The 60,948-nt window shown below is 40.5% G+C and overlaps 1 protein-coding gene and 1 pseudogene across 1 annotated transcript; one reads left to right on the forward strand and one right to left on the reverse strand.

Annotated features, from left to right (window-relative positions):
- Nucleotides 1-15,394: 15,394 nt before the first annotated feature.
- Nucleotides 15,395-16,322, reverse strand: LOC129504127 (60S ribosomal protein L18a-like; annotated as a pseudogene).
- Nucleotides 16,323-36,492: 20,170 nt separating this feature from the next.
- BLOC1S6 (biogenesis of lysosomal organelles complex 1 subunit 6) lies at nt 36,493-52,727 on the forward strand. The gene is made up of 5 exons (XM_055316812.1): nt 36,493-36,684; nt 40,794-40,935; nt 47,331-47,418; nt 49,477-49,563; nt 50,016-52,727. Exons 1-5 carry the CDS (start codon nt 36,603-36,605, stop codon nt 50,133-50,135), a joined length of 519 nt encoding a protein of 172 aa, XP_055172787.1. The 5' UTR covers nt 36,493-36,602; the 3' UTR covers nt 50,136-52,727.
- The last annotated feature ends 8,221 nt before the right edge of the window (nt 52,728-60,948 follow it).

Consider the following 60,948-nt stretch of genomic DNA (forward strand, 5'->3'; position numbering starts at 1 on the left):
ATAAAGTTATAAGATTCCTATAAATGATGGAGATTGTCTATAATATATTTTGGGGTTGTCTATAGTAGACAACCTCAAATTATTCATTCATTCATCCATCATATTTGTCTAGGGCATTGGCAGGTGGCACATATAAAATAAAGACATTCAACTCCCAGGCTAAAAGACCTTGACTTCTAGTACAGAGGACAGAATGAAATACTCCCAGAATAGAGGAAAGAGCAGTTACTCTGATTGGGACTAAAATAAATAAATCAATAAATCCTTAAAGAGTAAATAATAAATAAATAAATAAAATCTTAAAATTATACTTCAATAAATTGATCTATAGTATCTTTTAAAAGTTTTTAATCAGGGATCCCTGGGTGGCTTAGTGGTTTATCGCCTGCCTTCGGCCTAGGGCGTGGTCCTGGAGTCCTGGGATCAATTTCAGCATAGAGCTCCCTGCATGGTGCCTGCTTCTCCATCTGCCTGTGTCTCTGCCTCTCTCTCTCTCTCTCTCTCTCTCTCTCTCTGTCTCTCATAAATAAATAAATAAAATCTTTAAAAAAAGTTTTTGAAGTATAATTTTAAGATTTTATTTATTTATTTATTTATTATTTTTATTTATTTATTTATTTATTTATTTATTTATTTATTCTTTAAGGATTTATTTATTTATTTATTTTAGAGAGAGGAGCAGACTCCCCCCTAAGCAGGGAGCCCAACTTGGGGCTCAGTCTCACAACCCTGAGCTCATGACCTGAGCCAAAATCAGGAGTTGGACACTTAATTGACTAAGCCACCCAGGTGTCCCTATTGAGGTATAATCGACATGCAATATAGTATACTCATTTTAAGTGTACAAATTCTATGAATTTTGAAAAATGATACCTTCATGTATCATCACAATCAAGATATAGAACTTTTCATCATCACAATTTTCCTTGTTTAATATGTTAATATGACCCAAAGTAGTATACAGATTCAGTGTGATCCCTTTTAAAATTTCAATATTCTTTTTTTTAAGATTATTTATTTATTTATTTATTTATTCATGAGAGACATACACAGATTGAGGCACAGGCAGAGAGAGAAGCAGGCTCCATGCAGGGAGCCCATTGTGGGACTTGATCCTGGGACTCCAGGATCATGCCCTGGGCTGAAGGCAGATGTTCAACTGCTGAGCCACCCAGGTGACCCTCAATATTCTTTTAAAAAAGATTTATTTGAAAGAGAGACTGTGGGTGTATATGCCAGCAGTGGGGGGGTGGGGGGGGTGGGCGGGGAGGTACAGAGGGAGAGGGAGAATCTCCAGCAGGACCCCACACTGCCAGTGAGCACAGAGATTGCCTTGATCTCACCACCCTGAGGTCATGACCTTAGCCAAAATCAAGAGTCAGATGCTCAACTGACTGAGCCACCTGGGTACCCTAAAATTTCAACATTTTTTTGCAGATACAGAAATATCCATCCTAAAAGTCATATGGAACCTCAAGGACATTGATTAGAGAAAATGATCTTAAAAAGAACAAGATTCAAGGTTTCACAATTCCCAATTTCAAAACTTACTACAAAGCTATAGCTATCTAAACTAGGATTCTGACATAAAGACAGACATATGTACTAATGGAATAGAATGGAGAGCACATAAATAAGCACCCACATATATGGTAAATTATTTTCAAGGGTGTCAAGACCATACAGTGGGGAAAAGGCAGTCTTTTTAACAAGCACTTTTGGGAAACTGGATATCCAAAAGCAAAAAAATAAAATTGAACCTTTATTTTATACCATATACAGAAGTCAAGTCAATATGGATCAAAGACCTAAATGTAAGAGCTAAAACTATAAAACTCATAAATAGAAACATAGGGGGAAAACATTGTGATATTAGATTTGTCAATAATTGCTTGGATATGACACCAAAAGCAGAGGCAACAAAAAAAATGTAAGTTCTACTGTCTCAAAATTTAAAACTTTTGTTCATAAAAGCACACTATCAACAGAGGAGTGAAAAAGCAACCCATGGAAGGGGAGAAAATATTTACAAATTATATCTGATGAGGGATTGATATCCAGAATATACAAAAAAACTCCTGCAGCTCAACAACAACAAAAACTGATTTAAAATTGGACAAAGGACTTGAATAAACATTTCACTGAAGATCTACAAATAGCTAATAAATGAAAAGATGCTCAACATCATTAATCATTAGGGAAATTCAAATAAAAAACACAATGAAATACCACTTCACATCCCTGAGGATGGCTATTACAAAAAAACAGAGAACAAGTGTTGGCAAGGATGTGGAGAAATTGGAACCCTTGTGCATTAGTGGTGGGAATGTAATATGGTGCAGCTGCTATGGCAATTCCTCAAAATATTAAACTTCAAATTACAATATGATCCAGCTATTCCCCTTCTGAGTATATATCCAAAAGAAGTGAAAGCAGGGACTTCAACAAATATTTGTACACCCATGGTTATTAGTGGCATTATTCACATAGCCAAAAGGTGGAAGCAACCCAAGTGCGCATTAACGAATGACCAGGTAAACAAAATGTGGAATATACATGCAATGGAATATGATTTAGCCTTAAAAGTAAAGGAAATTCTGGCATGTGCTACAACACAGATGGACGTTAAAGACATTATGTTAAGTGAAATAAGCCAATCACAAGTGGACAAATATTGTATGATTCTTCTCGTATGAGGTACCTGGGATAGTTAAATTCATAGAGATGCAAAGTAGAATGGTAGTTATCAGGGACTGAGAGGGGGATGGGTGGGGAGTTAGTGTTTAATGGGTATGGCGTTTCAGTTGGGGAAGATGAAGACAGTGATGGTTGCACAACAATGTAAATGTACTTAATGCCACAAAGTAAATGTACTTAAACTGTACATTTAAAAATGGTTTAAATGGGTGGCTTGATGGTTAAGTATCCAGCTCTTGATTTCGGCTCAGGTGGTAATCTCAGGGTCTTGAGATCAAGCCCCAAGTCAGGCTCCACGTTCAATGCGAAATCTGCATGAAGTTTCTTCGTGCCTCTGATTAGTCAACCCCATCCTCTTAAGCCCATGCAGCCCCTTTTCTGCCTTCTATCATTGTGGATTAGTTCCACCAGTTCTACATCTCATTGCAACTGGGATTATACAAAATGTACTGTTTTGTGTCTATTTGCTTTTGTTCAGCACAATGAATTTAATATTTTTCCTTGTTGTGTGTACCAGTAATTTGATCCTTTCTCTGTCGCCTAGGATTCCAGTGTGTGAATAAACTAGTTTGTTTATTTGTTCTTTTCTGGTGGATATTTGGATTTGTTCCAGTTTTGGGGTATGCTTCATTTTAAGAAATATGCGTGACTTTTATAACGATTAGGGCTACCAGCTGTTTTTTTTATTAATTAGCACAAGAGAGGAGGAGGAGGAAAGGGGAAATGAATGAATTATGGAGGGAACATTGGATATCCTCTAAGCCCCCTAATAAACCTAATATTTATTTATTTTTTTAAAGATTTTATTTATTTATTCATGAGAGACACAGAGGCATAGGCAGAGGGAGAAGCAAGCTCCATGCAAAGAGCCAGATGTGGGACTCAATCCCAGGACCCTGGGATCATGCCCTGAGCCAAAGGCAGATACTCAACCGCTGAGCCACCCAGGGGTCCCTAAATGTAGTCTTTAAATTTGGTTAACACAGAGAATATAGTATAAGCAGGGAGGACAACAGTTTTTCCCTAAGTCTTTTCTGTGAGTCCATCTTGCCATTCTCTGTCTTCTTCCCTTAAATAGAAGGGAAACACAGCGAGTCTAGAAGTTTTGGGCAAGTAATAATTTGAAAGAGAGAAAACTCTTAATATATGAAATATCTTAGTTACTTGGAATTATTATTAGCTGTGACAGTCCTGAGTTGTTTCTTATTTCTGACACAAATCAGACATGTGAATCCCACTGTATGGCCAAAGTGACTTTGAAGAAGTCCTTGCTGAGGGAGGAACGGCCATCTTATTGATAGAGAACTGGACCCCAGTCAGCTGGTGGCATCTAGTGATAATGCCAACTGAAGAGGAGTCTCTGGTTCTCTACTTTCTTTCTCATCCTCTCTCTTCTCTTTCCTACTCAGCAGCTATCTTGTTGCAATCATGCCTATTTTTTTCTTTTTTACCTTTCCTCTTTCCCAGGCTACTAGCACAATTCTGTAAGTGAAGTGAATGCTTTTTAATGTTTTTTTTTTTTAAAAGCAGGCATCCATTGATCCTATAGCAAGACTGCTAGTTTCTTTCCAACATCCATTCTCCTCTTCCTCCTAGTGTTCTACCTGTGTACATGGCTGCTCAGTAAAAAACTAACTCTCCCAGCCTCTCCCACAGTTAAGTGTGGCTGAGTTCTGTCCAGTGGGATTTGAGTGGAAGTGTATGTTCAGTTCTAGGCCACACCATGGGAGGCTGTAGACACACCCGCCTTCTCCATCCTGCTGTCTGACAGATAGATATGGTGGGGCTCTCTACAACATGCAAATAAGGCCAACACTCAAGTAGTGACGGAGTTATTAGCTACAAGGAATTCTGTGTCCCTGCCTGTGTGTGAGAGAGAGATAGACTTTTTTTCGATCTTGTTTGAACCTGTATCTTTGTTATAGCAACTGGATATGTATCCTGGCTCATATAAATCCTATCACAGGCAAGAGACTAAGCTAGGCAGTGAATGCCTAAAGATGAGTGAAACTACTTGACAGTGCAAGTTCTGAGAGAGTTCACAACTTAGGGAGAAAGGAAAAATACAAATTTAATAACCCTAACACAGGGAAGACTATGGTAACTGCTTTACTGGAGGTATAAACAAAGCCTGGTAGAGGAGATTAATTCTGATGGTAGTGTTAGGAAAGATTTCTTAAATAAAGAGATATGCAATTTGTGATTTGGATGATGAATTGAATTCTGATAAATGGAGAAGGCTAAACAGAGCATCCCAGTCTGAAAGAAGAGTATGTGTATCTAGGAAATAACCAGTGGAAAAGGCAGACTCTCAGTGAACGTAGAGGGGCAATAGCCCAATTAGATAGGGACCAGATTGTGATGGCACTTAAATGTTATATTAAGGAATTTTGTTTTGGGGTGCCTGGCTGGCTCAGACAGAAGAGTATATACCTCTTGGTCTCGGGGTATAGAGACTACTTAAATAAATGAGGGAATTTATTTAAAAAAGGAATTTTGTTTTGAACGCATTGAATTTGAGGTAAGATGGCATGAATGGCCAGCAGGTCATAAGAAGATAGAGTCTGGAGCTCAGAAGTGAGCTGAGAGCTAGAGACATAGATCTGGGTGTCCTTCACACCTAAGGGACAAAATGAAATAGACAAGGAAGTGCGGAGCAGAGGGAGGACACGTGGGCCACATCTTTAGAAGAGAGAATAAGATGGCAGAAAATAGTTTGTAAAGGAAACTGGGAAGTGATCAGATGGGTAAGAAGAGATTCAGGGAAAGGCATTGTCATGAATGTCAAGGAATTCATAAATGACCTCAGGTTACTTCCTTGTAATGGAAACATTTTTCTTTCATTATTAACCCATTTCCCCAGCATTCCTATCTCAGAAGCATATCTTTTAAGAATATGGTAGTTGTCTAATCTCTTTTGGACTACTTCAATACATTTGTCTTTTCTCTTAGCTTGGGAGTTTGTAGGTTGTGAGCAAAAACTAACTACTGCAGATGTGGTGTGCTTCTCAGATCCCTCCTTCAGGACAGAGGTGCTAATTCTCCCAGCTGCTGGCTATGTGGACTACTGATGGTACACACAGCTGAGCTCCTTGCTGAAGGATACTTAACTTGCCTCAAGTTTATACCTCTTCCCAGGGGGCATCTGCATCCAATGATTAATTGATGCCAGTATAAAAGGTTCAGCTCTTGCCTCTATCTGAGACAACTCACAGGATCAGTTGAAGCTTCTGATGCAGCTCCTTAGTAGTTCAAAACATCTTCTTCTAGCCAATCCCAATTCTTTCACTTACTGACAGATACTTTTCCTGAAAGTATGCTCTGATAAGCCTCCTGCATACAAATTTCTGCCTCAGAATCTAATTTCCTAGGCAGTCCCATCTAGGAAAGTTGGTGCCCAACCTGTCCTAGCAACTAAACTCACTGGCCAGCCAGCAACGAGGATCCCATCATTGACAGTCAGTGGAGTTTGGAAAGTGCCTGGCGTGCTGCAGCTGTGCAGTTATTAAAAAGTTTTTTACTGGTAGCGAGCTGGGCTAGGACTCTAGGGGGAGGGATGCAAGGCATAGTAACTCAGTTCTTTGAGACATTTGAGAGAAGTAGTACTTATAAGGACTATGGAATTAAATGGCACTTGCTCTGTGTTGCTGAAGTATTGGAGGAAAAAGAAACCCAGTGAAAGACTGAGGGCAATTAACCTCCAATTCAAGATGAAATATGAAAGGCAGAGGACCTTCCTGGCAGCATATAAGCAGACCCTCAAATCCTGTAGCCGAATGGAAGCAGAAGTTGAAGATTGGGTCCAGGACTTTATAAATAGTAGCAAAACTCCATAGAAGAGTGAATTCTCAGCCACGCCAAGTCTGTCACACCATTAGGGTCACGAATGGGAAGGAGTGGGACCCTGAAACTTGAGATGAGGATATCTTATCTGGGTTGATGAACTTGAAAATCTGAAGTCCTCAGATTCCCTTGGGCCCTCTGAGCCTGAGGAAGTAACACTTTCCTTCCTGTGAAAGGCCACTTATCCTCTTCTACTTGAAGGTAATGTATAGGCCTTTACCTTATTAAACAGCATGTACTTGCTCCCCATAATCAGTCCCCATCCCCGCTGCTGGCCATCTCACTAATTACTAGGGTCAAGAAACAATATAACATAGCACTTTCCATAGCTGCTCAGGGAGGAAATGGACCATATGCCAAGGAGCTGCAGGATCTAGCCAACATGTATTGGTAGGAGCTGAGACAATATATGTGGGACTGGATCCTAAGGATGTTAAATTAACGGGGATGAGATAAAATGCTGGAGAAAGAAGAATTTATGGTTATGAGAGCATTCTCTACAACAGGATTTAACACTCTGGGGAATAGTGTTAATTTGCTGCAGGAATGGTTTTTGAGGAAGCTTTGAAAAAGTGAAATAGAAAATTCAGACTGCTTTGGGAGACAGTAAAGGATTAAAAGGCTTAGAGATATGTGTATTCTAGGATGGATATACTATATAAGTCTGAAAAACCCACTTGCTCATTACATTCTGCAGTAGAATTCGGATGAAATTCTATTTTCTAAAGTGGTAAGGAATGTGCTGGTAAAAGCGGCACCAGAATCATTGAGAAACTCCATGGTGACTATCTTCTGCAGGCCAGGGCTTCAGTAGTAAGCTCTGCCATTATAAGACTTAGCTACCTGATTTCCATGGTGTTGATAGGATACTAAAGTAACAGCGGCCAGGTGGTAGGACTAAAATCATTGGAAGCAAAGTAGGTACAATTATCATTAGAAGAAAGGGTGGAGTGGCCCTCAGAGGAGTCTAACATGTAGACAGTTATGAAGATGGCTAAGAGATGTGTGTCTAGAGGCAAGGTAAATGGACAACCAGTAGGAGTTTTGAGTATTGCTCAATCTGTAAAATAAAAAATCAAGAATGGATGACCAGGAGGCTTAGAGCAGCCACCCCCAAAAAAGTCATGATTCCTTGGCCAGTTTCTATATCAGAGTCTGGTTTTAGACCCAGAGCTCAGTGGGTAAAGTCTGTGGAAGTCCTTGTCAGAGATTAATATGGTCTCAGATACAGACTGTCGGTAATATGAATGCATTCTTTTCCACCCTGGTAAGAAAAGAAAACAAGCAGCAGTTTGCAATTCTGTGAGATGGGCACAGCAGGACACATTTATGTTGTCCTAGGGCCATGTTAACTTCTCATCCTCTGACGTAGTACAAAGGGACCTGGACCACCTGGAGATGCAGAATATCACATGGTCTATTGTATTTATGGATGACTTCATTAGACTGGATGAGCCAGAAGGCACAAGCAGGTTGGTGAACTTGGAAAGACACCTGTGCTCCAGGCAGTGAAAGATAAACCTTATGAAGATTGAGTAGCCTACAACATCAATGAAGTTTTTAGAGATCTGGTAGTCTAGGCATGTCATGACATTCCCTTCTAAAGTAAAGGACAAATTATTGTGATTATGTTAGGTAGAAGCTAGACAGACAGGAGTAGTGAAAGGAACGCCCTGAAGGAGAGTCCCAAGTCCTTGAAGGGGAATGATAGAGACAGGAGTTAGAGGCAAGGATGGTGATTAAAAAAGAAAAGAAAAGAAATAAGAGAAAAGAAAAAGCTACACATACTGAGCTTGGGTGGCTTAGTCAGTTGAGCCCAGACTCTTCTTTCGACTGAGGTTGCAATCTCATGAGTCCTGGGATGAAGCCCTCTCCCCTAACCGCCCCCCCCCAATCCTGAGCTCAGCAGGGAGTCTGCTTGAGATTCTCTCCCTCTGCCTCTTCCCCCTGCATGTGTGTTCTCTCTCTCTCAAATAAATAAGTCTTTAAACAAACAAAAACTACACATTATAAGCACTGGAGCTCAACATCCTGACCTTGTGGCTTTCAAGACATTGGGCCTGACAGATCAAGAGCCACAGGTACAGAACATGCACTCTTCTACTTTTGCCCCAGGGTAACCCCTAGACTCATCATCGTATATTTGCATTGTGGGCACAGCCCTTTGAGAAAGGCTGCCTTGACAGTTCTGGTACAAATCTTGGAGGGCCAAAAACTCCTCCTACTCCCAACATGTGCAAGGAATTTCCCAACTGATTGGAAACAGCCTCTGTTAGAGACCACCCCATTGTATGTCACAGTTCCTTCCTGCCCAGAGATATCCAATATTATCCAATTCCAAAACAACCTAGGGGATGGTTCTACTTCAAGGAACCTGCCAGCTTTCCCACTTTGAGAGTGTACTTTAGCTTTAATAAACTGCTTTGTGTTTGCAACTTCCCTTCTGTCTTTGTTTTGAGCATGGAACCCCACTTAAATCTTCTCATGGGGCATCCAGGAACCAAGATCATTCACACAATGCGGACACTCTCACCGCTGATGATTTTACCTCCCACCACTAAGAAGGAAGCACAACACCTCACAGATTTCTTTGTGTTCTGGAAACAGCGTATTCCACATTTCAATCCATTTACTCAGCAACATGGAAGGCTCCCTGGAGCCCATGGAATAAGCTGCACTGTAGCTTGGAACTTGAGATCCAGGAGACCTTGTGATGTTGGAGGTATTAATGATGAGAAAAGTTGCCTTGTGCAATTTATGGCAAACCCCAATAGAACAATCCCATGTAGACTCTAGGTTCTGGAATAAGGTCCATGATCTGCACAAAACCTAAAACCCTTTAGAAAATCAGATCTTATTGTGCTATGTGGCCTTTATAGAAATGGAGCATCTGATGATGCAACATCCTGTATCCATGTGGCCAGAACTGCTATGAGTCAGGCTCTGTAAGACTCACCAAGTCATTAAGCCAAATAGGCCTACCAGCAAGCCACTGTAATTTTAAGATTATTTATTTATTCATGAGAGATACACAGAGAGAGGTAGAGGCATAGGCAGAGGGAGAAGCAGGACTCGATCCCAGGACCCCAGGATCACAACCTGGGCCAAAGGCAAATGCTCAACCACTGAGCCACCCAGGCATCCCACCATTGTAATTTGGAAGTGGTGCATCTGAATTAGGTATAAGCAGGGTCAAAGGGCCCAAGGTAACTGCATAAACAGGTAATCCAGACCCTATTTCCATCTATAAACTCTGCCACTTTTATGGTTTTACCCAAAGTTGCCTGAGTGAAAAGACACCAGCAAAACTTTGTCTTAAAAGAGTCTAACTAGAGAAAAAGAACTATTCTGAGTATTTTACACAAAGAATTTTGTAGGAAGTTGTAATATATAAGTGTTGGAACAACCAAAAAAATCAACGGAATGGTGATTACCATCCCAGAGTTTAGCGACCCAGAGATTAACGATGGTGGATGGTTGCTTTTTTCTTGGCTGGAGAGGAGATGATATTTCTGGAACCCAGGAATGAGGGGTATTCCACCCCAAATCTACCCTTCATTGTCTATAGGCATAATTTTAAGATGGCCCTTCAGATCTCTATCCATCTGGTATACATGCTGGATAATCCTTTCCTTGTAAGTGTGGGTGGAACTGTGATTATGAAGGATTTGCACATGCATGATTGGATTATACCAGATGACAAAGGTGAAGGACCTTTGCAAATGTAGTTGTCTCAAATCAGTTGACTGAGTTAATCAAAAAGGTGATTTTCCTGGGTGGGCATGGCACTCAAGTGATCCCTAAAAAGGGACTGTACTCTTCCTAGGAGAAGAGATTCAAAGTTTAAGAGGGCCTTTGGAGGGAGCCAACATAGCAAGAAAGGAGAGTGGTCCCCTGGCAACAGCCAACAAGAAAACAGAGATTTTAGTGCTAGACCTGTCAGGAACTGGATTCTACTGGCTATTGGATTGTGGATCATTTATTCCCTGAGCCTCTAGATGAGAGGATGCAGAGCTGACACCTTGATTTCAGGCTTATGAGATCCTAGGCAGAGGACACAGACAAAATGTGCCAGACTCCTAATCCACAGAAGGAGTGAGATGATAAATCCGTATTGTTTAAGTTACTGAGTTTGTGGTAATATATTACGCAGCGTTGGTGAACTAATACAGGCCCCGTATTACTCCATCTAAGTACTTCTCCTTAGCAGTTGGCATATTATTAACCCTTGTCAGTAGGAGGCGCTGGAGAGACATTTCAGGAGGAGTTTTGGTGTTTTTTGTTTTTTGTTTTTTTTCCTCCCCTTCCTGACTCCCGGTGTCACCTCCTGCCAGTGCTCCCACAGTCTGTTCTGCCTCTGCAGTGCCCAGCTTGGGCAGTATCCCCTAGCCAGTAGCACGTGGTGCCTCCCTACAGGCAGCTTCTCCCAGCATCCCCTAGGTGGCTTGGCAGTGAGTTACAAGGTGAAGCATCTGCCTGGAGCTGGCTCTCCTCAGTACTTCAGTAAGCTCTGCTGGCATGGCACCTAAAGTTCACCACCATCCAGTGGATGAGGGCACAGAAGGCTAGCTGAGGACAAAGCTCACATCTTGCAAACCAACCACCCCACTCCTGGGTAGGATATGTGTGACATTCCTCCAGGAAGTTCCCAACTCTCTTAATGGTAATGCCTTGCTAGAGGGAAAAACAGCCCTAAGTTGACAACGGCAAGGCCTCCAGTACCTTCTGAGTCCTCTTTACCATAGGAAAATCGTTTTGAAAATCTCCCTTTTCCTTACCTACCCCAACTCCCAAGTATATAATCAGCCACTCCTCACACCTCCTGGGCGGCAGCATTTCCTGGCCATGGATCCTGTCTGGTGCTTTAATAGAATCACCATTTTGCACCAAAGATGTCTCTAAAATTCTTTCTTGGTGGTCAGCTCCAGATCTCACCCCACCAAACCTCACCCATATTCCAACTACATGTGAGTCATGGCAATTCTGTCTCCAATAAGATCTAGATCTTAGTTTGGTAAGGTTGGGAAGAATTGTACTTGGGTTCTCTATCTTAGCGGAAGGTTGTGACTGTTCTTTATTTTAAAATTCTTTAGAATTCTCTTTATTTCTTACTAGCCAGTTCTATATTACCCCAGTGTCTGTTATAGTGAATAATTCTTTATTACTAAACTTTCCCCATTCATATTCCTGGGTGAATCTCTTGTTCTCTCTCCTGTGATTGGATGCTGACTGACATACCTGACAAAGCTGGGATCATGGTAGGACTCTCCAGTTGGAAACCAGGGCCAGGCAAGGAAGCCAGTCACTGCTCCAGTTGATTCCTGAGGCAGAGGGGAAGGAGGGACAAAGACCCCGATTTCTGTTTTACTCTCCTAATCTCCCAGCCTCCAGGCTCTACCAGTGCCTCCCTTGCCACACACACACACACACTGGCCAAACCCAGCTGGAAGCCACATGACACAGGGACCAGGGGACATAGGCCACTGTGATACAGAGCATAGAGGGGAAAGGTAAGGAATGGGTCTGTTAAAAAAAAAAAAATTGCAGGCCCCAAATGGTGTCACTTAGATAGAATTCCCATACCACAGCTTAATACCCAATATAATTGCAGTTTCAACCTCTCTAAGAAATGTGGCCAAAAAAAAAAAAAAAAGAAATGTGGCCATAATGAGTCAATCAGGAAGTATTTCTTTCCACCAGTGCCAATGAGTCTGCAACCTGGGTCCTCTACATCCCCCCAGAGAGGAGGTAATCTGCATAAGACCCCATACTTTGCCCCTAGCAAACAGCTTCCTCTGGAACAATCCTTTTCTTTTGCTAGAAGCTTTCTTGTCCCCACCCTCTGTCTATAAAAACTTTCCATTTTGTACAACCCTTCAGAATGCCTCTCTACTTGTAGATGGGGTGCTGTCTGATTCATGAATTGTTTAATACAGCCGATTAGATCTTCAAACTCACTTGGTTGAATTTTGTTATTTAATAGATTTGGTGGCAGTGGTGGGATCCAGAGCACACTTCCGGCAGCATTTGGAGACCGTGAGAATCACAGGTGTGGTATCTGCAACCACTTTGAGTTCACTGTCTTTCTTGTGGTTTCAAGAGTGAGCTACTGTTGGTCTAAGTCCTGCTCTGCTTTGTGTTTGAGCTTTTTATCTAATTGGCTTTTCTTCAAAGGGTGCGTCAGCTTGAGCTGGCAGACAGTTATGCCCAGAGCCAATTGAGCTGGCATATTTGCCTGGTGCCCAACTGAGAGAGAGTCGGCTCAGAGCCAAGCCTCTAGACTTTCAGACCACAATCCCTCAGGTGGAAAACCGCAGCAAGATTCCATGGAAATTGGTGGTGGTGTGCCCAGGGCCTCCTTATGGCCAGGACACAGTACTACTAATATATTAAGGTGAAGGTTTGTCCGTCTTATTTTGTGTAAATAAAGGCTATTACTAGTAGGATCTCAGAGGCCAAAAAGCTGCAAAAATTGGTGAGCACGTGTTGAGCATTTAAAGGCTATTAGAGAGCTCACCACCTGAAGAGGATTAATGTGATAGGATAAGTTGGTCACAGGTCACAGGGTTAGACACTAGGTCACCCACTAACCTCAAGAAAACTTCCATGCAATGAGGTACACTGTAAAACATGCACAATCCACAGCCCTGCTGCACACCCCTTTTAGGTATTAGTTTGGCTCTGAGAAACCCAAAGACATAACTAATGAAATCCTTACATTCTAAAGAGTCACATGCACTCCCTTCTTGGCGCACCTGCTTACTTTATACCTAACAACTATGGTCCCAGAAATCTAGCAAAATGAAACAATTTTATTATAAATAACCTAGAATTACAGTGGCCACTATAGGGAACGTTCAATTAGACAAGTTTGTTCATTTAAGAAGTGCATTTTGAAAGCAAGTGTTCCCAAATTAAACAGAATGGGATACCTATTTTAATTGGTTTGCAGAAATTTCCAAAGATTCTGAAATAGTCTCATTGAAGGGTTCACTATAAAAAGCTAATAAACACAGAGTTACTTAAGACAAAACACCATAAGGCTGACATAACTCCTCTATTTTTTTAAAGGTTTATTTTTTTTAAAGATTTATTTATTTATGATAGAGAGAGGCAGAGACACGGGAGGAGGAAGAAGCAGGCTCCATGCCGGGAGCCTGACTCAGGACTCATCCCGGGACTCCAGGATCTTGCCCTGGGCCAAAGGCAGGTGCTAAACCACTGAGCCACCCAGGGATCCCCTTTAAAGGTTTTATTTATTTTATTTATTTATTTATTTATTTATTTATTCATGAGAGATACAGAGAGAGAGGCAAAGACATAGAGGGAGAAGCAGGCTCCCTGGGGGAACCTGATGTGGGACTTGATCCTGGAATCAGGCCCTTAGCCAAAGGCAGATGCTCAACTGCTGAGCCACCCTGGCACCCCTATTTTTTTAAAGTTTGTTTGTTTGTTTGTTTGTTTATTTATTTATTCATGAGAGACACAGAGGAGAGAGAGGCAGAGACACAGACAGAGGGAGAAGCAGACTCCATGCAGGGAGCCCGATGTGGGACTCCATCCCGGGTCTCCAGGATCAGCCCCAGGCTGAAGGTGGTGCTAAACCGCTGAGCCACTGGGGCTGCCCCCCTATCTTTTTTTAAACCTGAGTGATCACTCTACTAATTTTCTGAACTGCCTTTCCATTCTGAAGAAAGAGTTACCTCTTAAAATAAAGCCGCCTGAAGTTACAAGTGATCCTCCTTAGATATTCTTCACTCCTTGGTCAAAGACTAAGGGCTATAGTAAAAAAAAAAAAAAAAAAAAAAAAGTAAACTTTGAGAGAAGCCCCAAAAGTTTGTTTTTGTTCTTTTTTTTTTAATAGATTACTTCCTGAGTCCAGTTGAGAGAGGGAAATAAAAATTCACATTATCCCTTTCTTTCCAAATCCAAACCTCGTTGGCTATTAATCTTTTTTCTCCTGGGAATAGCTGTTTCCTTGCTCATCTCCTTTTGCATCTTAATGTGGTTTGGCTTTTTGCCCGTCTGGCCTGGCCTGTACTATCTTTGGGAGTGGCTCTAAATCCCGTAAAAATAATACCTTTTACACCCTCTTTGAGGACCCCTCTCGAGTTCATGAGGCTGCTTAATACTGCCAGCAATCTTTACTGTTTGTGCCAGCTAAAATTGAACAAGATATTTTGAAAATGTAATAACATTATCAGAAGTTTGGTCAAATTAAAAGCTAATATTTGGAGCCTGATAAAAATTTTTAAGGCTTTCTCTGCTAAGCTAAATGTAACCACAGGAAAAGAAAACTTTCTCATTGCTAGATGGGTGGTGTCAGTCCTTTGATATTATTTAGACGACAATCCAGTTCTTTGAGAAATGAAAAATGGCTGTCTTACAGATCTAGTCGTTACAGGCCCAGAGGTGTGACTCCAAAAGTAACTCAAAGACCAATCCTTTTTACTAGTCCCAAAACCTCCCTTATTTATCTTAAAAGGCTTATAAGTGTTGTAAAAATTCTGGCCTTAAGAGAAGGAAAGTCCTTCTAGAAAGTGCTTGTCTTTTCCTTCTGTACCTTCGTGCTGTAAATACACGGTATCTGCCTCGTCTTTTCCAGAAATTCTTAATCTAGTCCATGTCCTTAAAATGCAAATTCCAGGGAGGTAATGCTGATCAAGAAAAACGAGGAGGAAAGTCCACTTAAAACTTTATTTGCCAAGGACAAATATAAATCTTAAGTGTCTTCTCCACAAATCCATGTATCTACGTCTGTATGTATCTATCTATAAATATATTATTATCTTGTTGTTTTGTTTTTTTCCAAGGAGTTTATTTGGGCAGACCTGGGGACAGGGAAGCTCTGCATCTAAGAGAAGGTGTTGGGTCTCCTGGTGGTGAAGCATGGCTTGTGCTGGCAAGGTAGGACCCAGTGGGGTATTGGGAATTAGATTTTGGCATCTCGTGAGCAGCACTTGCTGGCTGCAGTCTCCTCTACCTTCGTGATCTGGACCAAGTGTACTTGAATAGGGTGCCAGACACCCCTGTCTTGGTAGCACTGGGTGACATCGCCAGCAGTGGTAGGTCCCGGTACTGTCTGTATGTGTTGTCGGTGCCACCGTGGGAGTCGTAGCACAGCCAGATGCCAAAGTCCTTCACCCACGTTGGGGATTTTTTGAACACCTGTCCAGTACACAATTTCCCTTGAAGACTTCTTCAGCTTGTTCAGCTGAGACACAAAGTGATGAAGGATAAAAGAAGAAAATTATTCACCGTTAGCTCAGACGGCTGACCTATAGCCTGCATAGTTTTGACAAAGATCAAATAGGTGCTGGGTGCTACATTCTTAAAGGGTCTCACGACTGCCTGTATGTCTCACCAATAGTGAATATCAAGCTAAATGATAAGTGCCAAAGAAATCTTGCGAAAGTAGTTTTAGAAGTAGAAATTCAAAGAAGATATTTATGATCTAATTCTTCCTGCACGTTCCCTCCCCCTTGAGCACTAAGCATATAACCACCAGCTTCATATAGAAAGAATGCAGCTTTTTCTGTCCACGGGTCCTTTCCCCTTGCTACTTAAATAAACTTACTAAGCTGTACCAGAACACTTCTTCAGAATTCTTTCTTGATTGTCACACTCAAACGATCTCACAAAAGTACCAGAAGTGGGACTCTGCAACAACATGATTAGGTGCAAAGATATTCATGCAATAGAGGGGTGGACTGGGGCATTTGGGGGTCTGTAGGCAGTGCCCCCACCACCTTGTACTCTGGCAATGTGCCTGACGCCTTCATGGTGCACGCTCTGTTCTTGTCCCCACCCACGAAAGACCATAAATATATTTTTAAAAAGCTCTAGGGAGGCTGCCTGGGAGGCTCAGTCCATTAAGCACCTGCTTTTGGCTCAGGTCCTGATCCCAGGGTCCTGATCCTCCAGGGTTGTGAAACTGAGCCTGTTTCGGGCTCCTTGCTCAGCAGGAGTCTGCTTGTCCTACTCCCTCTCCCTCTGCGCTTTACCTGGCTCATGCTTGCTTCTTTCTCTCTTTCTTTCAAATGAATAAAAAAAAAAATTAAAAAAAAAAAGTTTTAGCGATCTGGATCAATAAACGTATTTCATCTACTAAAATTCTTTTTCAAATCCAAACTTTATAACTAGTAAATTTTGTATTTATTTCATAGCAGAATTTTCAAACAGAAGCTATAAGGTATGTCTATCTTACATGTTCACATGTGGTCCTTGTATGGGTTGGAAGTGTGTTTCTACCTCCTGATTGTATTGCTAAAATTAGCTTACAAAAGGGCTCTATTTAGTTCATTTAAAGAACAAACAAGTGTTTGTAAGAATTGGGCTTGTAAATTAAAAACTCGAAAATATAAAAACTAACCCAAATGCTTTTCAAGTCCATGTGATCTAAAAAAATTCCTTTTTTATATAAAGCTAGTCTGGGATTGATGGCTTAATTAAAATGAAACATGTCCTTAGAGTTATGAACATTAAATGTAAAACTTTTATCTACGTAAGTTTACTAGCCAAATAACTTTGTTATCTCTTATCTATTAACACAAAAATTATGGCTTAAAATAATGACTGACTTTGTCTAATGTTCATAAAGTCTTTGTAAGTAATCTAAATACAATTGTTAAAAACAAATGGGTTAAAAAATATTTTATTTATTTATTCATGAAAAACACAGAGAGAGAGACAGAGACACAGGCAGAGGGAGAAGCAGGCTCCATGCAGGAAGCCTGATGTGGGGCTCAATCCTGGGTCTCCAGAATCAGGCCCTGAGCTGAAGGCAGATGCTCAACCACTGAGCCACCCAGGCATCCCAAACAAATGGATAAATTAAAAAATTTAGGTAAGGGATCAGGGTCCTCCCCAACAATAGTTTCCTCAAAGTTTTTGGGCAAATAATTGGTTAAGTTAAATTCATTAAATATATAGAGTATTTCCAAATAAGACAAAATACTCTAACACTAATTACTAAACACAGGTTTATCTACTTTTGGCTTCCTAGTAAAGAGAAGCTAAAATTATTTAAATATGTTACTGTTACATTAAGTTAAAAAGACACATGCTTCTAAAAATTTAAAATATTTATTAATTTGAAGATGTGAAAATTATATGCCAGACTGATCACAATTGCTTACTTAGTTTTCAATTTGTCAAGGAGGATGAATTTCCTTTATCCTTCAAGGTCCTTCTAGCTGGACTAAGAATCAAATTGACATGTGACACATATAGAGGAGAAAATCTAATTTAATGGCATATGCACAGGAAATCCACATAGACATAGAAATTCCAAAGACAATGAGGCAACATGAGGCTTATATGAGCTAAGGGGATGGATGAGGTCTGAGGATACAAGGAGGAGAAGAACCGTTAGCAGGAAGGTGAGAGGAGATATTTGGAAGGCAAAGGTTGCTCTATGATGTAGGTAAATTACTTAAGGAAAGAGACTCTTAATAGCTCTCTTAGTACAAGCAGGCAGTTGAGAGAGACATGAAGAGCTTTTCCCAAATCTTTTGGGTTTTAATTGCTTTTAACTCAAAATAACATTCACCAGAGTGGCCTTAGGATGACCTGCCCTTGGCACCTGTAACTAGAAACCAAGGTTTCTAAGGTTAAAAATTCTGATTAATGTGTAATTAAAACTACTAAAAACAATAAGAAACATCTCCCTATGTCAGGAAAATGAGATATGTTTTCAGAATAATAATAATTTAGAGGCTACTTTTAAGCAACAAGCTTGAGCAGTGAAAACCTGAGTAAGGCAAAAGGGCTCACAGTGACTGCTGGGCTGAATGTAAATATGTAATGCAAATAGGCTCAAGCAACCCACCTCAAAATAGCCATAGGCCCTAACTGACCAATTAGGACTAGGCTCAGTTCCTAAGATTACCAAAAAAGGGACGATTTCATGCATTCTCATACCTACTCACTGTGCCCGATAACTGTGGCCCCTCACCACTGTCTTGTTACAGTCGGTGTCTCCTTTGTTGCCCTGCCCACCACTCCCTTGCAGTGTATTCAATAAACTTCTATCTCTTTTTGCTGCCTTGAATTCTGGCTGAATTCTTTCACCACCTGTGCCACCAGCCCCCACCTAATTGGGATGGCCCACAAATAATAGTAATATAATAATAATAATAATAATAATAATAATAATAATTTTGTCCTAAAATAAGGTTGGTTTGACATGGAAACACTGTGTAATTGTATTCTAAGCAGTTTGAAGGCTACATATCTCTAACTCACTGACCTGTGCCATCTAGCTTATAGCTTGACTAATTATAGCTTCTTTGAGATTTCAACAGAACACTGGCCTGGGGGGAAACAAAGAACAACCTATTCGTAGAAGATCCAGCTTGACTACATTTCTGAACAGCCTCCCCTTATGCCGGCAAGTCCACTTGAGATCACATTAAGAATGCTTCCCCTGCATGTGGACCCTACCACTTTCTAGTGCCTTCCCCTTAAAAACACCCTGCTTGGTCGAGGACTTTGTGGAGATGGTCTTTGGACATTAGGTTGCCTGGCCTCATGAATAAAGCAACCTTTCCTTTTTAAATTTTTAGATAAGATTTATTTATTTTTGAGAGAGAGAAAGAGAAAGAATGAGTGCACAAAGGGAGAGTGAGCAGAGGGAGGGGCGGAGGGGGGCAGAGAGAGAGAGAGAGAGAATCCTAAACAGACTCCATGCTCAGAAAGTCTGAGTATGGGCTCAGGGCTCCATCTCACCACTCTGAGATGGTGACCTGAGCCAAAACCAATAGCCAGTCACTTAACTGACTGAGCCACCCAGGCACCCTTAGCAACCCTTCCTTTCAGACCAACACTTGTCTCTCAAGTATTAGCTTTTGGGGGTTGAGCAGATGAACTTGGATTTCAGTAATAGGATGAAATCAGAATATAGAAAAAAAACCTCTCAAAAAATTTTAATGTGTGGTCAAGGTGGCTAAGATTAAAATAAATTTATTAAAAAATAAGTTTTAATATCAAAATTAAGCTGGTACAAAGTTAAAATTTGGTCTTTTTTTTAAGATTTTATTTATTTATTCATGAGAGACACAGAAAGAGAGAGGCAGAGACAAAGGCAGAGAGAGGAGCAGGCAGCATGCTGAGAGCCCAATGTGGGACTCCATCCCAGGACTCTAGGATCATGCCCTGAGCCAAAGGCAAACACTCAACCGCTGAGCCACCCAGGTGTCCCAGTCTTCTGTTAAAAGAACAAAGTTTTCTTGGACTTTTAATCTGCTTTTGATAAGGTTTTTATAAGTCTCTTTATCTTTTAAATATCAAGTTTTATAATGATCCAAGACCCTATTTAGATAAGTGCTTAAAAACTTTAAAACAAATATTTTTGACAAACTTCCCAAAATCAAATTCTTAAGTCTCTTTGACCTGAAATATTACAAAAGAGTTGTAAAACTAATTAGGCTTATTTACTATGTAAATTACATAGAAAATATTGTCAAATAAATAATACTAAGCCTTTTTTATATTTGTAAGATTGTGGCACATACAGATAAAGTCCATTCTGTTGCACAAATGGCCCCTTTTTGCCACACTTTTGCCATCGTAATGTCCTTGTGACATGGCAACAGTCTGCATCTGAAAAAATTAGTATTAATATAGATACACAGTGGTTATAAATTTAAGAAACAGGACTATGAGAAGCCCAAGACAGTTGCTTGCTTCTTTTTTGGCTCCTTGACAAAGCCCAATTTTCAGTTTTTGTCCTCCTTTGCCCACCATTGTACATTTAAGAGGACTTAGGTTATAAATAGGCATTAGTGTAGAGACTTCTATAAAATTTTAATACCTGCAACTGGACTTTATTAAGCTGCCACTTAGTAAGAATTATCAGTATATACTTGTACATGTGCTTTTCAGGTGGGTTTAAATCTTTCCTTGCTACAAGGCTGATGTCTTCACAGTAAAACCAAACAGAAACAAAAAACTGGTTTTAAAAAAAAAAAGTTTCCTAGGGTACTTGGGTGGCTCAGTGGTTGAGCATCGGCCTTTGGCTCAGAGCATGATCTGAGTCCTGGGATTGAGTCCTGAATCGGGCAGGGAGCCTGCTTCTCCCTTTGCCTACATCTTTGCCTCTCTCTGTCTCTCATGAATAAGTAAATGGAGTCTAAAAAAAATGTTTCTTATTGAGGTGTACTTTCCATCATCTCTAGGAGTCAAGACACCCACTTCACCGGACAAATCACTAGAGCCTTAACAAAACCTTGCAAAATTCTAGAAATTCTATCATTCTACAACCTTCTACTGATCCCTGCTATTTCATGCTAATATGGCCAGCTACTATAAGTCTCTAATGTTTTATGCTCAAGCCTGTCATCAACAGGTTAAGAAGCTTTCCTGGATCCTGTTAAAAGAAACCTGTCTGGGGGCACCTGGGTGGCTCAGTTGGTTAAGTGTCTGCTTTCAGCTCAGGTCATGATCCCAGGGTCCTGGGTTGGGCTCTGAGTTGGGCTCCCAGCTCAGTGGGGAGCCTGCTTCTCTCTCTGCTCCCTACCCTGCTTGTGTTCTGTCTCAAATAAATAAATAAAATCTTAAAAAAAAAGAGAAACCTGTTTTTTTTTATAGTCGAGAGCCTAATAACTTGGTATTGTAAAACATCATCAGAGAAAAACAGCCCTCATGCCCTTAAAGGGGTTGTCCCAAGTGCTCCTGACCACTGGCCCAGCTGTAAAATGAAAAGTTGCTAGAGACCTCTAAATCAAATTGACGGAAGAAAAGTAGCTGACATCAAGGTGTAGACTGCCTCCACCCCAGATGCTGGATCAAGACATCACACTTTAAACACAAAACCCTCCTCTTTCTTCTCCTGTCCTTTTCTGGCACTGGCCCAAAAGGATGGCTTCCCCAGAGGTATCTCCCAGGTCATTGCTAAGGGGGGGATGGGTGACCTATTTTATTTTATTTTATTTTATTTTATTATTTTATTTATTTTTAAGCTTTATTTATTTATGAGAGACACATGGAAAGAGACAGAGACATAAGCAGAGGGAGAAGCAGGCTCCCTGCAGGAAGCCCGATGTGGGACTTGATCCCAGGACCCCAAGATCATTACCTGAGTCAAAGGCAAATGCTCAACCACTGAGCCATCAAGGTGCCCCATGGTTACCTCTTTTATTCAGGGTGGGGGAAAAAATCTAACTGTGCCTCCGATTTTTCACAAATAAAATAAGACATCTTACAACTGAACAAACATGAGTTTGCTCCTTTGGTGAGTCACAGAAACTATATCAAGTGGAGTAGTCACATATAATAAACTTGATTTGCAGCATAGGATATCATGGGGATTCTTGTAGGTAGAGGTGTGCATGTGCCTTAAGGAAACATGCCTATACATACATTGTATGTTATGTCAGTGAGGCTTATGCTTGTCCTTGGGCAGAGATTTTGGCATTATAATGAGGTAAAGGTAGCTGTCATCAGTCTCCATGGGTGACTCCCTGGTCCATCTGCACAGGTGTGAGTTGGAGGTTGAGCTTCAACTGGTCTGGGTGGTCTGGGCCAGCTGGAGGTCTTGTCAGAGCAGTCATTACTGCTTAAAGGGCAGTTTCAGTTTCCATCATGGAGCTATGCCACTCAGGTCTCTTGCCTGAGTTAAGAGATAAGCTGGAAAGATGAGCTAAAGGAAAAACATGGGACAAAGGGTTGGTGGGTATAAGCAGGTGGGCAGTAAAAGTCAGGTCTTGGGGTCTAGCTGGTGACAATCTCATTGGTAACTCTTCTACATTTACATTGTTTTTAAAAGATTTTATTTATTTATTCCTGAGAGATACACAGCTGAGCCACCCAGGCGTCCCTAAATTTACCTAGTTAAATTAAAAAGGATACTTCTTGGCATGCCTGGGTGGCTCAGCAGTTGAGCATCTGTCTTTGACTCAGGGTATGATCCCGGAGTCCCAGGATTGAGTCCCACATCGGGCCCCCTGCATGGAGCCTACCTCTCCCTCTGCCTATGTATCTGCCTCTCTCTCTCTCTCTCTCTGTCTCTCATGAATAGCTAAATTAAAACAAACAAACAAACAAACAAAAACCTTTAAAACAAAAAAAGGATACTACTTTTGGCAGGTTCCTATTTCTCTGGTTAGGGATAAATGCAAATGAAGCTTTGAACAAAAACTTATTAATTCTTAAAATCATTACAAAATCTGCTGCTAAAGCAACAGCAGCCCCCCCAAAATCCTTAGACTCTCTGGTTAAAATTATCCTTAATAATTGAATAACTCTTGATTATCTTTTAGCTGATCATGGAGGTGTTTGTGCAGTGTCCAACACCACCTGCTATGTCTGGATTTACCCTCCTGGGGAGGTTAAAACTGTTTGGTTTAAAAAAGTGAACTCCTTCCATGGGGTCTTTCTTTGGCTTATTTGATTTTGATTGGTTTAGGTCCTGGGGACCGTGGCTCTAAGGTACACTCCAAATACTGGGAATTACCCTGCTTATAGTAATCCTCCCTGTTATAATAATCTCCCTGGTGCATTATATTCTCTCAAAAGCCTTAAATATGTTTATAGCTGCTAACCACCAAGCAAATGAACTCTCTAAGACTGGAACATCTAAGGTATGAGGAAAATAACCAACTTAAAGAAGTTGAACAAACCATCACCTACATCACAAGGCTAAGTAAAAAAGTTATAGATCCCACACAAAGGAGCAACAAACCTGTGAACTGCAGAACAGTAGCTGAGAGTAGTGCTAATGCCTTAAAATTTGATCACATCTCAGTGAAATTAAGAGTCCAATGAAAAGGGAAAATTGTTAAAAAAAAAAAAAAAAAGAAAGAACGAAAGAAAGAAAGAAAAAATCGCAGGCCTCAAGTGATGTTACTTAGAGTTCCCAAACCAGAGCTTAATACCCAATATAATTGGCTTCCCCAAGAAAAGTGGCCTTAAGGTGTCAATCAGGAAATGTTTCCACCAGTGCCAAAGAGTCTGTCACCTGGGACCTCTCCATCCCCCAAAAGTGAGGTAATCTGCATAGTAAGAGGCCTTGCTCTGCCCCTGACAAACAGCTTCCTTTGGAACAATCCTTTTCTTTTGCTAGAGACTTTCTTGTCCCCACGCTCTATGAAAACCTTGCATTTTGTACAACTCCTCAGAGTGCCTCTCCACTTGCTAGATGGGGTGCTGATTCATGAATCGTTTAATACAGCCGATTAGATCTTCAATCTCATTTGGTTGAAATCTGTTAACAGGTTTCAGGGCAACCAGAACTGGCAAAATCCTGCAGTAGTCATGACATTAAGGAATAGTTCTATCAGGTTTATGATGAAATACAGACAGACTGTATTTGTGTCTTTATGTAAATTAAGAGTCCATTTCCCACCCACCCACACCGAGAACTTATAATAGAGACTTTTCCAAAACCCTAAAATGTAAAATGACACTTGGAAATCTTTAGTTGTGTTAAAAGTTAAAGTGAGGCATATTAAACATTTTCAGAGTTTATTTGAGCAAAAATCGACTTGGATTAGACAGCATCCAGTCTAGCAGATAGAAAGCAGCACCAAGGAGCTGTACAAAATGAAAGATTTTCACAGGCAGAAAGGAGCAGGGACTCGGAATTTATACTGGCAAGAAAGCGGATTGCTTATTGCAAAGTTACTTCCCTTTAGGAGATGGCAGAGGTCTCCCAGGCAGATGACCTAACTAGTGCCCATCACGTGATTTCTGATGGAACAGGTTTAAAATTGCATTTCTGGGAGAGCCAAAAGTGTATTTAAATCTGGTTTGGTGACATGGAGCTTAAATGACTTTGGGGACTGTTGTCTTGTTTTTAACAGCTGTTACTAAAAATTAATGCTTTTATTTTTTATTTTATTTATTTATTTCAGAGAGAGAGAAAGCACAAGCATGAGCAGGGGGAGGGGCAGAGGGAGAACTGCCCGCTGAGCAGGGAGCAGGGTGTGGGGCTGGATCTCATCACCCTGGAATCATGACCAGAGCCAAAGGCAGATGCTTAACTGACTGAGCCACCCAGGAGCCCCAAAATTAATGCTTTTAAATGTGCTTTTTCATCTAGTACATTAAATGAGCAGTTTAGAAAAAATTACTTAAAGATGAAGGTAAGTGAATAATTAATGATGTCACTTTCATAAGATAATTCAAAACATATTGATGGTAAATTTATAGGAAGGCCAAAAACTAGGGCAATGATTTTAAGATACTTTGTTTTGGGATGTCTGGGTGGCTCAGTGGTTGAGCATCTGCCTTTGGCTCAGGTTGTGATCCCAGGATCCGGGACCGAGTCCCTCTTCGGGCTCCCTGCGAGGAGCCTGCATCTCCCTCTGCCTATGTCTCTGCCTCTCTCTGTGTCTCTCATGAATAAATAAATAAACCTTTTAAAAAATAACTTGATTCACTGGAATTAAAAAAATTTTTCTTTCTTTATTTGAGAGAGAGAGCACACAAATAAATGTGCTCTCTCTCTCAAATGGAGCACACTCCATGCAGGGGGCCCGATGTGGGACTCAAGTTCAGGGAAGAACAGAGGGAGAGGGACAAGCAAACTCTGCATAAACACAGGTCTCGATCTCACCACCCTAAGACCATGACCTGAGCTAAAACCAAGTGTTAGACACCTAACCCACTGAGCCACCCAGGTGCCCTGATTCATAGGAATTTTTTTTAAGGTTTTATTTATTTATTCATGAGAGACTGAGAGAGAGAGAGAGAGAGAGAGAGGCAGAGACATAGGCAGAGGGAGAAGCAGGCTCCATGCAGGGAGCCTGATGTGGGACTCAATTCCAGAACCCCAGGATCACACCCTGAGTCAAAGACAGATGCTCAACTGCTGAGCCGCCCAGGCATCCCTATAGGAATTTTTAAATTGAAAAAAGCAGTGGAGATTCTGAACTCTATTATTGACCTCATTACATTACAAAGAAAGTGAATTTTGATATATCATCTCACCATCTGGTCTGGAGGATCTTTGGAAATTATTCATAAACATTGTGAAGAGAACATTTTTAAGTAAGAAATAAGGACTATTATGGAAAGCTAATGCATGTACTACATTTAGCAATTTTAATGAAGCATGATAAATAGACCCTAGCTAATTAAAATAAATCCTTTTTAAAAATTTATTTATTTATTCATGAGAGACGCAAAGAGATGCAGAGACATAGGCAGAGGGAGAAGCAGGCTCCATGCAAGGAGCCCAATGTGGGACTCGATCCCAGGACACTGGGATCATGCCCTTAGCCAAAGGCAGATGCTCAACCACTGAACGACCCAGGTGCTCCTAAATAAATCGATCCTAAAAGGAAAGCTCAGTACTGGAAAAATATATCCTGCCTATAGTCATTAAAACCCCACTTTCTGCATCACCTAGAAAGAGAAACAGCAATAATGTTTGGTTTCCACTTTGATATCTATACACTAAGATTAACAAATGAATTTTGTGAAAACTCTAACGTGAAAGAATTATTGTCTTTTGAACCATTATTAATAATTTTAACAATAAAGTTGTCACTAGTTTTACTAATAGTACCAAAGCACTAATATTTCAAATGGTTACCACTCAATATTATGAATATTCATTTACTCATGAATATTGTAAGTCAGACATCAGAATGCTAAACAAGAATGGAAGAAAATAGACCCCTCACCCGTTTCCCCCCGCCCCCAATAAAATGAGAACATTCAAAGAGGTCCTGATGCTGAAGAAAGCCTTGGTGTTGGTGGTATTTTCTATACTTCAAGACTTGATCTTCTAACTCTGTAGGTCTGGAACATTAGTTTTCAGCTTAGCCAGTGGATATTCCCCTCCCTCAAAACTACCTTTTGTATGGCATTGATTGTACAAAAGAACTAAGTTTGTAATAAAATACAGAATTGTGAAGTCCTCTGATATTTATTTAAATCATTTAGTCTCTTTTATCTTATCATAGAAGTCTATTTAAGAAACCAAGGTAAGGTTGGTGAATATATGTAACCAAGGCACTAATAACAAAAATAATATTTTTCTGGCACATGAGTACCTAGTTAGGGGGTGCTGTTATTTCCTATAGTGTTTTACCATTTACAGATCCTTCCTAAGTTTTATGGAATGTTTGATTCTTACTCACAAGAATTATATCAAGTAGTGGGTCTGGTATTATCATCTTCCTACCTTTTTTCCTGATGAAAAAAACAAAAGCAGAGACATTAAGATTACCACGGAGATTAAGTGCCTTAATTCAAATCTCATAACTGATATATTTGACATCTGTTGCTTTGGTTGGGCCAATTTCCTTCCTCCTTTTGGTAACAGGATTCTGATTTTCCTTTAAAGAACTACTCCTGTGCCTTTCTAGAACTCCTAAGAGGACGTCAATCAAGGGGCTCAACCTCTCTCCATTACATGGGACCCACATTTGCCCATCAGGATCTTCTATATCCCCTGGATACAGAGAGTGGTATACAGGTAGGCATTGTGATCCAAGTAATTTAAGGTGTTTTTTGTTTTAAAGATTTTATTTATTCATGAGAGACACAGAGAAAGAGGCAGAGACATAGGCAGAGAGAAAAGCAGGCTCCCTGAGGGAATCAATCCTAGGACCCTGGGATCATAACCTGAGCCAAAGGCAGACACTCAACCACTGAGCCACCCAGGTGTCCCTGTTTTGTTTTGCTTTTAAGAGAATGAAATAAATGAATTCTAGGAGTGAGTTGGCTTCACTTGAGAGCTGTAAGAACTATGAGAACCTGGAGCTGTTTTCTAGGGAAAGCTGCTGGAGTGAAGCTAATATGGAGGAAAGCCCAGTGGAGAATGAAAGAGAGAAAGAAAAGGAGGGAGGGAGTGAGTGAATGAGAGCAATATATTCCTGATTTCATTTGAGGAAATGGATATAGCTATCCCTGAAGCCAGATCAATTCCTGGATTTTCAAGTTCAGTGACTTAATAAATTCCTTGTTTGGCTTAGACAAGTTTGGACTAATTCATCTGCAATAATAAAAAAAAAATCCTAATACAGCTAATAAAAGTCTTAGTTATTGACTGAAACACATCTTTGACATCAGATCTCTTGCTATTTCCACTGCATATTTCAGAAAGATACCCTTACCCATAAATGTCAAAAAAGATCAGGTGCTACTGTGGGAGACTTGAGAATCTGCCCTCTTTTCAAGGAGACAACCAGCTCTCTGTTCTAGGTTCTGTTCAAGTTTTCATTAAAAAAAAAAAAATTATTTATTTATTTATTTATTTATTTGATAGAGGGAGCTAGAGGGAGAACACAAGTGAGGGAGGGGCAGAAGGAGGAGAGAGAGAGGGACAAGCAGACTTCTGGTTGAGTAGCTAGCCAGATGAACCAGACACAATACAGGGCTGGATCCCAGGACCTCAGAATCACGACCTGAGCCACAGTCAGACACTTAACCAACTAAGCCACCCAGGTGCCCCTCAAGTTTTCATTTTTAATATAATATCAAGAGGATAAGAAGACAAGCCACAGACTGGAGGGGAGAAGATATTTATAAAAGACATATCTGATAAAGGACTATTATCTAAAATATACAAAGAACTCTTAACAAGAAAACAACCTGATTTAAAAATGGGCAAAAGATCTGAACAGACCTTTCACCAAAGAGGATAAACAGCAAATACGCATATGAAAAGATCCACGCCATATGTTATCAGGAAATACAAATTAAAACAACAATGAGATACCATTACACACCTATTAGGAGGTCAAAATCCAGAATACTGACATTGCCAAATGCTTGTGAGGATGTGGAGAATAGAAATTCTCATTCATTGCCAGTGGGAATATAAAATGGTACAGTTACTTTGGAAGACAGTTTGGCAATTTCTTAAAAAAAAACTAAACATACTCTTACCAAATTCACTGATCTTGCTCCTTGATACTTACCCAAAGTAGCTGAAGGCTTATGTCTACACAAATTGATTCATAATTGGCAAAACTTGGAAGCAACCAGTATGTCCTTCAGTAGGTGAATGGACAAACTGTAACACACCTGAAACTGGTTAAAAGCATAAAGTTGAACACAAATCAAAATGGCTGCACTGATGCTTCAGTAAAGCTCAATTTTAAAGTAATCTTTTTCCTCCCTTCTGTAAACCTCCCCTCCTTCCTTCTTGGCCTTTTGTTTCAGGAAGCCAGTACCACCCCCAAAGTTGAGAAGAAGGAGGCTAGTAGCATGTATACAATTCCTGTCAAAACCAGCTAGATACTGTTTTTCCCTATAAAAACCTCAGCCCCTTCCTCCAGGAGGGCTTGCAGTTTTTGAAGGCCATAGCCTGCTGCAGTCTTCTTGGCCAGGCAGAGCAATAACAGTATTCTTCTTCTTTATCCCAAACTCTGTCTTTCCATTATATTTCAGCTCTGAAGCATGGGATTGGGTTTTGACAATGGAATACTACTTCTCTGCCAAAAAGAAATGAGTCACCAAGGCACAAAAAGATATGGAGGAAACTTAAATGCATATTACTGAAAGATGCCAATCTGAAAACGCTACATACTGTTTGATTCCAAATGTATGCCAATCTGAAAAAGAGTAAAAAGATCAGTGATAGCAGGGGTTAGGGAGGGACTGATAAATAGTACACAGAGGATTTTTAGGGCGGTTAAACTACTCTGTATGATGCTAATAGTGATGGTACATGTCATCATATGTTTGTGGAGTCCCACAATATACAACACAAAGAGGGAACCTTAATGAAAACTACTGGGGAGGGGAAGAGGAGGTATATAGGAAATCTCTGTACTTTACTCTTAATTTTGTTGTGAACCTAAAATTACCCTAAAAAATAGAAGTGACTGGCTGGCTCAGTTGGTGGAATGTGTCACTCTTGATCTTCGGGTTGTGAGTCCAAGCCCCGTGTTGGGTATGGAGATTACTTAAAAATAAAATCTTTAAATAAACAAAAATAAAATATAGTCTATTTAAAACATTTCAAAGCCATTGCTTTTGACCTCTGCATATATTTTTATAAACCTTTTGGTGGCAAGGTTAGGAGAGTGTGTTGGTGAAATAATCCATGTAAAAATATGTCTTTTCACATAGTGCAATGAAAGAATTGTTAACCTTAAAAAGAAAACTGTTTGGCAAATCGAACTCCAATAGATAAATAAATAATAAATAAATTTAAAAAGCAGACAAAAAAAAACTGTCAGTTGTTCTACCAGCAAAAATGGGTTTATCCAGGAATAACAAAGAATTGTAATAGGAGGGATACACACTACAGCAAACCCACAGGCAAATCCAATAAAGAAGAATGTGGGGAATCCCCGGGTGGCTCAGCGGTTTAGCGCCTGCCTTTGGCCCAAGGCATGATCCTGGAGTCCTGGGATCGAGTTCCGTGTCGGGCTCCCCTGCATGGAGCCAGCTTCTCCCTCTGCCTCTCTCTCTCTCTCTCTCTCTCTCTCTCTCTCTCTCATGAATAAATAAATAAAATCTTAAAAAAAAAAGAATGTGACTTTATGGAGAAGAGGAGGAGGAAGTTGGAAGGGTTGTTTTGAATAAAAGTCCATTGGACGAAAGCAAAAGTTCAGTGTGATGAGTTTCTTATTGACTGAATTGCAGTGGTAGTTGATTACTTATAGGAGATGCAATGTATTTTTTTCTCTGTTGGGGCCTGTTATTGATGATTCTTCCTGTAACTGAGCAATACTGTTCCCCATGCTAGCTTCCTGACTCTACTTTAGTGAGGGTTTTCTTTATTTTTACAGAATGATGGAAAGAGTAGCGGAGTTACAGTGAGTGGAAGTATATTAGCACTTTGTGAATGTAAAAGAATATTTCTCATGTAAATATATAAGAGAAAAGTGGTTAAAATTGCTTAAGCAAACTTTTAGATTGGTTAGCCATAGATAAAATGGTAAACTATTTTTCCTTAGTACACCTACGTCTCTGATTTCCTATGTTCAGTTCCTTCTTTTTTTTTTTTAAGATTTATTTCAAAGTAATCTCTACACCCACTGTGGGTCTCGAACTCACAACCCTGAGATCAAGAGTTGCATGACCTACTAACTGAGCCACCCAGGCGCCCCCCCTTCCTTTTTTATTATTTTGTGAGCGCATACCCTGTGTGAGCATGTTCAAATTGGGCAACTCCTTTAAACCACTAGAAGTATAATGTCATGGGCTGTGATGTTTTTCTATTTTCCCCTTTACCATGCTTTTTTTCTGAAGGCCCTAGTTCTACATCTTTTTCACTCAAATCTTTTTTTTTTTTCAAAGATTTTATTTATTTGAGAGAGAGAGAGAGAGAGAGAGCGCATGGGGGTTGGGGAGAGTGGGCAGAGGGAGAGAGGAGGGAGCAGCAGACTCCTCACTGAGCTGGGAGCCGGTCTTGAGGCTTGAACTTGATCCCAGAACCACCTCCCCCATCATGACTGAGTCCAAGACAGATGGTTTAACCACTTAAACAGCTAAGCCACCCAGACAATGCCTCACTCAAGTCTTTTATCCTCTCTCCCCCATTCTTCTGTTTTTGGTAAAGAATGGAGAAAAATAAAGGGGAAAGTGAAGCAAATCCTGTGAGAGAAGTAGGTTAAACTGGGAGTAGATTTATCAATCTTTTTTTTTTAATTTTTATTTATTTATGATAGTCACAGAGAGAGAGAGAGAGAGAGAGAGGCAGAGACACAGGCAGAGGGAGAAGCAGGCTCCATGCTGGGGGCCCGACGCGGGACTCGATTCCGGGTCTCCAGGATCGCACCCTGGGCCAAAGGCAGGTGCTAAACCGCTGCACCACCCAGGGATCCCGAGATTTATCAATCTTAGCACATTCTAAATATAGGACGTCATGATCAATAAAAAGAGTAAAAAATCTTCATGTATTAACATTTTTTTTCTTTACTTGAATCCCCTACCTACCTACTCCTTTTCAGTTAGCAAAAGTCAAGGATATAGGAAAACTTAAGGAAAACCACAAAATTGAGGTGAACAAAAATAGTTTTGATGTATTTATTACATTATATTAGCTCTTTCTCTTTTGGATTTCAAGGACAAATGGGCTTGTTTTTCTTTTGCTATGAATATATACAGTATTTAACTCTTTCTGGACATTGTTTCTTTGGACTGACTTCTTCAGAGCTATATGACTATACTTTGTGTTATCTTTTGTCATCTTCACTTATTTTGGCCTAAAAGGCTATACAACACCTTTTTTTGTTAGGTTTTCTATTCACTGTTGAATCTGGGTTAGTTTTGTTTTCCCAAAGACAGCATCTTGAAGTCCTTGAGTCTGAAGTATTGTTTTGCTACTTGTGGTGTTTTTTCCTGTTGGGAGGCTTTACTATTTTTTCTCTGTGTATTACATTTGACTTGACCTTCAAGCCTTGGCTTAAGTTCATTTCCTCTTTTAAGTTTTAAAAATTTCTCTAGTTACTTCCCAATTGTGTACTATATGACTGTGCATTTGTGGTTGTTTGAATAATGGCCTCCCACCGCCAAAGGTGTCCACTTTCAATTCCTCAGAATCTGTAAATAAATGTTCTCTTCCATGGCAAAAAGTACCTTGCAGATGTGGTTAAATTAAGGACCTTGAGATGCTGAAGTAATCCTGGGTTATGTAGGTGGGCTCAATGTCCTCAAAAGGGCCCTTATAAGAGGGAGGCCAGAGGATTAGAGTAGAAGAGGTGATGCTACAATGGTAGTAGAAGGAGAAAAGGCAGTGGGACATGGGGCCAGCAGTCAAGTAACGCAGACACTCTCTAGAAGCTGGAAAAGACAAGCAGACAGTCTTCTTCAGAGCCTCCAGAGTAACCAGCCCTGCCAACACCTTGGTTTTAGCCCACTGAGGGTGATTTTGGATTTTTGACCTCCAGAACTGTCACATAATAAATCTGTGTTGTTTTAAGCTACTAAATTTGTGGTAATTTGTTATAGCAGCATAGGAAACTAATATGACATCATTACACCCTTTACAATCCTCTAGATCTATTCCACATAATTTCTACTTTACCGTCATATTCTCCAATCCTACTACATATAAATGGTAGAACATAAATTCTTGGTGGATAGAAATCAGAATTTCTACCTATTTTTTATACCTTATGGTGGCTAGTCCATTCTTAGGAACTAAGGTATATGGAATGGATTGATGTGTAAAACAGAACGACCCCCTTTCTGCCTCTGTGCTGCCATGGCTCCCATGAAAAAGCTTATGGTGAAGAGGGGCAAGAAAATAAACAAAAAAAAGCAAGCTCTGAAGTTTACCCTTGACTGCACTGCCCTGTAGAAGATGGAATCATGGGGATGCCTGGGTGGCTCAGTAGGTTAAGTGGTTAAGCAGCTTCCTTTGGCTCACTCAGGTCATGATCTCAGGGTCCTGGGATCAAGCTATCAGACTTCCAGCTCAGCAGGGAGTCTGCTTCTCCCTTTCCCTCTGCCCTCTCCCCTGCTTCCCCCTGCTTGTGCTTTTCTCTCTCTCAAATACATAAATAAAATCTTAAAAAAAAACACAACCATGGATGCTGCCAATTTTGAGCAGTTTCCTCAAGAGAGAATCAAGGTGACCAAATAAGTAGGCTTGGACTAAAAAAAAAAAAAAAAAAATCAAAGTGAATAAAAAAGTTGGGAATCTTGGTGGAGGGGTTGTAACCACTGAAAGGAGCAAGAGCAAGATTCTTGTAATTTCTGAGGTAACTTTTGACTTTTTCCAAAAGGTAGTCAAAACATCTCACCAAAAAATATTTGAAGAATAATCTATGTGATTGGTTGTGTGTAGTTGCTCCCAGCAAAGAGTTGTGATTTACATTATTTCCAATTTTTTAAAAAGATTTTATTTATTCATGAGAGAGAATGAGAGAGAGAGAGAGGGGCAGAGACACACGCAGAAGGAGAAGCAGGCTCCATGCAGGGACCCCAATGTGGGACTTGATCCTGGGTCTCCAGGATCATACCCTTGGCTGAAGGTGGCACTAAACCACTGAGCCACCTGGGCTGCCCACATTATGTCCAGATTAACCAGGAGAAGGAAGATGAGGATTAAAACTCGCTTATTTGCAATATTTTGTATGATTTCTTGAATAAAACTTGGGAACCAAAAAAGAGGGATTGGAGGAGAGAGAGGGAGAGAGGGAGAGAGAGAATGGCTAATGGGTAAATGAAGGGTATTTTGAAAGACATAGATGACTCAATGAACTGTGTTTACTTCTTTGACATCAAATTCCAACCTTATGTTCTGAGCTATCATATGCAATATTAGGTGCACAGTACCTGCATAATGGAGGGTGAAGACTGTGGATCTTCAACAAGCACTTGATACAATGAGTTAAAATCTGTAGGGGAAAGAAGGAAAAGGAGAAAAAAAAAAAGCAAGATGGGCCTGGCAGAAAGTCCTCCTTGTCTATTTAGCTGATGCATTTTTTTGTCACATCAAAGTAAAATGTTGAAAAAGAACATTCATTAAAATTTTTAACATGAATCTTTCTTTTTTTATTTTTTTTTTAAATTTATTTATGATAGTCACAGAGAGAGAGAGAGAGAGGCAGAGACACACACAGGCAGAGGGAGAAACAGGCTCCATGCACCGGGAGCCCGACATGGGATTCGATCCCGGGTCTCCAGGATCGCGCCCTGAGCCAAAGGCAGGCGCCAAACCGCTGCGCCACCCAGGGATCCCCAATGTGAATCTTTCTTGAAAGCTAAATAGAAGATGATAAAAACAGGCAGGGTGTGACATCTTAACTTCATCCTATTAAATTCAAATAACCAGTCTTAAAATCCAAGTAGTATGCTTAATACTATGCTAAGAGATAAAAAGGAGGGATACAGGTCTTTTCTAAAGGACCTTAATATGTAGTTGGGATAATACTAATAATCAAACCGGGTTACCAGGCAAGCTTATTGCAATCTTATATGATTCAGACTTTGAAGATTATAGGTATTTGGAATTTGGCTCTGGAGAACCAATAGTTCATTCAATAAATATTTATTGAAAACCCAGTATGGTTCTCTGTGAATAAGAGTTTGTTTGGAGTTTAAAATCTAATAAAGGAAGTCAAAGGAGATAACTAATAGAAGAATGGTTTAAGTGCTAAATAGCCAGATGCTTTGTAGTTGAGCAAAGGTTATTACTATAATTTCTGAAAGTTGAATGGGGAGGTGGGATTGTGAATCATTTTAAAGGTATTACTTAGGCCAAGCCTTGAAAGATGAGTAGGACTTTGACAAAAATAGAATATTCCAGGCTGAAGCATGAGCAGGAACACTGCAGACATCAAAGGGCATGATTTTAGTAGTTGTTGGGAAGGAACAAAGGATGTTTGAAGGGTAGTGCACTACTTTATTGTCACGGTAAGAAATTACCGCAAATTTAAAATACAAATATATTTTCTCATAGTTCTGTAGGTCAGAAGTCTAACATAGGTCTCATTAGGAATAAAATTAAGGTGTCAGCAGGGTCGAGTTCCATTCTAGAGGCAAATCCACTTCCTTGTCTTTTCCAGCTTCTAGAAGTTACCACAAATCTGGCCCATGGTTTCTCTTCCTCTATGTTCAAAGCCCCCCCCCCCTTTTTAAGATTTTATTTATTCATGAGAGACACAGAGAGAAGCAGAGACATAGGCAGAGGGAGAAGCAGGCTTCATGCCGGTAGCGGTATGTGGGACTCGATCTTGGGACCCCGGGATTATGCCATGAGCCAAGGCAGATGCTCAACCATTGAGCCACCCAGGCGTCCCTCAAAGCCTTCCAATCATTCTTCCAAGTCACATCTCCCGGTGCACCCCCCTTCGTTTGGAAGGCCCATGTGATTGCATTTGGCCCATTTAACAACCCAGAATAATCTGTTTTTAGAGTCAAATAATTAGCAACCTTAACTTAGCCTTTGTGGGTGAGATTTAACATATTCATAGGCTCTGGGGACTAAGCCCGTGATAGTAAGCAAGGAAAGGTGGCCAAGAGGGTGTGCATGCACTGGTAAGAGCAATGGGCAGCAGGTGCAGGTTTCTGAGGCTCGACATAAATCTACATTTCTTTGAAAACGGTTTTGGCAAAAAGAAAAAAAAGGAAAAAAAAGAAAAAAAACGGTTTCGTTGCCCCCCCTCCCTAAAACGGGGAGCGGGCGATTCTGGGGTGCAACGTCAGAAAGCCATTATTACACTCAAGGTGAGAGCCTCCAGGGCAGGAGCGCATAGCTGATCTTCCTATTTGGTCTGGGGCTGCCTCTGCTCATTTCTAAGTTTTTCATTAAAACCGTGACGTCATCCCACAGGAACTCTGCACGCGCAGTTTCCGGTAATTTGGCTGAATCTGCCCAGTAGATACTGCAATCCAGGCCTTAAAATCATTCACCTGAAACAAGTAGGGGAGACCGGAATTTTGGCAAGTTCCCAATTAGCCAGTCCGAAGCTCAAAGCGCTAGAGACCCACTTTTTTAAAAAAAAAAAAACCGGCTCGAGCCGCGGGGAAAGCACGCACTCCCGGTTGTCAAGGTGTGGGAGATATCAGAAAGGGAGACAGAACATAGAGACTCCTAACTCTGGGAAACGAACTAGGGGTGGTGGAAGGGGAGGAGGGCGGGGGGTGGGGGTGAATGGGTGACGGGCACGGAGGGGGACACTTGACGGGATGAGCACTGGGTGTTATTCTGTATGTTGGTAAATTGAACACCAATAAAAATTAATTTATAAAAAAAAAAAAAAAAAAGGTGTTTCCAGAACACGGACAAGAACCTGAAAAGCGGTGCCGGGCTTCGGCGAACAGAGCCCGACGGCACGATCACCTTCGACACTAAAGCTCTCCCCTCCCTGGCGACCCACCGGGGAGCGCCCTCTTCTCCACCCCGCTCCCCGACCACCGGGCGCAGGAACGGGACCCCGGAAACACGGACTCGACCGACGCCGCGCCCTGCACCCGACTCCGACGACGTCAGCGCGGAGTCCCAGCAGCGCAGCGGGTGGTCGTGCGGAGGCGGAGGCAAGAAAAGGGGACGGCCGGGGGCGGGGTGTCACACCGTCTTCCGCTTCCGTCATTTCCGGGTGCGACTGCCGCTCGGGTCCGGCTGGGCGCTGGACGCGTTGAGTGCGCTCTCCCTGCCGCTGACCGTCTGCGCAAACTGCCCCTTCCCTGTGCCCAGCGGGAAGGACATGAGTGTTCCTGGGCCGACGTCCCCGGACGGGGCGCTGGCAGGGCCACCGCACGGCCTGGGGCCCGGGGAGCCGACGCCGGGTACGTGCCGTGGGGCGGGGCGGGCGCGGGACCCGAGTGGGTGGGTCTCCCGGGCTGCTCCGCTGAGGAGAGCGGCGGGTCCCCGAGGCTCCGGCCCCCGCGCGGAAGTGGGGAGTCGCGCCGCCCCGGTGCCGCGCTGAATGAGTGGGGAGCGAAGCCTGGACGGGAAGCGGTGTTTGCGGGGCGGTGGGCGGTGGGCGGTGGGCGGTGGGGTCGCCCTGCGCTTGGGTGTGGACTCCCGCGCTTTTGGCTACTTGTTACGCGTGAATGGTTGAGGATGAATTTGTCGGGCGGATGGTCGGTCTGTCATTCAGAGGATCCTGACGCCTCGCTCATGGAGGTCGGTCTTGCTCTCTCAGCCCGAGTTCCAGGAGCGACTTAAGCCCTAATAACCCACGCCACCCACTGAATGTGAAAAATAGACTTGCCAGGCATCCTGGATGGTACTGTTCACGCACCGTCCTTGGGAAAATTGAGAAAATAGTCAAAACAGTTTCTTTCCAGATGAGGAACCTCGGATGAGAAAGGCAAGGCTTTTATCTAGGTTCCTAGGTTCTAGGGATATAGGATCTACTTGAAAATAGTGTTTTCGGCTCTCTCTTGGTCATGCTTTTCCTCCGTGATCGCCTCCTCTTTACACTTTCATGAGCTGCTTCCATAAACACGACTTCCCTGTATTTACGTGCGGTTTGCCGCCTCCTCTGCCTGCTGGATACTGGGACGTGGTTGTTCTGTGCGAACCTTGCATTCGGCTTGTAGGAGTCTGATTCTGTTAGTGGTGCCAAGTCACTGTCCGTTGGAACTCTGGCGTTGCTCTTGACTGTCCTCTCACTTGCCTCCTACCTCTGGTCTAGGTGGCTCTACTCCTCAGTTCCCATCTCCTTTCTGTAGTTTCACTCTTACAGGGACAGTTGTATGTCTGTCCACCTCCAGTCTTACTCTTTCACTGCACCTGTCCCACTGTTGTCATATCACTGCCCCAAGATAAAGCTTCAGTCATTTTCTTGCTTGGAAACCTTAAAATGGCTCCTTACTGCTTATTAACTAAAGGGTCAAACCCCTTAGCTGGATACTCAGGGATCCCCATGGGCTGGTCCTATAAGCTCACATTGCATATGTCCTATTCTCTAGACACCATAAACTATCTTCTTTTTCCAGAGCAATCCCATATTCCCACCTTTCCTTATGTAGCCTTTTTTTTTTTTAACCGTATAGTATTCCTTCCACTTCTTTAGAATTCTTACTCATTTGGAAATAGGAGGCTTCAAAGATTGATGGTAAAAGTATAAATTGGTGCTATATTTTAGGAAGGCAATTTTGCAATGTCTGTTTAAGAAACGCCTAAACCAAAAAAAAAAAAAAAAAAGAAACGCCTAAACCCTTTGTCCCATTATTCTAAGAGTTTATCCTACCAGAACATTGACGTGATATATGAAGACAAGGCAACTCAGGACAACATTGTTTGAAATAGTAAAAAGTGAGAATGACCTAATACCCATCCTTAGGTATCTTAGTCTACATGGGCTGCTACAACAAAACTATAGATTGGGTGGCTTAAACAACAGACATTTATTTCCAGAAGTTCTAGAGCTCTACAAAGTCCAGGATCTATGTGCTGGTCTATTAGGTTCTGGTAAGAGCCCTCTTCTGATGTTGCGGACAGCTGTCTTCATACTGTGTCCTCACGTGGTGGAGGGAGAAAGTTCCGGTTTCTCTTTATCTTAATCCCATCATGGAGCCCCACCTTCATGACCTCATCTAAACCTAATTACCTCCAAATACCATTACCTTGGAGGTTGGGACTTTAACAAGAGAATTTTGCTAGGGGAAATGGGGAGAGAGGACACACAACACACAAATATTCAGTCTGTAACAGAGAACTGGTAAGCAAAGTATGGTAGAATTTTATTTATTTATTTTTTGATGAGAGAGAGAGAGAGAGAGAGAGAAAGAGCATGCGGGCACTAGTCGGGATAGGCGCAGAGGGAGAAGCAGACTCCCCACTGAGCAGGACCCTGGGATCATGACCTGAGCTGAAGGCAGATAGATGCCCAACCAACTGAGCCACCCAGGTGCCCCAATATGGTAGAATTATTTTCTATTCAAAATAATGTAGTAGATGTGTATATGTGCATATGGAAGATATTTAATATTTATATTTAAGAAAGGAACAATATGTGTAATGTTTCCTTTATGATTAAAACAGGATTTATGCATGGGTATGCAAAGACAATTTTTTTGAAGGCCACGTAAGAAACTGCAGAGTGACTGGAATAAGGGAATGAGAAAGAGTTTTTAAGATTTTATTTTTAAGTAATCTACACCCAGTGTGGGGCTTGAGCTCATAACTCTGAGATCAAGAGTTGTGTATGTTCTTCTGACTGAGCCAGCCTAGCTCTCCAAGAAAGAGTATTTATTTTACTTTTCAGCTTATACCTCTGTCTTGTTGAGTTTTAAGTTTTTACAATGAGTAATACTTAAAAAGAAAATTCTATCCATTCTGCAAGCTTAAACTCCAGTTCCCACACTTCCTTTAGAAGTTGTTCTCAGACTTCCCTGGTGAACATGATCTTTCTCTTCTCTGAAATCCTGTAACAGTTTCTGGTTTGCTAATGGCACTTCTCATAGGTTATAATTCTTCTGTATCGAGCCCTTTCAGAGAAGGACAGTTGCTTCATTTATTCTTATAATCTTGGAAACTAGTGCTAATACAGGTGTGTATCTAATGTTTCTTTTATAAGTAGGGTAAGGATCCTTCTCTTTTTCTTTAATCTCCCACAGTGAAGTGCCTTGAACTTAGTAACTTAATGTATTTAGAAGTGTGAGCAAGGTAGACTCTTCCATAATTAACCAAAAGATTGGGGAAGAATAGGGCGAGGTCTATGAGTTTAAAATGTCTATCTAATGTGAGAGAAGTGTATTGTTATTCCTTAAAGTGGACATATCCTTATTTGGGTGTTTCTATTGTTTGTCTGTAATACTTGTTTTCTTTATTTCCTTAAAGATAGTTGCTGTTTTGCACTGTTACTGTAACCAAGCCTTAAGCAATGGCATTAATTTTCAGATATACTTTATTCACTTCTCATCTGATGGTATACATCAGTCACAATATCCATAATACTCCACTTTTTCCTATTATATATGTGTGTGCATGTGTATTTAAATATTTATTTATTTATTTATTTATTTATTTATTTATTTATTTGAGAGGGAGAGCATGTACACATGTTGGGGAGGAGTAGCCCATTGGGCTCTAACTGGAGCCCAGTGCAAGGCTTGATCTCAAGACACTGAGGTCACTGCCTGAGCCAAATGCCCAACTAGCTGCGCCACCCAGGCATCCCTGTCCATTCATCGAACCCTGTTTAGAAATTCTTTTGTACTTTTCTTGGTAGTAGTAGTCATTGATGAGTATTCATTTTAGATGTTTTTGAATGTCTGACACAGTGCTTATACTGTTATTTGAAGGAGAAGTATGAGGCATAGTTCCTGGCATTGTGTTGAGATTTACATGCAATTATGATACACTATTTTCTAGGATAAATTCAGGTACTGAGTCTCAAGAGAAATCCTTTGAAAAATCTTTCTCCTAACAAATGATAAAATGACATTCCTTTCACATGTAAATAAGATATTAAGCTATATGCAAAGTAAATGTTAACCCACATTTTTACTTACATTCATTAAAAAATTTTTTTAGTTATTGCATTTATATGTATATAAAATTTCTGCATGCTTCTGAAAAGAAGAATTTATTGCTTTTATTCAGTGACTCCACTTTTAGGCCTCAGACACTTAATAATCCATTGAAAACTGTAAATCCTTTGCCCTGAAAAATATGTAACCATATAGAATATGTTTTACATATGTTAATGTTCGTTTAATCCAGACACTGCCTTATACTAATGGCTTAAAAACATTTTTTGAGTGCTTATATCCTGTTTTTTAGAGTACACTCAGAAGGTAAGCTAAAAAAAGCAGAGGAAGGATGCCTGTAGTATCCTGTGTGTGTGCTCTGAACCCCATTGCCAGCCCCTTCCCTCCCCAGTACTCTTTTACCCCCATGTCCATTTAAACAACTCCTACATTTGATTTTTTCTTGGGGACAGGTTTAAGTGACACTTCACCAGATGAAGGATTACTAGAGGACTTGACTGTAGAAGACAAAGCTGTGGAGCAGCTGGCAGAAGGATTGCTTTCTCACTACTTGCCAGATCTGCAGAGATCAAAACAAGCTCTTCAGGAACTCACGTGAGCTAGCTAAAACCATAGATGCACTCATTTCCCCTTTGGCATAGTCATAAATTACACGTGTATGTACTATATTCAGGTATAACATTTTGTGACATTTAATACAGTTGAATATTTCTGTCTTTAGTGTTAGCACATTGGAGTGAAGGAGTACTTAATGTAATTTGAATGTAAAAAGTGAGAGGCACTGAGCTGGCTCTATTGGCCTGTGACCCTTGATCTTGGGGTCCTGAGTTCAAGCCCCCCCATTGGGTGTAGAGATCACTTAAAAGAATAAAACTTTAAATGTAAAAAGTGAAATGAATACTACTCCTAGAGTGTTTTATGAAGATACTGCTTACTGGGAGTGTTGCAGGATGGGTATACACCGGTTTCTGAGTAGTGTCGCAAAATTGCCCCCATAAGAGTCATTTGTTTTCAGTCACTGGTTCACATGAGTTGCCAAAAATCTTTAAGTGTATTTTTGAGAGGACCCATTTTATTTCTATTAGATAAGTCTACTTAAACAAAGGATTGAAGGATACACCAAGAGAAAAACAGGATTTCATGAAGTAGGATCAGTAAGCAAAAATATATACTAACTTTACCAGCTCCCACCCAGAAAAGCAGACTGACCTTTTACTTTCTCTTGGGTAGGATCTCACGTGGTTGCCCTAGCTGGCCTATCATTTCTTTTCCTAGTGGTTAGCTATGAACTAGCTATGAGCTGCCCTTTGAAAATTTACCTTACAAGCCTGTATTAGGGTAAAAGGAGAGGAGAATAAAACACTATATTCATTTTGTACATATTAGTAAGTAATGTTATAATCCTTGAATTTGAAAGGTGATAAATGAGTATGAAAGTGGTACTACCTTCTATTCTGTGTGGTACACTCCTTGAGTTAGGGAATTGGCAACACTTTTGGTTTTCTGCTAATTCCCATGAGATTTTCTTTATCCCTAGTGTGTGGTATGCCTTGTATATTAAAGCTAGTAAATTCTTATGGCAAAAAGTCATAAAGATTTTGTAGGGGAGGTTGGATGAGTAGAGTTGAGTATTTATTGGGGCTTCATTCACTCTGTAAGCATAATTGATTGAATTGTTGGCCATGTAATTGAACTCACTCTCCTACACCCTCCCCAACTTCTCTGGAGAGAGGGCTGATACCAGTCATGATATCACATGGACTGATAACACTTGGCTCGAAGCCCCAACCCTGTTGTAACCATGTGATTGATTTTCTGGCATGAACAGCCCCCATCACCTTATTAGCATAAACCCTGGCATGCTCTAAGAGGAGTTCGTGAATAATGAAGATACTTCTATCATTTGGGAAATTACAAGGGTCTTAAAATAGACATTCCAGGAACCTGGAACAAAGATCAGACAAATTCATGATTATACAGTAAGTCTATTCAGATCTTTTGCCTATTTTTAAATCAGGTTATTTTCTTACTGTTGAGTTTTAAGTGTTCCTCGTATACTTTTGATACAAGTCATTCATATGTCTTGCAAGTATTTTCTTCAAGTGTGTGGTTTGTCTTTTTGTTCTCTTAGTAGTATCTTTTACAAGAGCAGAAGTTTTTAATTTAATTTTTAAAAAAGATTTATTTATGGGCAGCCCAGGTGGCTCAGCAGTTTAGCGCTGCCTTCAGTCCAAGGTGTGATCCTGGAGACCTGGGATCGAGTCCCACGTCAGGCTCCCTGCGTGGAGCCTGCTTCTCCCTCTCCCTCTGCCTGTGACCTCCCCCCCCTCCGCCCGTGTCTCTCATCAATAAATAAATAAAATCTTAAAAAAAAAGATTTATTTATTCATGAGAGACAGAGGCAGAGACACAGGCAGAGGGAGAAGCAGGCTCCATGTAGAGAGCTCCATGCAGAACTCGATCCTGGGACTCCGGGATCGCACCCTGAGCCAAAGGCATCGATGCTCAACTGCTGAGCCACCCAGGTGTCCCAAGTTTTTAATTTTACAAGTCTGACTTACCAGATTTTTCTTTTCATGGATCGTGCTTTGATATTCATGTAAAAATTCATCTCCAAATCAAGGTCACCTAGATTTGCTCCTGTGTTTCCTTCTAGATTTTTTAGTTTGTGTTTTTTATTTAGATCTATGGTCTGTTGTTGAGTTTTTATGAGATTGTAAGATATGTGTTTAGATTAATTTCTTTTGCATATCACTATTCAGTTCCTTCACCTTTGTTGAAAAGACTATCCTGTCTTCACTGGGTTGCCTTTGCTCTCTCTCTCTCTCTCTCTTTTTTAAGATTTTATTTATTTATTTGACAGAGAGAGCCAGAGAGCACAGGCAGGGGGAGTGGCAGGCCGAGGGAGAGGGTCTGCGCTGAGCAGGGAGCCTGAGGTGGGGCTTGATCCCGGGATCTTGGGATCATGACCTGAGCCCAAGACAAATGATGCTTAACGGACTGAGCCATCCAGGTGCCCCAGCCTTTGCTCTTTTGTCAAAGAACAGTTGTCTGTATTTGTGTGGGTCTATTTAAGAGCTTTCTATACCATTGATCAAGTGTCTGTTCTTTCACTAATATCATGCTGTTTCGACTTCTGTAGTTTTATACTAAATTGTGAAATTGGGTGGTGTAGGTCTTCCCATCTTGTTCTTCATCGTGTGTTGGCTATTCTGTGACTTTCTGTGTGAATTTTTAAATTAAATTAAATTAAATTAAATTTTTTTAAAGGGTTTTATTTACTTATTCAAGAGAGACACAGAGAGAAGCAGAGACATAGGCTGAGGGATAAGCAGGCATCCCACAAGGAGCCTGATGCGGGACTTGGGACTTGATCCCCAGAGCTGAAGGCAGACACGCTCAACCACTGAGCCACCCAGGCGTCCCCTGCATGAATTTTAGAATCTGTTTGTTGATACTTACAAAATAGCTTGGTGGAATTTAAATTGAGATTGCATAGAACTTAGATCAAGTTGGGAAAATTGATATCTTAACAAATTGAGTTTTTTGTTTCATGTACTTGGAATATCTATTGCTTAGATCTTTTTTTTATTTCTTTCATGAGAGTTTTATAGTTTTTGCATATAACTTCTATATGTATTTTGTTAGATTTATAATGAAGTATTTATATGAGGGGAGTTTATTATAAAAGGTGTAATGTTTCTAGTTATTCACAGCTCACTTTTATACATTAATCTGGTAAGTTGAAACCTTTCTATACTCATATACTTTGTTGATTCTTTGGGATTTTCCACAGAGGCAGACATGACATCTGTGAACAAAGAGAATTTTATTTCTTCCTTTCCAATCTGTATACATTTTCTTTTCTTTTCTTGTCTCATTACATTAGCTGGAACTTCTAGTACATTGTTGAGTAGGAATAGTGAGAATAGACGATCTTTCCTTATGTTGTAAAGGGAAAGCATCTAGTTCCTCATAAGTATGATGTTAGCTAGAGGCTTTTTTTTTTTTTTAATCAAGTTCTTTATTAAGTTGAGGAAGTTCTTTTCTCTGGTTTGTTGAGGTTTTTTTTGTTTTTGTTTTTGTTTTTTAAAGATTTTATTTATTTTTTCATGAGAGACACAGAGAGAGCAAGGCAGAGACACAGGCAGAGGGAGAAGCAGGCTCCATGCAGGGAACCTGATGCGGGACTTGATCCCAGGACTCCAGGATCACATCCTGGGCCAAAGGCAGGCTCCAAACCACTGAACCACCTGGTTTGAGTCCTAGGCGTCCTGGTTTGAGTTTTTAATCATAATTGTTCGACTTTATCAAATGCCTTTTCTGCATCGTACAATAGGATTTTTCTTCTTTAGTCAGTTGATGTCCCGGATTACACTAATTGATTTTCAAATATTGATCCAGCTTTGCATACTTGGAATAAATCTCACTTGACTGTGGTGTATAATTATTTTTATATATTGTTGGATTCATTTTGTTAATATTTTGTGGAGGATTTTTTACGTTTATATTCATGAAAGAGGCTGGTCTATAGTTTTCCTTTCTTGTAATATCTGTACCTGGTTTTGGTTTTAGGGTAACGTTAGCCTCGTAGAATGAGTTAGGAGGTGCTCCCTCTGCTTCTGTTTTCTGGAAGGTATTGTGGAGAATTGGTATAATTCCTTTCTTATATGTTCAGTAGAAATTGTGAGTAAAGCTATCTGTTCCTGGTATTTTCATTTCTGGAAGGTTATTACTTATTGATTGAATACCTATAACAAATATAGGCCTACATAGATTATCTGTGTGTCCTTATGTGAGTTTTGGAAGTTTGTGTCTTTCAAGGAATTAGTCATTTCCATCTAAATTATCAATTTTGTGGACAGAATTGATGAAAGTATTCTGTTTTGATCCTTTTAATGTCCATGGAATCAGAGATGATTTCTCTTCTATAGGTTATATTAGTAATTTATGTCTTCTCTTTTTTTTTTCTTTGTAAGTCTGTCCAGAGGTTTATCAATTTTATTGATCTTTTGAAGAACCAGCTTTTTGGTTTCATTGATTTTTCTTTACTGTTTTCTAGTTGTAATATAGTCTGTCATTGCTGTCTTGCTTATGTTGGATCATTGACTTGCTGGGTTCTCTTCTTATTCATTGTGTATTTCACATTTTGTGGTCTCAGAGCTGAAAGGACAAACTTGTGAGCTAGGGGGTATTTCAAACTCACTGTTGGATGGTGTAGATGTTGTTACTGCTCTTCACTCTCTTTGTTGCTATTTCTTTTTTCATCATTCTTCTCTGTTTAACATAGTTTTTTATTCTTTTTTTTTTTTTTAAGACTTTACTTATTTACTCATGAGAGACACAGAGAGAGAAGCAGAGACATAGGCAGAAGGAGAAGCAGGCTCCCTGCAGGGAGCCCGGGATCAGGATTTGAGTGGAAGGCAGCCACTCAACCACTGAGCCACCCGGGTAGGCATCCCTGTTTAGCATAGTTTTGCAAGCAAGCCATGTCATATTTTGCTTTGCCTGTAGTATTCTTTAAAAATGTATAATTCAGTGGCCCCTCAATGTTACTTATTCTTGTGATCCTAGTACTGGTTGATCTGGAGAGGAATATCAGGGCAGTTGGCTTCTTTTTCTCAATAGAAGGTTTTGAATCAGAATTTTATTTTATTTTAAAAAAGATTTTATTTATTTATTCGTGAGAGACACACACACACACAGAGAGAGAGAGAGAGGCAGAGACACGGGCAGGGAGAAGCAGGCTCCATGCAGGGAGCCCGACGTGGGACTCAGTCCCGGGTCTCCAGGATCATGCCCTGGGCCAAAGGCAGTGCTAAACCGCTGAGCCACCCGGGCTGCCCTTGAATCAGAATTTTAATGAAGACCCTTGGAAGTTACCTGGTCTGACCTTCTCACTTTATTAATAAAGAAATTTAGGCCCAGAGAAATAAACTAAATTTCCAAGATTACACAACTGGTTATTGGTGGGGAATCTTGTGATTCCTAGTTCTGTTTTTCTTTTCTTTTCTTTTTTTTTAAGATCTTATTTATTTGACAGAGATAGAGAGCATTAGCAGGGATAGCAGCAGGCAGAGGGAGAGAGAGAAGCAGACTCCCCACTGAGCAGGGAGCCCAATTCAGGGCTGGGTCCAAGGACTCTGGGATCATGACCCAAGCCAAAAGTAGATGCCCAACCTACTGAGCCACCCAGGTGCATCCCTAGTCCTGTTTTTTTCATCTTCATTTTTACCTTTTCTGATTTAGTATCCCTTAATACTACATTTTCCCCAACTCTAAAAAGTCATTGCTCCCCATTCCCTTTATGGTAGTGTTGCAATTTTAATATACATAAAATAATGTTTTGGGGCAAGATAGTAAAAAAAACTTTTTGGATAATAAAGAGAGTTGCTAGAAATAACAAATAATAAAATGATTTTAAATGATTTGGTGATTTCAATTATTACGTTAGATTCAGTTATAGAATACTTGCTCATTTAGGTGATACTAAAAAGACAGTTATCAGAATGTGACTTTGGAATGTTATTATCATTATTTTTTTTAAGATTTATTTATTTACTCATGTGAGGCAGAGACATAGGCACAGGCAGAAGCAGGCTCCCTGCAGGGAGCCTGATGCAGGACTCGATCCCAGAGCCTGGGGATCATGCGCCATACCAAAGGCAGACGCTCAACTGCTGAGCCACCCAGGTGTCCTTATCATTATCATTATTATTATTTTTAAAATAGCTTCCATGCCCAGCATGGAGCCCAGTACAGGGCTTGAACTCGACCCTGAGGTCAAGACCCGAGCTGAGATCAAGAGTTGGACACTTAACCAACTGAGCTGTTCACACACCCCTGGAATGTTATGTTGAAAAAGATTAAGCCTTGGAGAGTCAATACATTTTCAATTTAATTTTTATCTTTGATATTAACCAAGATGAAATGTGATTCCAGCACTTACAGTATGTACAGTTTATTTTGGCTATGCGCTTTTGTTTCAGACAGAACCAAGTTGTATTACTAGACACACTGGAACAAGAGATTTCAAAATTTAAAGAATGTCATTCTATGTTGGATATTAATGCTTTGGTAAGTATGATTTAGTTGACATAGTGTAATGAGCTCTTGGCTTAGAAATAGCTAGGTATATCCTGTGCAACTTTGTACTTAGGTATGTTTAGGATCTTTCCTCTAATTTTTAAAATTTATTTATTTTTCTAATTTTTAAAGTTTAGAATTTGTCTTTTAATAGGAAACTTTGAATTTACTTTACTAGAACTTGCATAGTCTTGAATTGTTACCTTTCAAATGGTGAGCTTGTAATAGAAAATGGAACTTATTTGTGAAAGTCTGGAATAGATTTGCTCATAATTAAAGACTTCTAAAAGAGAACTGAAAGTAAGGAGCTTTTGGAGTACTGTGTTTCCACTTAAGGAAGGTGCATCTCCCCTAATCAATTACATGGCTTTTTTAAAAATGAGCATTTTCTTTAATTGTATGGCCGATTAATAATGCCATGACAGATTAACCCTGAAATGGACCCTTTGGGGGTCCTTTACAGACCCTTTCTATCTTTCAGTCTATGTGACAGTAGTGAATTTCATCAGAAGCTTTATAGCTTTTTGATGAGAGGAACTGATACTCAATTTTAAGAAGCAGGGAATTAACAAAAATAAGGAACTTGTGGCTACCTTTTTTTCACCTCAACGTTAAGCAGTAGCTTGGTTTGCATGATTTTGTGGGCTTTCATAAATATGTCAAAAAATGGACCTTTTTTTGGACAAATGAGACTCAGTAAAGTTTTCCCTTTATAATGGTCAAAAAGAGTTCATCTTCTCTAGCATTAGGGAGAAGCCTCAAGTAGTAAATATAAAGTCTTTCACTTAATGGTTTTCTGACTTGTGAAGGGGATGGACAAGGCTACGCTGACCTACTTTTGTCTTCCCCACTGACAAACATTTGCTGAGTGAATGATGATAGATGAAGGAACCAAGCAGATGTATTAGTATTGCTTCAGTCTGCAGGGGCAGAAACCAAGTCTTCCTATATTTTCCTCTCTCAGCCCAAGAGTGGTTTATCATTCAGGAACTGAAACTGTTAAGGCTTAGAGATTGGGGGGTGGGGGGAGAGAGAATAGGAGAGAGAGAGAGAAAGGGAGAGAAAAGAGAGTCTGTAAGCTCTAGAGCTCATCAGATTAAGACTTTACTTGTAGATGCATGTAGGTTTTTAATTTCTTTACTGATGCTTCTCTCATTCTTGTTACTTGGTCTTCTCTTTCTGTTAACCTTGACTCCTGAGAATGAGGTGCTTTTTTCCCTTCGTGCCCATCTCTGGCTGAGATGGAATGTCTATACATACTATGACTTGGGAAGAAAAGTGTCCTTACAGAGATAGTTATGCTTGGTCTCACTTGAGAAGCCCAAGGAACATGACTAGATTTGTCCACAGCCCTCTCAGGATTCTCTGACCACAGCTTGGTTTTTCCTGCTAGGTAGACACTTCACTTAAATTGTCCTGTGTACTCTGACTCAGGCTCTCCCTTGTAAAGATAGTGTTCTACTTTTTCTTAAATGAAACTGATAGCATTACTGGATAGTCTTAATAAAATTTTAGGATTATAGTGCATTGTTTTTTTTTATAGTGCATGTTTTTTTTTAAATTTTATTTATTTATTTACGATAGTCATACAGAGAGAGAGAGAGAGGCAGAGACCCAGGCAGAGGGAGAAGCAGGCTCCATGCACCGGGAGCCTGACATGGGATTCGATCCCGGGTCTCCAGGATCGCGCCCTGGGCCAAAGGCAGGCGCCAAACCGCTGCGCCACCCAGGGATCCCTATAGTGCATGTTTTTAAAGCAGAATGTTACCTTGTACACAATATAAATGTCTACTTTTATGTTTAGTAACTTTTTTTTTTCTCATTTGAACTGAATCAAGTGTTTTCAAATGCCTAATGGTCTAAATGAAATTTGAATTTTGCAATTGAAATGTGAAGATAATTAAGGCTTTAAAAGATGTGACCGATTGAGGCAGAATGAACTGTAATTTATTACTCATCCATTTTACTACTTCAGTCGTTTTTTTGCTTTTATTTTATTTTTTTAAATTTCAGACTATTTTAACCTGACTTTTCCTTTTCCGAGTTTAGTTCACTGAAGCCAAACACTATCATGCCAAGTTGGTGAATATAAGAAAAGAGATGCTGATGCTTCATGAAAAGACATCAAAGCTAAAAGTGAGTGGAAAGTTCTTTCACATTCTTTATAGAAGTAGAGGTTTAACTGTTTTTTTTTTTCAGTTCATTTTCTGACTTAGATATTTATATTCAATAACATAATTCATGACTCACGGTTTTCTTATTTTTACTTTTTTTTATTTTTAAATTTATTTATTTATGCATGAGAGATCACGGAGAGAGGGAGAGACATAGGTAGAGGGAGAAGTAGGCTCTCGTGGGGAGCCTGATGTGGGACTTGATCCTAGGATCCCAGGATTATGACCTGAGCCAAAGGCAGATACTCAACCACTAAGCCACCCAGGTGTCCCTTAAATGCAAAATTTATTAATGCTTGTGGATTACCTCAAATCCGATCATTGCTACTTTGAAATGAGGCCATAACTGATAAGCCTTGATTATTCTCTCTTTTTTTTTGATTATTCTCTTCTTTTAAAATTTTTTTGACACAGAAAAGAGCACTTAAACTACAGCAGAAGAGGCAGAAAGAAGAGTTGGAGAGGGAGCAGCAACGCGAGAAGGAATTTGAAAGAGAAAAGCAGTTGACTGCCAAACTAGCTAAGAGGACGTGAGAAACTGAGCGTGTCTGTGTGCTCTCCCTTCCCTGTCCCATGTGCCAGTGTCCAGGGTGGCATCAGTGGAGACGGAGGGAAGGTAGTGCCTTATGTCACTGTCTCACATTTTGCAGTGCTTTCCCCAGGACTGCGGCTCTGTAACTTTGTTTCTGCATTCAAGAAGTTTGTCCCCCAGGTAGGAGACATAATGCCACTCGGTTGAATATTTTTATGTAATTTTCCAACTTCTGCGTAGTTTTCAAATTCATTATTTTGGCCTTGAATGATTTATAAACTGGAAAATGGTCTAGACTCTAAGCGATTGAAGACTAGGATGAATTTTTTGACATCTTGATAAGTATGGATTTAAAAGATTCAATTTCTTATTTATGAAAGGACTTGCCTTTCTGGCAACACAGTGCTAGTTTTTGGTAATTGCCTTTTCATTGCTTTGTTAAGAAGAAATGCTAACTGTTTATTCACATATGCCATTGGAAAAGAGGTGGTATAAGCCTTTGTGAAGAACATGATGGAGACATGTGTACATAGCAAATAATAGCATCTTAGACATTGGGCATATGGGCAGGATTCCAGATAGATCTTGCTGATTGTCTGCTCTGTTTCCTGATGTGGTTGCTCTTTTGTTCTCCTGTGTTCTCTGGGCTCAAAGTAGATGATCCTTACCCTTAGTGTTTGGCAGGGGTGATAGAACTGTCACACACTCAGATGTGCTTCAGTATTTATAATACTTAAGTCATCACACACTGAGATACAGTTGAAAAATTGATATGAGTTCAACTTTACAAATGGGAGGTCTAATCGCTAGTTCTGTCTATCCTCTGGTTTGCTGTGTGGCCTTCCATGTGGTTACTTTTTCTGTGCTTTTAAAAAAATTTGTAAAGTAGAATGATATCTATACCAACTACCCATTTTATAGACCACGATAAGAATGGTGGAAAATTAGCAAATAGCTTCTTCAGAAAAGAGGCAGCATGATACTTTTAGTATTTTCTACATTTTTCCCTCAGTATTTTCACTAGAAACTTATGTGAGGCAAATATTACATGAAATTTTATTTTTTAAGATCGAGAGTATATTATTCGTTGTTTTAGTATTATTTAATATCCAAGTGGTCTCCAGTGTCTATTACATAGAGACTGTACAGAGCCTATAAATAAGGGTGTAGGCTTAGAATGTGTATCTTTTATACTCTACATTACATTTTTGGTAAGCTGGAATTACTACCTCTGATCTTGTATCAGGCTAATTAACCATAGAGAGGGCATTAGATTTAAGCTGACTGCTTAAGACTGATCTGTTTAAAGATTTAAACAGTTTGTTGGAAAGCCGGTCCCTTTAATGAGTGAATTACGATCTCTCAATTTACTTGACTTTACCTGATATTTAAGAATATAAATATATTTAAAAGGCTACATTTGTCCTCAAACAATAGCTAAAACTTGCCTAGGGCAGGGTTCATTAGCACTTGCAGGACAATGTCACCTCAATCACCGAATGTACTCATTTATAAAGGCTGTGCATTATTTCTTTGAGTGGTTTATGGGCCAGCTGCAAGGACTATTTAAAATACGGTTTCTGGACACCACTCTCAATCTAACTGAAGCAAATCTGTTTGTTTGTTTTGTCTCTCTTTTTAAGTTTCCCTAAGTGATTCTAATGTACCTTAAAAGTTGAGACCCACTGGTCTAGTGGTGTAGGTCAGAGGTTCCCACGCCAGGCTGTGTACCATTATTACCCGGGAACTTTAAAAAAAAAAAAAGAACAAAACAGTCATTCTGGAAGATTGTTTCTCATTAGTTCTGAGGTGAGGCCCATGCAGATTTTACCCACATAATTCTAATGCCAGGAACTCCCCATCTATACTGTCTATATTTGTAAGGAATGAAATAGTTTAAAAACTACCCAGTAATCCTTGGGATTAATCTTATGAAATGAATTCTGAACCACTACTTTTGATATAAAGTCAGATTTAAGATTGAAATAGATAGCAGGCAGGAAATAGATATAGAATTCTGGTTAATTAATTGAATTTTTGTGATCTGTATTAAAATAAATCATGTTTATTGAAGGAGTGGCAAGGCACATACGCTTTTAGAATTGTATTTAAGTTTTGAAGATTTTTTAAAATGTCAAGAATATGTATTAGCAACCACTATTTTTAGGTCAGTTGTAAATCAGAAGTACTATTGGTAATTACAGTGTAAAATTTTAGCTGTATTTCAGTAGTGTAGAAACATATCTTACTGACTGAACTTAAATGAAACTCTTATATTAGTCTTGCAGTATTTTTGCACAATATAATGAATTGATACTTTGAAAAGTTACCTTTATTTTTTTGTTTGAAAAAAATTGCCTTTGTTTTGACCTATATCACATGTACATCTAAAATGATGACAGTTAATTTTGTATTTATTTTGCAGTAGGTATTATGTAAATATGCAGACATTGAATGTAATATGGATTGTATCTGCAGTGTTTTTGGGTTGATACAGTTCCTAAATATGCCAATTATATACTCTTGTACATTTGTCTGATTTTGAGCTTGTACAGTGTGGACTACTTTTTACACATTTAATAAAAAAAAAATGGCCTCTGAATTATCCCAGATTGTTTATCAAGCTCTATTTTGTACATAACACTGTATACTTCCCTTTTTCATATTATTTCAAACATTTCACTCCTTTGTTTTCCTCTCCTGTAATCTTCCTCTTAATGTTCTCTGCAGATTGTATCACAGAATGACTGGTCTACTCATGAAACCCTTTTCAGAAAGATGATAGTGTTGTAAATAGATTCTGGTTGAAATCACCCAACTTCATAAAGTTACTTACTATTTGAGAATAGAAATAATAACTACAGCTTTTACTTATTTGTTATTTTTTGAATAATTATAACTTTTAGTGATTTGGTAAAAGGTGCTTCATAAGGATCCCTGCATGAATCACTGAGTAAATAATGGAAATTTCCAACTAGTAGAATACCTTAGGTCAGGTTTTTCAGTTGTTTTTTTTTTTTTTAATTATTTATTTATTTATGATAGTCACACACGGAGAGAGAGAGAAAGAGAGGCAGAGACACAGGCAGAGGGAGAAGCAGGCTCCATGCAGGGAGCCCGACGTGGGATTCGATCCTGGGCCTCCAGGATCGCGCCCTGGGCCAAAGGCAGGCGCCAAACCACTGCGCCACCCAGGGATCCCGTTTTTCAGTTTTTTAACCTGAGTGCCCATGAACTTCTGTGGATAGCCTTTGGAGGGGACATGAACATTCATAAACCTCTCAGAATTTTGTATATATGTGTTTCCCAAGATTGGGTCTATTGATTTCATTAGATTCTTTCATATACATATAAAATTTCCTTCAAGGCAGTGATATTTAATCATTAAACCTTGATACTTCACTGTGCATATATTTTAAAAAATCACGTAGTTTCTAGATTTTATTTTGGATGAAGACTTTTTTTTTTTTTTTTAAATAAGTAAACTCAGTGGGGCTTGAGCTCACTCAAAGACCCAGAGATGAAGAGTTGCATGCTCAGGACATCTGGAGCTCAGCTGGTTAAGCATCTGGCTTTGGCTTAGGTCATGATGTCAGAGACCCGAGATCAAGGCTGACTTCAGGCTCCTTGTTTAGCCAGGGAATCTGCTTGTCTCTCTGCCCCTTCCCCTGCTCATGCTCAAATAAATAAAATCTTAAAAAAAAAAAAAAAGTTGCATGCTCTACCAACTGAGCCAGTAAAGCACCCAGATAGTTCCTATATTGTGTATTTGTTCAAAGACTATGTTTATAGAGATTTATCAGATACTTAAGATTTGTTCTCTTGCATATTCATACTGTGTTAGCTCCACTTGCATGTGTGAGGCCAGAGGCCATCCAGTCTTCAGCTTAGCATTTGGGTGAGACTAGGTTTATTTCAAAGCCATTGAGAGAGTGAAGACTGCTGCGGTTTATACTCCTAATTGTTTTAGGGCTCTGGACTTGCTTGATCCTTGTGTACCTCAGGTTCCTAAACTATAAGGTTGAGATAAGTGTTTCTGGCTTTATAAATTTAAGGTTTTATGATATCCATATAAAAACAAAATAGAGCTCAGGAAATGTTGGATGTTATAGTATCTTGAAGTCAGAAATTCACACAAGGCTGGTGCTGCTTATTTTGCCCCCTTTTACGTGTTGATTTTGGCTCAGTGGGTTTCCACTGCCTAGCACCCTGCATCTTATAATATCTGCCTGTTGAGACACCTGTTCATTCTTTGCAGCTCAAATGTCATTTATGGTTTTCCATCCCACTCCCTAAAGAATTTCTTTTTTCTTGTTTTCTATAGTTCTTAATAATACATTTGTCTTGGCATTTACAGCATTAGTTATGTCTTCACATGTCTCTCAAGATCAAGGATACTCCGTAGTCTTCTTTTTATTCCATGGTGCAATACGGCCTGGTTTATAGTTGGTGTTTTAGTCAGGGTTCTCCAGAGAAACAGAACCAGTAGGGTATGTGTATGTGTGTGTGTGCGCGCGTCTGTGGTCTGTATTGAGAGAGAGAGAGAAGAAAGATTTCAGATTATTTTAAGGAATTGGCTCACTTGATTGTGGGGGCTGGTAATTCTAAAATCTGTACGGCAGGCTGGCAGGCCAGAGACTCACGGAAGAGCTGATGTTGCAGCTTGAGTTCAAAGGCAATGTAGAGGGAATTACCTCTTCCTCAGGGGACCTTATTGTTTTTCTCTCGAGGCCTTCAGCTGATTAAGGTCACTCATATTGTGGAGAGTACTTTTAAAGTCTAAAAAAATACCTTCACATCAACATCTTGACTTTTTTTAAGATTTTATTTATTTATTCATGAGAGATGCAGAGAGAGAGAGAGAGAGAGAGACAGAGACATAGGCAGAGGGAGAAGCAAGACTCCTTGTAGGGAGCCCAATGCGAGACTCCATCCCTGAACCCAGGATCACACCCTGAGCTGAAGGCAGATGCTCAACCACTGAGCCACCTAGGTGTCCCCTTGACTGACATTTGACCAAATATCTAGATGCTATGGGTCCAGCCAAGTTGCCACAGAAAATTAACGTCAGTGAAGAGCTTGAATTGAATCTAGTATGAGAGAGATATACAGTTATTAAAAATAGCTATAATAAAAAACTGGATCACATAAATGTCAAATAAGGAATATTACTATGGAAGGAAAATATTCTGCGATTGAAATATGCCTCAGGAGCCTATAATCCTTGGATAACCGAAGTCACGCTTTCATTAACTCAATTAGACTAAAATCATGATAGCCAGATCTTGGGAATCAAGTGAGCTCAGAGATAAGAATGTACTGTTTAGATATGTACTTTCTCTGTCAACTACGGGCTGTTTCAGTCTCTTAAAAATAGCTTCAAGGAAGGAGGTGGGCAGTTTTAGAGCAGGTTCAACAGATGAACACACCCTTAGATTTATATCCTGATAAAGCACAGATGGGATGATGCTGCCATCTTGTGGTACTCTTTCCTCCCCTAGCTCTATAGATTCTAGTGTTCTCAGTTTGATGTATTTTCAACTATAGTTTTAAGTAAGCCATGATTTTCTCTATGGTCTGAACTTTTGTTTAAACAGTGAGGTGTTTGAAAATAATCTGTGTGAAATATCTGATGAAATTTACAACTATACTTTTCTAACTTTTTGAGTCTTTGAGTTTTTAAAAAGATTTTTAAAAAGTTACTATTTTAAGTGCAGTCCATCCCCCTGACATGGGGCTTAAATTCATGACCCCAAGATCAAGAGTCATGTGCTGTACCAACTGAGCCAGCCAGGGATCCTGAGTCTTTTAGTTTGATGTTGGGCTTGAGGGCTTTTTTTTTTCCATTCATTTCCAATCATGTAATCTATCATCCACCACACTCAGCATCCTGTTCTAAGAAAAACATTTCAGGCCAGAGATCTTGCTTTGGGCAAGTTCTGTGTTTTTACTCCCCTGAACCTCCACATTGGGCCTTAGCTGATAGAATCTGGGGTAGGTACCGAACGGCAGCCAACCTTTAGGCCAGTTGGTGAAAAATTAGCCTGGCAGGAAAAAGCCTGCCTAAATGGGAACTACAGATTCTCATTGGTTTAGTTGATTACCCTCTTAGGAATATGTATTAAAACACTCACTCAGAGAGAATCAGCCCTTTAGTAATTGAAGGAAAAATAAGAAGACCCAGAAGAAGACAGAATAGCTGAGTGTTAAGTGAGGAGTTAAGTGAACTTTCACTTTTAAAAGGGGACAAAGTCGGGATGCCTGGGTGGCTCAGCGGTTGGGTGCTTGCCTTCAGCTTAGGTCGTGATCCTGGGATCTGGGATCGAGTCCCGCATCGGGCTCTTTGCATGGAGCCTGCTTCTCTCTCTGCCTGTGTCTCTCATGAATAAATAAATAAATCTTTTAAAAAAAAAGTGGGGGGACAAAGTCATCAGGACCCTCAAAATGCTGTGGGATCCTGAGCAATTTTTCTTGTAGAAGACTCTTTTCTTAGATTCCTGTGGGATTTGATTGCTGAACTAGGTTTACTGTTTTCTACAGGTATTTTACAGTACCTCTCTCCCAACTCCTTCCTACCTTTCCCGTTTATGAAGTGACCTTAAGAAATCTCTATTTATTGCAACTAGAAGCACCTAAATTGTCATCATCTTTCAGGTTCCTCCAGCATGTTGTGTTTTTCAAAGTGTTTTAATAATGCATTGCCTAATTTAATAATAAGGATGCTACTTAGGAGTATATGTATCTCTGTGCCTACTCACCCAGGAATTCAAGGAAGAGGGTGGTGATCGGCACCTAGGTGCAGTCCTGCTGTCAGCCACACATCTGTTCTCATTGCTTATTGTTTTTTTCCTATTGTTTCATTCAGTTTCTTAGAGTATTCTCATCTCTGGCTGGATTTTTTTTTAAGATTTATTTATTTATAAAGATTTTATTTATTTGAGAGAGCATAAGCAGGATTTGGGGAGTGGGGAGGAGGAGGAGAGGCAGAGGGAGAAGCGGACTTCCTGCTGAGCAGAGAGGCTGATGTGGGACTTGATCCCAGGACCCGTGACATCATGATCTGAGCCAAAGGCATCGCTTAACTGACTGAGCCACCTAGGTGCTCCAAGATTTATTTATTGATTTGAGAGAGAGAGAGAGAGAGAGAGAGCATGTGTGAGTGTGAGTAGGGGGAGAAGCAGAGGAAGAGAGAGACAATGTCCAGCAAACTCCATGCTGAGTGCAGAGCTCGATTCGAGGCTCAATCCCAGAACCCCAGGATCATGACCTGAGCCCAAGCAGATGCCTGATTGAGCTGTTCAGGTGCCCTGCTCCTTTAACTCTTTTGATAAAACTATGGTAGTGATAGGGAGTTACATGGATATACATTTCACCTACTAATTCTCTTAATCCATTCTGATAATATTAGAGGAATAGAAGTGGAGGATGCCTGGGTGGCTCAGCGGTTGAGCTTCTGCCTTTGACTCAGGGGTGATCTCGGTTCCAGGATCAAGTCCCACATCGGGCTCCCTGCGAAGAGCCTGCTTCTCCCTCTGTCTATGTCTCTGTCTCTCTCTGGGTCTCTCATGAATAAATAAATAAAATCTTAAAAAAAAGAAGTGGAGGAGGCCTGAGTTTCTGCATTAGGAGAGAAGTGGATGGAATGGCTGCACAGTAGTCTTGATTTTCCTGCAAGACTGTTTTAATTCTAGACTGACTGTGAATCTCCACACCTCTTTGATAGAAACAAGCAACAGAGAAACTGAAAGTGGGTGAGATGTGGCTCAGGAGCCTTGCCTTGAGATGCTAATGATGCTGGGGTTGACTGAAGCAAAGCCAAGCTGCTAGGAGAAATGAACAACTCCAGAGTGGCCAGGACATTCCCGTTACGGCTGTCCTGAGATATTTCACCAGCACCACCACCACCACCATCTCAAGAAAGCTATCTTTGATGATGCCTGCTAAAGCCTACCTTTCTGGATCTTCAGCCTACCACTCAGCTCCATCTCTTCTGTACCTTAGTAGCTCTGGGGAAAGAGCACAGCTAGAGTTGGAAGCCAGATTTTCTCACTGGAGGGCCCTACGGAATTCAGTTTCCTTTGGGGGTAAGCATGCAGACCTGAGATGAACCCTAACACTTACTTTCGCAGCATTAATTAACATAAGGCACCTTGTATTCTGTGGCTGTTAAGGAGCATTGGCTTCTGGACTGTTGTTTTCACTTAATGGCACCAGTCTCTGTTCAGTGTAGTGGCAGCATCCAGGCAAATGAATTCACCTCCGATGAAATGTTCCTGGCTGTTGACTGCCTTACAGTTTGGGCCTCAGACAAATCCTGAGGTCCACAAATTTACCCTCTCAGAATTGGGGAGCAGAGAAGAGATTGCTTCTGAATGGGGTACATGCCTCTTTCCCATCTGGGTTGAAAGTCCAGATAAGGTAAGGAGGACATGAGGTCCACAAGAGTCAACTTCCCTCTCTGCAGTCCCTCCTGGAGTCCTCTTATTCTACTGACCCATCCTTCCTTCCCCAAGAGAGGTAACGAATGGAGCACCAGTTTGTGCCAGCTTACAAGTCAGACCTGATGTTGAGGATGCAGACTGGCATATAAAGCAGGCTGTGTCACATCCACCCTAGTCTTTTCTCTGTGTTCCCATCATGGCGATGAAACTGTGCCTCACACACCTCTACCTATGGGGACCGTAACTGACTTAGAATCCCAGTTGCCGTGCCCTGAGGCCTATCTGCATTTGCACTGAAGCAGGCTTCCTACAGACTGCTCCTAGCTAGTGGTCTGCTCCTAGGAGAGATGGGCCTTCCCCTGATGGTCAGATTTGGCTAAAGGACTCCCCATTGGCATCACTGAAGCTCTGCTCAACAGTTTAGGATGCTTCTCTACCATACTTTCTTTTCTTCATTCTGGCAGGCAGTATAAGAAGGAATAAAGAAGTCACCCAAAGTGGGCATGCTGGAAGGGCTATGTTGTGTAAGGCCAAAACACCCACCAGATAATTTGTCCCATGAGAGAGCACAGGACACACCACCAAGTCATCAGAATGTACTGGTGAGAGGGGCACCAGCATCACTAAGAAGTTTGTAGGCCAGGACCGGTGGAAGTTCTGAGAAGTGCATGTTAGCATATGTGAAGATTGTTAAGAGGCCAGGAGTGGCTCTTAACTGTCAAAGCTCCAAGGCCAGAATTACCCTACCCACCAAAAGGCAAGGCTAATGGAGCATGGTGTTAGTTTTGCCTCTGGGGGCAAAATAGGCAGATAGTGGTACAAGGGTGCTGCTTAGCATTTATAACAGGAGTCAGCAAACTTTTGGTAAAGGGCTGGGTAGCAAATATTTTAGGTTTCGTAGGTCACATCAGTTGTACAAAAGGAGCAATAGACGATATATAAACGAATGTAGCTGTATTTCTTTCTTCCTTTTTTTAAATTTTATTTATTTATTTGACAGCACAAGTAGGGGGAACAGCAAGCAGAGGGAGAGGGAGAGGGAGAAGCAGATCCCCCTCAGAGCAGGGAGCCTGGTGGGCTCAGTTCGAGGACCCTGAGATGATGACCTGAGCCAAACGTAGATGCTTAACCAACTGAGCCACCCAGTGACCCAAGTGTGGCTATATTTCAATAAAACTTCCTTTACAAAAACAGGTGGTTGGTTTGATTTGGTCTATGGATCGCTGTTTATTGATCCCTTATCTATTAAAAAAAAAAAAAGGAATTGGAAGAGCAAGAAGCTGAGGGCAAGTCATGATCTCTTACTCAGTTCCCAGACTTGAGTCAGTTTTGAGATTTGGAACCCATTGACTAAAGAGGTAGCTGGAGGAAGGACCCTGTAACACTCTGGCATGTACAGACCATGATAATTCCCCTAGTCCTTCCTCAGAGGAACCAATGGTCATTTACTTTGGTAACTGTATGCTAGGATTGTTGCACAAAAGGTTCTGAGTTGACACTGATACACAGAGACCCAAAGGAGCATCATGGCCCTCCAGTTGGAGTAGAAACCTATGAGGACCAGGTAAAAACAGAAACTGCATAAAGTCCAGTTTACAGTAGGTCTACTAGAGCCAACAGCCCCATCCAGTGGCCTTACAGTGCCTTCCCACCACTGACACATCTAACACCAGGGGGCACAGCCAGAAGGGCTGACTGTACTGGCTGAACCTTTTGTGACACTCCTGTTTCAGCTGTACTCAAGGCTGGCAGCATTCTGTGTTACGTAATATATGGGCCAGAGAAGTATCCCTGGGGTAGAATGTGTTGCCTCTAGAATCACCAGTTCTATAACACAAGGCACTGTACTCCCTTCTTTGTGACAGGATGGTACAATGCATCAGTTTGTCTTTTATTTTGGAAGGGGATATCCCAGAATATTCCTGACCACGGAACTCTAAAAATGTCACTGAAATCGCCTATTCCTGGCTCTTCATAGAGTTTTCTCTGTGAAAGTGCATACATCTTATTGAAGCCTATAGCTCCTCTTGCTCGTCTTGTCCAGTCAGCTGGAGGTCATCAGTGAAATGGATCTGCGTAATATTGTCTTAGATATCTAAGAGGCCCAGATTTCTCAGACTGTATTATGACAGGAGGTGGGAGAGTGAACATAACCCCTGAAGGAAACTGTAAACTGAATATTGTCTGTTTTCCTTGCCCACAGAGCCTCAGCTTACATTTCTCTTTGGAGGCTTAAGGAGTGTCTTATCCACAGGTATGGAATCCCATTTAGCAGAGTATCCAACCAGGGGATCTACTTCAAGTAGAGGAAGTATGAGAGTGGGTCATAACCGTGAGATCCTCTGGTTGTGTCATGTACTGCACCACCTAGAGG

This window comes from Nyctereutes procyonoides, unplaced genomic scaffold (genome assembly GCF_905146905.1).
Source record: "Nyctereutes procyonoides isolate TBG_1078 unplaced genomic scaffold, NYPRO_anot_genome, whole genome shotgun sequence".
Lineage (NCBI taxonomy): Eukaryota > Metazoa > Chordata > Mammalia > Carnivora > Canidae > Nyctereutes > Nyctereutes procyonoides.

What these genes read in the sequence shown, in the direction of transcription:
- BLOC1S6 (XM_055316812.1), top strand. Translation starts at nt 36,603, where the DNA reads ATGAGTGTTCCTGGGCCGACGTCCCCGGACGGGGCGCTGGCAGGGCCA. An exon ending in GCCCGGGGAGCCGACGCCGG is followed by an intron (nt 36,685 to 40,793) that starts GTACGTGCCGTG and finishes TCTTGGGGACAG; the next exon opens with GTTTAAGTGACACTTCACCA. An exon ending in AAAAGACATCAAAGCTAAAA is followed by an intron (nt 49,564 to 50,015) that starts GTGAGTGGAAAG and finishes TTTTTGACACAG; the next exon opens with AAAAGAGCACTTAAACTACA.